Below are 69408 nucleotides of genomic sequence, written 5' to 3'. Positions count from 1 at the left end.
CCTGCAGCGGCTGAGCCCCGACTTAGGGCCATGGCCCGCCTGGGGATTTTATGGCAGGGGCCGGGGCCATACCCTGAGGGAGGCAGTCTGCTACCTCTCCTGACTCCTGAAAGCTGGGGAAAAAGAAACAGAGAAAGAGATAGAAAGAAAAAGAAAGAATGAGAGAGAGAGAGAGAGAGAGAGAGAGAGACAGAGGCAGGGAGAAATAGAGGCAGACAGAGAGAAAAACAGAGAAAGGGAAGTACAAAACAGAAATATTCTAGATGAGATGGAGAAAGATAGGGAGAGAGGGAGGGGGGAGAGAAAAGAAACACATGTTTCCACTCAAAGTTCTTTTTTGTTTAAAATAAAACCAACCCAACAATCTCTGCTGCTGACGGTTGGCCGGAGCCCAGGCCCCGGGCGGAGTGTGACCGCGGGCCTCCTGGCGCTCAGCCTGGAAACTCAAGTCATCACCGCCTGAGCTTTGCTCACCGCAGCCTCTGACATGGTGACTTGTTCCCCGACATTGGCTCAGGTCTGAGGGTCACAGGAGAGACCCCCCATGCAGGTAGGGCCCCTGAAGCCTCTCCCAGGTCCCTCGAGGTTCCTGCCCTCTACGGGAGACTTTGGGCAATTCTAGGCTGGGAGCCACCAGCCACCGTGAGGCCCGGAGCAGAGGGCCAGGCAGGGAACTGTGGCCAGGAGGAGGGCCTGCCTAAGCAGGGACAGGCTCAAGCTTGGCTTTAATTTGAGGCCTAATCAGCAGGGGACTGGCATCCACCCCCTTCACCCCGCCACCAGCTGCGGAGGCCCCTCCATTCCTGCTCTGGAGCGACACATCCCAGCTTCTGCTGCCCTAGGGCCCAGGGCCCCTGAGGTGGGGACTGGAGGGTGGGATGGGCAGGAGAGCAGGCCCATAGGAATCACAGGCCTTGCCTCCTGGCACACCTGGCCAGGCCTGCTCCGAGCCCCATCCCACCGCCTCCCACCCCCTCACGTAGATTTTGCTCTCCGTCCAAAGATTTGTTCCGGCCTAAGCCCCACATACCCAGGCAAGAAGGAGGCTGGTCTAAGAGAAGCTGCAATTGTAGAGCACACGGGGCCCCCAGCCCTGCCACATGCCGAGTGCATCATCTCATTCAAGCCTCCTGCACCATGTGCGATTCTAACGTCCACTTTACAGATCGTGAAACTGAGGCTCCGAGGGCTTAAAACACTTGCCCAAGTCTCATGATGGGTAAAATGTGGGATCTGAACCCAGGTTTGCTGACGCCCCGTGGCTCCACAGCTGGGGGTGGTGGTAGTGGGAAGCTTCTTGGGTAGGGGGCCAGCCCCGGCACCCCAGGGCCCATGGAGGGAGCGTGGCCCACCCCTCAGGCCCAGGCTTCCGTCCCTTCCGGAGCTGAGAGAGGCAGGCCTGAGAACGGCTGATCCCCCGGGTTTTGTTCTTGGCACAAAGGCGCCCGGATCCAGGCTTAGCGGTGAATGGCGAGGGGCCCGCAGCCCCCTCCCTCAGGCAGGGCTGGCAGGCTCAGCCCCTGCCTGCTTCCCCGCAGCCCATGAGCTCTCAGCTTCCTATTCAGAACCCAGCTCAGCCACCCACAGGAATATCAAAGGCTGGCAGATCTGCAGGGATTAAAGGAGGCATGAGGGGCCAGGGTTGGTTGGGGGAGTGCTGGGGGCACGCATATGGGACTCCCCTTTTCCCAGAACCTACTCTGTGCTGAGTAGATGATAATGGGAAAGACCAGAGATGGGAGGGGACTCTCCCAAGGTCACACAGCAAGTCAGACAGAATCAGGGTGCAAATCCGGATGGCCCTGCTCCCAGCCAAGGTCTGTTTCCATCAGACGAGTTTCTTCTGTGCTTGGGAAACCCCTGTCCTGTGGCCTCTTTCTGGGATGAAGAGACAGAGAGAAAAAGAGAAAGGCAGACAGAGAGGAGAACCTGGCAGGGCCGACACGGAGGGAGGGAGGGAGGGAGGGAGGATTTCCTCTGGGAAGCTCCTCCCATGACTGCCTGACGGGGGCGCTGGGAACTGGGGCTGGAAGGATGCAGGTCCTGACCCCAGTAAATGCCTGGTTGTCTTGAGGGGCAGAGGATGGGCAGGGGTCCCCGCTTGGGCGGAGCTCCAGGAATCGGGGAGACGGAGCCCCACGCAGGAGAATCGTGGAGCCTCCTGCACCAAGTCTGGCCCTGGTTGGTGGGAGGAGTAGCATCTGGGGGTCCTCACCGACCTGGATGCAGACTTGTGCGGGGGACAGGGGAGTGCAGGTCTGGCTAGTGAGGCTCTGGGTGGGCAGAGAGAAGTGTGGGTATGATGGGCACTCAGGCCCTGGGGCCTAGACCTGCTGTGTGGCCTGTGGTGCAAATGCCTCTCTGGGCTTCAGCCCCACTCTAGGGCCCAGAGCTAGAAGGCCCCCTGATTCTGTTACTGGGTGAGGGTCCGCTTCACAGAATCCCCACGCTGAGGCAGGCTGATGCTGAGCCCCAGATGGGCAAAATCTCATTCAGTCCTCCTCGAAAGCCCACCAGAAGGCTACTGTTATTCTCCCTCTACCTTACCAGTGAGGAAACTGAGGCTCGGAGAGGCCTTGTTCAAGTCACACGGCTGGTAGAGATTTCACAGCCTCATGACTTCTCCACCGCCCTGCCTTCAGGATGCTGGGCCCTGGCTCCTGGCTCCCTTCTCCCCGAGGCAAGGTAGCAGAGGCAGGTGCCTACCTGCCCCCCACCTGCCCCCCAGTCACAGGCACCATGCCACGGCACCCCCCAGGAATGTTGCTGCATTCCTGTGGCAGGGGTGTGGCTGCCGTGGCTCTGTTTGCCAGAGGCCTGGGCCGTTGCTAAAGCAAGTCCTATCCTCAGGCGCTGAGTCAGCAGGCCGGGCAGCTCTGGCACTCCCAGCAGAGCCCGACCCTCACCAGGAAGGTGTTGGAGGACCAAGGAGGAAGCTCCACTTCCCATGGAGGAGGGGGGATCCCGGGGCAGGAGTGGGACAAAGGCTGGGTGTCGGGGAGAGTCAGACCCAGGGGTCCAGGAAAGGGAAGGGAGATCCCCCAGAGAAGCTGGGGAGCAGAGTGAAGATTTCAGACCCGAAGGAAGGCTGTTGCTTCGCTGAGCACTGTCTGTGCCAGGCCCCATGCCAGCAGCTTTGTCCAGCCGCCTTATCTCATATAATAAAACTGACTCACTCTCCTCAGTTCCTCAGCCTCTGTCTTTCATAAGGGGAATCTGAGGTGTGGTCAGTTCTTCCACAAGAGAAGGACACAGACAGGTCAGTGCCCCAGGTGGGAATGGTGGGGACGTGGCTCCCCCACCCCTCCTCTGATGGGCCGGCCCTATGAGCCTGGACTCCAGCTCTGGGCCTCAGTTTCCCAGCTTTGCTGGGGTTGGCCAAGAGGGAGAGGCCCTGTGACTTCCTCCTCAGGGCTAATACCCTTGATTAGGGACGAGTGACCTCAGCTGGCCTCCCCCACTGAGGTCATCTGTCTCCAGACATTGATTACCAGGAAGATCTCCCAGGAATCTGAAGGTGGAGGGTGCCTGCATGCTCGGATTCCTTTTTCATTAGGGGCCATGCCCCTGGCCTGCTGCCCTCACCGCACTCCATCCCCTGCCACCATCCAGAGGGCAAAGAAAGGCACACCCTAGGAGAAACAGGAGCAGAGGGTAGAGGGCCCGGGGCCAGGAGGGGCTGGGGACCGAGGGGGCCTGGGCTGTTGGCCTCCTGGTGCCAGCTCTGCTCTCTTCTGGGTCTTCCCAGGAATGGAATTGGCAGGTTGTGGGCTCTGGATGCCAGGGTGGGAAGCCAGGTGGAGCCAGGTAGAGTGTGGGGGTCAGGAGGCAGGGAGTTTCCACGGCAGGCTTTGATGATTTTTGATAAGAGAACCAAGGGGTGGTCAGAGTCCGTGGGAGACAGGGCTGGGTAGGGCAGGGTGTGGGGAGGGGCAGTGATCTGACTCCTGGTCAGCCACGCACTTGTGCCCCACTGCCCAGGGCCTCTGCCCAGGTCTCAGGACCAGGTGTTCCCAGCTGCAGCTGCCCTCCCAGGCTTGGAGTCAGGGAGACTCCAATAGATGACATGGATCTGGGGACTTGGGACTGAGAGAGGCAGTGTCTCCTGTGCTGATCTCTGATCCCCCTTCCTCAGAGACGTTCACCTGAGAGCAGCTGGACTGAGCTGAGGTCCCAGTCTAATGTGGGGAGGTCGCTCTGCCCTGGGAATATCCCTACTCTGACACAGGATCCACAGCCTCTGCCCTCATGGAGTTCCTAGTCTGATGGCAGAGGCCTGGCCTCTGTCCTGCTCAAGCCTCCACTCTCACAGGGAAGCCACAGCCTCTGCCCTCTGAGGAGAGGACACACACTCCATTCTTGGAAGAGCCCCCCAATCTGTTAGAGGAGTCACCACCTCTTCCACTTGGGGAGCTTGCAGTCTAAAGGCAGAGGTGGGCAGACGTAGCGCTGACTGGCAGAGCTATCCAGAGCCCGGGCCCTTCACCTGCTGGGCCTGTGGAGCCAGCTTGGGGTTGAGGAAGGCAGGGCAGGGCCCAGAGATCCCCACCCCTCCCAGGGATCAGCCCAAGGTCAGGCTTGGGCGAGGCCTGGCCTGGCTGCCCTGACTGGGGGGTGGTCTCTGCAGACGGGCCCCGAGGCACATTCTCAGGCTATGGCATGAGGCAGAGCTACTGGGCAAAACAGTTATTACCACCCATCACTGGCGAGACAGGGAGGGTCTATTACAGGGTTGGAGCTGCAGGCAGCCCCCCCTTCACTCCACCCTACCCACCGCGCACACATACCTGCACCCACACACACCCATGGGCAGACTCACTAGCTGCATGATTTTGAACGAATCCCTTCACTTCGCCATGCCTCAGTTTCTTCATCTGTAAAAGGAGGATAATCACATAGGCCTTCCTGGACACGTGAGGCCTGCATATGCCAGGGTCTCCATCCCTTACCCGGTTCCATTGCACAGGACACACGCACTCTCAGACGTGGACACATCTACGACCCTGAACACACACCTGGGAACTCACACGCAATGTGCACACGTGTCCTGGCTTGCACGCCTTCACCCAAGTGCACACACACCTGCATAAGAAGTTAGAGAGGGGCTGGGGGCATGGTGGCTCATGCCTGTAATTTCAGCATTCAGAGATGCCGAGGCAGAAGGATTGTTTGAGCTCAGGAGTTTGATACCAGCCTGGGCAATACAGGGAGACCCTGTCTCTACAAAGTTTTTTTTTTTTTTTTGAGATGGAGTCTCGTCTCGCTCTTGTTGCCCAGGCTGGAGTGCAATGATGCAATCTCGACTCACTGCAACCTCCACCTCCTGGGTTCAAGCGATTCTCCTGCCTCAGTCTCCCGTGTAGCTGGGATTACAGGCACCTGCCACCACACCTGGCTAATTGCAGTGAGTCAAGATCATGCCACTGTACTCCAGCCTGGGCATCAGAGTGAGACTCTGTCTCAAATAAACAAACAAAAAAATTTTTAAAGATGTTTTGGGCACATAGCCAAGCTCACTAAGTAGAAGGGATGATGATTGTGGTGTTGCTGTCCCGGAAGTTGTCTCTGGGCCCCTTTCTCCTCTTCTGAGCCAGAGTTGGAAAGGGTCTGAGGGTCTGGGATGAGGCTGTCTCTTTTTGTGGCAGAGCTGCAGGTTTCCTCGCCAAGAACCCAGTCCTGTAGACCTCAGATCTCAGGATCAGGGCAAGGGACTGGGGCGCTTTGGAGTGTGCTTGTCCTTGGAGACACATGGTCAGTCTCCAGCCTGGATTTGGGTATTTCTAGTGACCACAGACCTGGGGGAGTGACAGAGGTGTCCTAACCTTTAGCAATGTCCAGTCTGACAGGAGAGGCACAGCCCCCTGCCCCAGGAGCATCGAGTCAGAGGAGGAAGACAGCACAAGTCACCCTCTCAATGAGCCGAGACTTCAGAATGGCAGAGCTGGAAGGCCCCTTAGAGATGTCTCTTGAGTCACCAGGAGCTTGGTCCGGAGAGATTCACTTAGGGTCCCAAGGGTGGGGGTGCACTGGGGGATGTGGAGGAGGGGTGACACAGCAGGCCTTCAAAGTCAGAATGGCACACTCAGCCCCCGGCTCGGACAAACCTGCTGCCTCATTCCCACCCTTGCCTGATCAGTCGGCAAGCGCCTGGTGCGAGCTTCCGTTTTTACAGATGGGAACATGAGACCAGAAGGAGGAGGGAATTTTCCAGGTGTGAGACTTGAGCAGACGCGCTCCCAGCTTTAGTTTTCTCATTGGTAAATATCTACAAAAGTGGCCTTTCTATACAGGGTTGGTACCAGGACAGAAGGAAGCACAGACAAAGCTCAGCAAAGCCTAGCTACGACGACGATGATGATGACTTATTGTGTTATGAGGTGCCAGTGTTGCCACTGGGCATGGTGGCGGCGGCTGAAGTCTTCCTGGAGGAGGTGACTTTTTTTCTTGAGATGGAGTCTCACTCTGTTGCCCAGGCTGGAGTGAAATGGCAAAATCTCGGCTCACTGCTACCTCTGCCTCCCAAGTTCAAGCGATTCTCCTGCCTCAGCCTCCTGAGTAGCTGGGATTACAGGTGTGTGCCACCACACCTGGCTAATTTCTGTATTTTTAGTAGAGACAGGGTTTCACCATGTTGGTCAGGCTGGTCTTGAACTCCTGACCTTGTGATTCACCCGCCTCAGCCTCCCAAAGTGCTGGGATTACAGGTGTAGGCCACCGCAAACAGCCAGTGGTGACTTTTAAAGACAGGGATGGCCAGGTGCAGTGGCTCACGCCTGTAATCCCAGCACTTTGGGAGGCGGAGGTGGGCAGATTGCTTGAGTCCAGGAGTTTAACACCAACCTGGGCAACATGGCGAGACCCTGTCTCCATTAAAAAAATACAAAAATTAGCCGGGCGTGTTGGTGCAGCCTGTGGTCCCAGCTACAGGGAAATTGAGGTGGGAGGATCACTTGAGCCGGGGAGGTGGAAGGCTGCAGTGAGTCATGATCGCACCATTGCACTCCAGCCTGGGTGACAGAGCGAGATCCTGTTTCGAAAAAATAAATAAATACGTTTTAAAATAAATTTAAGACAAATAAAGGCAAGGGTGATGAGTTTGGGGAGGAGGGGCGGAGAGAGAGGCGGGGCCCGACGAGGCTGGTGGGGCTCCGCGGGAGGAACCTGCAATGGTATGCAGAGCGCGTGGGGCTCCCCGGACCGCCGCTTCTCCTCCCGTTTCCATGGCGACGGAGGCCGCCGCCCCCCCAGGCCCGGACCCCTTTTACGAGACGCAGAGGCCGTTCCTCGCCGCGGGGTAGGGGCTCTGGCTCTGCGGTAAACTGCACGCGGCGACCCTCAAAGGCGGCACCTGCGGAGACGGAAGCTGGGGCGGACCGGGGCGCGAGACTTGGGGGATGGGGGTGAGGTTGGGACCGGGGCCACCCCGCTCCGCTTCCTCTCGCCTCTTGCTCTCGTTTCCACACAGCGCTTCCCACCCCAGGACCCTGGATTCCCCCGGACCCGGGGCCAGAGCAGGTGGGGCGCCCCGTCCCCCGCCCCCACCCCCGGCACACTCCCCGCCCGCCCTGCTGGACCCGGAGTTCCACCCCCTGCCCCCCACCGCACCCCCGGCCTGCGTCCCTCCCCGCGTCTCCTCTGGTCCCGCTCCATTGTCCTGGCCAGTCATGTGCTCTCTCCTGCCTCCTCCCACCTCCCTTTCCTCCACGTGGCCCAGGCTCCTTCCTGGGCTTTCCTGGGCGCCCAGCATTCTCCATCTGCCTCTGTGTCTACGTCTCTCCATGCCTCTTTCTGCCGGCCTCTTGTCTCAGCAGCAGGAAGAGGAGAGGGAGCGGTGGTGGGGATTGAGGGTCCTTTAAGGGAGGAGACTGGATGGCCCCAGGCAAGGGACTTCCAGGGCTGGGGGACCTGGGTCCCCAGCCGTGCCCGGCATTGGTCAGGCCCCTCTTAAGGAATCAGGAAGTAAGAACGGAGGCCAGGCACTGTGGCTCACGCCTGTAATCCCAGCACTTTGGGAGGCCAAAGCAGTAGGATCACCTGAGGTCAGGAGTTCGAGACCAGTCTGGCCAACATGGCAAAACCCCGACTCTACTAAAAATACAAAAATTAACCAGGTGTGGTGGTGTGTGCCTGTAATTCAGCTACTTGGGAGGCTGAGGCAGGAGAATCGCTTGAACCCCGGAGGTGGAGGTTGCAGTGAGCCGAGATCTGGCCACTGCACTCCAGCCTGGGCGACAGAGTGAGACTCCATCTCAAAACAAAACTAAAAAACAAAGATTAGCGGGCCGCGGTGTGCAGGCCTGTGATCCTGGCAACTTGAAAGACCGAGACAAGAGAACCGCTTGAACTTAGGAGGTGAAGCTTGTAATGAGCTGAGATTGTGCCACTGCACTCCAGCCTGGAGGGCAGAGCGAGACTCGGTCTCAAAAAAAAAAAAAAGAGTGGAGATGGGAGAGTTTTTCAGTTTTGTATTTATTTTTGAGCAGGCCATTGATGTCTACAGTGCTACAGACCACAGAGAGAATACACAGGGAAACCGCTGTGCCCCACACCAGGAGGTTCCCAGTCTCCCCTGTGCCCGACCCCTCCCCAGCTCCTCGTCCAGGTCCCTGGCCCTCTGCTCAACACAAGACATGCTGGCAGCCACAGAGGCATCTACTGACATGAACACACACCTCCACTTACTCAGTGCTGGCAGGGGGATACCACAGGGGCTCAACTAGGGAACATGTGAAGGATGGCAAGAATGGACAAGTGGCCTGTGGCATGATGGATGGGCTGGCAGACAGATGGATGGATGGGCTGGTAGACAGCCAGACAGATGGAGCTGCTAGGAGGTAACTACCTGGCTGGGCAGGGCTGTCTGGGAAGTGATGGATGGGATGCAGAGAGGGCTGAGAGGGGCTGGGCCATGGTGGGAAGGAAAGATGGATGGATGGATGGACAGACTGACAGATGAAGGACACAGCTGAACGGGTGGGGGTATAGATGGGTGGGGTCTGGACAAGTGATGAGAGACCCTGCTGAGGATGGGGACAGGGTCTTGCAAGGGTGTTGTGGTAGAAGCGATGGACAGGACTGGGTGGGGACAGACTGCTCACTGCGGGGCTAGCTACAGGCAGATGACAGACAGATGGACCCATGTGTGGATGGACGAATGGGTAGAAGGATGGAGGGGGAACTGGGAGGGAGTGAGCAGGGCCCTGCTGGGACTGGCTGATGAAGATGGATGGACAGACAGAGGGAAACAGGGCAGGAAGGGGAATGAGGGGAGGGGAGACCATGTCCTGTCCCGAGGGGCTCCCTACAGAGCCCCTGAGACCTGGCCGTTAGGAAAGCACATGTGAGTGTGCATGGACAGGGCTGTGTGTGTGTGTGTGTGTGTGTGAGAGTGTGCATGGACAGGGCTGTGTGTGTGAGAGTGTGCATGGACAGGGCTGTGTGTGTGTGTGAGTGTGCATGGACAGGGCTGTGTGTGTGTGTGCATGGACAGGGCTGTGTGTGTGTGTGAGTGTGCATGGACAGGGCTGTGTGTGTGAGAGTGTGCATGGACAGGGCTGTGTGTGTGTGAGTGTGCATGGACAGGGCTGTGTGCATGTGAGTGTGCATGGACAGGGCTGTGTGTGTGAGAGTGTGCATGGACAGGGCTGTGTGCGTGTGAGTGTGCATGGACAGGGCTGTGTGCGTGTGTGTGAGTGTGCATGGACAGGGCTGTGTGCATGTGTTTGTGTGTGTGTGTGTGTGTGTGTAGGCGTCTGGTGTGGCCGTGTTCCTGGCACTTCAGGGCCCAGGCCTGGTGATGGGCATGGGAATAGAGACCTGGAGGAGTGTAGGGTCTCTCCCCTTCCCTCAGGGGCTGAGGGGGTCCTGGTGGGTTTATCCTGGAAGCGTAGCAGCCAGGGGGTCTGGGGCAGATTTCTGGTGAATGGGGGCCTTGTGTGTTAGTGCCTGCAGGGAGGGGAGGAGGCTAGAGTCAGATTTGGAGGTTCTAGGAGACAGAGAGTAAACAGAGGGGCTTCCCTGACCCCTTCCTCCCTTCCTCCCTTCCTCCTTCCTCCTTCCGAGCCTCCGCCCAGGCCTGCAGCCAAACTGTCAGGACTCAGGAAGGGGGTGGCACCTGGCAGCTTCTCTGCCAGCCTGGGGCCCCCAAATATGGTGTCAATGATAAAAATAATCCTAGCTGACATTTACGGAGTACTTGCCATGTGCCAGGCACATCGCCAGGTTTTTCAGGCTCCCGTGTCTCCCCTACAAGGTGGGAATTGTACTATATTTATCCCCACTTGACCGAGAAGAAAAGCTGAGAGCAGTGAAGCGCCTCATCCGAATCTCCCAGTAAGTGGCTGTGGGAAGCCAGAAATTTGCCCTCTGACCAACGACAGCTTGATCTTCCTCTGCACATCTGCCCAGGGGACACCGGTTGTCAGGCTGACCCTCAGAACACAGTTCAAGGAGGAGAGAGGGTAGGAAAAGATGGCAGCGATGTCCAGAGACCACATGGTTAGCTGAGTAGCATCAGGACCTTTAGAGCCCGACGGCCTGGATTTCAGATCCTGACCTTACCACTTCCTTGTGCAAGACTGAGCAGGTCACTTCACCTGTGTCAGCCTCAGTTTCCTTGTCTGTGAAATAAGGAGTGTGACGCTCACAAGGGCTGTTGGGAGTATAAAATAAGATCATGTAGGAAATAAGATAAGTGCCTGGAGGGTCGGAAGGCCCCAGGGCCACAGAGGAGGACCCTGGGACTCAGGTAAGGCCACTTCCTGGGGGCCCTTGGGCACAGGTCGCCCTGCCTTCTGCAGCAGCGGGAATCCCCCATTTGTCATTGTCTCTGGATTTTATCCTGGGCCTCTGGGCATGACGCCATGCTCTGTGCTTGGCATATGGTAACTTGTGCCATCATCATACTGCTCTAAGAGGCTGAGCTGCTGTCATCTCCCAATGCGCTGACGAGGAAAGGGAGGGAAAGACAGCGGTGACTAGCCTAGATCACGCAGTGTAAGCTCTCATCACAGTCAGTTGGGAAGCCGCCACATTTATTTGCTCATTCATTTAACAAATTTGTAGGCCAGACTGGGGGTGGGGGCGGTTCATGACTCACAGAGCGGCAGCAACCCCGGCCCTCCTCTTGGAGCTCACACACGGATCAGGGGTGGTGGGTGCAGGGGAGACAGACAATAGACAAATGAACGGTAATCTCTGGAGTGTGGCAGCTGGTGGTGGTAATTGCTATGAAGAAAAATACAGCAAGGAAGGGGGACAGGGAGTCCAGGGGTGGAGTGGGGTGAGAGCCTGCTATTTTAAACAGGGTGGTCAGGAAATGTGGCAGAGCTGAGCTGAACTTCAAACGGGGATCTGAAGGAGGCGAGGGAGCCAGCCCAAAATTTGGGGGTGGGGGCACAAAGTGACCCAGACAGAGGGGACAGTATGTCAGAACGTGTAAGAGCACTGAGGTGGGCCCAGCCTATTTATAGAATTTTTATTTTTTTTTGAGATAAGAGTTTCACTTGTTGCCCAGGCTGAAGTGCAATGGCTCAATCTCAGCTTACTGGAGTGCAATGGAGCGATCTCAGCTCACTGCAACATGCACCTCCCTGGTTCAAGCTATTCTCCTGCCTCAGCCTCCCGAGTGGCTGGGATTACAGGCGCCTGTCATCCTGCCCAGCTAATTTTGTATTTTTATTAGAAATGGGGCTTCTCCATGTTGGTCAGGCTGGTCCCGAACTCCTGACCTCAGATGATCCGCCTGCCTCAGCCTCCCAAAGTGCTGGGATTACAGGCGTGAACCACCATGCCCAGCCAGCACTGTTATTTTAATTTGATTTAATTTTTTTTTTTTTTTTAGATGGAGTCTCACTCTGTTGTCCAGGCTGGAGTGCAGTGGCACCATCTCGGCTCACTGCAACCTCCGCCGCCCAGATTCAAGCGATCCTCCTGCCTCAGCCCCCTTAGTAGCTGGGATTACAGGCACATGCCACCATGCCTGGCTAATTTTTGTATTTTTAGCAGAGACGGGGTTTCGCCATGTTGGCCAGGATGGTGTCCAACTCCTGACCTCAGGTGATCCACCCACCTCGGCCTCCCAAAGTTCTGGGATTGCAGGCATGAGCCACAGTGCCCGGCCTTTATTTTATTTTTATTTTTTCACACACATCCCATGGGATAAGATGCTTTTTCTTTGATTTTTAAAAACACACCTGGTTGAAGACTGGCACTCAGAGGCCAGAGAAAAGCCCGTGGTCCCGGTGGTCCGGGAAAGGCATTGGGGGTCGAAGCTGAGTAGGGAGAGAGGAGGCTGTGGCCGGATGGGGAAGGGAAAGCCGAGCAGAATGAGGGGCGCCCGCAGGGAGTCAGGTGATGTAGGAAGGGGGCTGTGAATGCAGGCGGGAGGTGGGTGGAAGCCTCCCAAGCTACCGGGCGGCCACCTCCCCAAAGCGGGCCCAGGCTGAGGCCCCGCCCCGCCCCGCCCGGAGGCTCCGCCCGCATCCAGGCCCCGCGGGCAGGATTTACCAAGAACCCACTTCAAAGGCTCCCAGGAAGCGCAAGGGAGCCCCAGAGGAAGCGGCGCAGCCTCTAATCCAGCTCTGGGGGTAGGGGAAACCCCGCAATTATTGGGGGGCTTCCTCTCTCGCTACCCCCTTTAAAACCCTGGAGCCCTCATTTAAGTCTTCCCACCCCCACCTCAAATTGCCTCCTTGTTGGAGATGGGGCGGTGTTCAGCAAAACCTTTATTCAGAAGAGTTCACCCCAAAACCTCACCCGAAAAGCTGAACTGTCTCTCTTTGCGGCTGCAACTGGGGAGTGTGTTCTTTTAAAAAAGATAAGGCCCTAGTTACCACATGTGTGTGCAACACACATTTACTGGGCACCACTGTATGCCTGGTACCATGGGGATGGCAAGACGGAATAAAGCCGGGCCTCTGTCCTTCAGGGACCCCCCTGCCTAAAGAGGAGGGAGTTAGAGCATGCTGTGAGAGCTGGGATTTGTCCCGGGAGGAATATTTGGCCTGGGGGAGCCCAGCCCGGTCGGCTCTTCAGAAGTGACTTTTGATTGTAAAGCTAGCAATAGCTAAGATTCAATGCACATTCACTGTGTGCCCAGCACGGAGCGAAGGGCATGTGATACATGATGATCTCACAGAGTCCCAGCAGCAGCCCCGGAGTGTGGAAACCAGGATGATTGCACCTACATGGCTCCCCCAAGGCCACACGGTGGGTTACGTGGCAGAATCCAGGTCGGCTGGACCCACTGCTCACTCATTCACTGAATCTGTGCTGGGCACACACTGTAGACCAGGCACTCCCCTGCCCTTTTTGCGCTCCTTTCTCCTGTTATGTACACCAAGGCAGGTCTGGTAGGAGCTGCCCAGATAGAAGGGGCATCCAGGGAGAGGGCACAGCTGGGACAAAGGCATGAAAGCCCAGGATGTGTTCAAAAAAGAGCAGGTCGACTCGGCTCTCGGGGAGACACACTTAAGTTTTTAGTTCCACCTCTGCCACGAACCAGCTGTGTAACTTTAGTCATTTCTTCTCTCTGAGCTTCACTTTGTTGCTGCGAAAATGGAGGCAACATTAGTTTTTCCTTTCACGGCTAGAGAGGATTAAATGAGTTCAGAGAGGTGAAGTGGCCTGCCATATTGCAGGCTGTCAAAAAATGTGGACTGAAATGAATGGAGGGGGCTGGGTACCTCTGGTGGCTCACTTTGGGAGGCCGAGACAGGCAATCACTTGAGGTCGGATTTGAGTTCAGCCTGGCCAATATGGAGAAGTCCCATCTCTACTGAAAATACAAAATTAACTGGACATGGTGGGGCATGCCTGTTATCTCAGCTACTTGGGAGACTGAGGCAGGAAGATCACTTGAACCTGGGAGGCAGAGGTTGCAGTGAGCCGAGATCGTACCATTGCACTCCAGCTGGGGCAACAAGAGCAAACTTCCATCTCAGAAAAAAAAAAAAAAAAGTCCTTCAAGAAATGTGGATTGAAATGAATGGAGGGGCCCCAGTGCAGTGGCTCACACCTGTAATCCCAGCACTTTGGGAGGCCAAGGAGGGCGAATCACTTGAGGTTAGGAGTTCAAGACCAGCCTAGCCAACATGGTGAAACCCCATCTCTACTAAAAAATACAAAAATTAACTGGGTGTGGTGGCGCTCGCCTGTAATCCCAGCTGCTAGGGAGGCTGAGGCAGGAGAATTGCTTGAACCTGGGAGCTGGAGGTTGCGGTGAGCCAAGATTGCACCACTATACTCCAGCCTGAGAGACAGACCAAGACTCTGTCTTAAAAAAAAAAAAAAAGAAAATGAATGGAGGGAACTAATTTGGAATGTCACCATCAAATGTGAGCATCTGCTGGGTGACTCGTGTGTACAGGGAACTGTTCTAGCTGGTGTTGGATTCACTCCCCACCTCTAAGGGGTTCACAGTCTAGTTGAGAAGACAGTTCGGAGACTTTGAAAAACAAGAAAGAGTTCAGTTGGCTGAGACCAGGGTCCTGGTGGCCATGTAGTGTTGAGGCCCTTGGGGTTCTAGGGCGGGCCTGACCCCTGGGGGCTTCACCCAAGAGGTAGTAATTAGACTGGCCTTGAAGATCCCAGCTGTAGAGAGTCGGCACATTTCAGGATGGCGGACTGCTCTCCGGGTTCAGTGGAATTCAGAGGCAGTGGCGGAGACAGGTACCCCTGAGTGTGTGCTGGGGCTGGGCACGGTGGCTCACGCCTATAATTCCAGCACTTTGGGAGGCCGAGGCGGGTGGATCACGAGGTCAAGAGATCAAGACCATCCTGGTCAACATGATGAAACCCTGTCTCTACTGAAAATACAAAAATTAGCTGGGCATGGTGGCGCGCGCCTGTAGTCCCAGCTACTTGGGAGGCTGAGGCAGGAGAATTGCTTGAACCCAGGAGGCGGAGGTTGCGGTGAGCCGAGATCGCACCATTGCACTCCAGCCTGGGTAACAAGAGCGAAACTCCGTCTCCAAAAAAAAAAAAAAAAAAAGAAAGAGTGTGTGCTGGATATAGACTGTCTGGGTTGGAACCCCAGCTCCAAATTTTACTTCCAAATTTGCTCTTCTGCAAAATGTGGACAGGAGCAGTGCTCACCTCATGGGGGTGTCATGAGAATTAAGTGGGTCAGTACAGATGAAGTGCTTAGAACTGGACCTGGCACATAGTAATGCTTTCTAAGTATTAGCTACAATTATTATTCTTTTCTTTTCTTTTTGAGACGGAGTCTCCTTCTTTCACCCAGGCTGGAGTGCAGTGGCGTGATCTTGGCTCACTGCAACCTCTGCCTCCCGGGTTCAAGTGATTCTCCTGCCTCAGCCTCCAGAGTAGCTGGGATTACAGGCACCCGCCACCATGCCCAGCTAACTTTTTTTTTTTTGGTATTTTTTTTAGTAGAGATGGGGTTTTCACCGTGTTGGCCAGGCTGGTCTGGAACTCCTGAGCTCAGGTGATCTTCCCGCCTTGGCCTCTCAAAGTGCTGGGATTACAAGCATGAGCCACCTTGCCCGGCCTTCTTTTCTTTTTAAAAAAATTTTTTTGAGACAGGGTCTCACATGGTTGCCTAGACTGGAGTGCAATGGTGCAATCACAGCTCATTCCAGCCTTGACCTCCCAGGCTCAAATGATCCTCCTGCCTCAGCCGCCTCAGTAGCTGAGACCACAGGTGCTCACCACCATGCCCAGCTACTTTTCTTCTTTTGTAGAGATGGGGTCTCACTGTGTTGTCCAGGCCACGTTATTTTTCTGATGTTCTTGGCCAAAGGCAGGCACAGATCAAAGGTGGGGTAAGTGAAGCCATGGCTTCAGCATTCACCTTTGTGGTCTCCTTGCCCCCAGCCCCCAGCCCCAGCTAAGTCCTAAGAAAGGCGGGCCCCTGAGCAGGCTGGTGGGCTGGAGGCAGGGATTGGCAGGCGAGGCAGTGACACACAAACACACACTCACTTGGGCTCCACCTGCCTGTACTGGAGCCTTATCTGCTGCAGTGGCGCTGAGGCCCTGAGGGCTCCTTGGGGCCTTTATGGGGTAATTCCACCTCCATTAAGGCTGATTATGTCACTATAAATACCACGTTTTGGTGCCGCTTTGTAAGACTCACTGAAGAACTTTCCTCTTAGCACCCAGTCACCCAGAACGGGAAGGACTCTGAGTCGGACAGGAAAGAGGGAAGGGTGTATCACCAGATGGGTGACTAAAGGCCAGGGAACCGCCCCCATCCCACACCCTCTTGCCCCCACCTGACATACCACTCCTTCTCACAGGCCTCTGCTCACGTCACATGCTGCAGATGAGCGACACCCTGCTCTGTACTCCCTGCCCTCAACTTATGCACATACTGCTGGGCACAGGCCCCACAGCCGTTAGGGCCTGCCTGCACCCCTGCCAGGTGCATGTGCTTGGGTCCACACATGGAAACCCACACTTGCCACCGGAAGGACCAAACAACACTACATACAGAGACGTTCACGAAACACAGAACTTGCAACACTGTCATTCATTCATTACTTCATTCATTCAGCGGAGGCTTGCTGAATATCTAGTGTGTATCAGGCACTGTCTGTTTTCTTTCTTTCTTTCTTTTTGAGATGGAGTCTTGCTCTGTCGCCCAGGCTGGAGTGCAGTGGCACGATCTCAGCTCACTGCAACCTCCTCCTCCCAGGTTCAAGTGATTCTCCTGCCTCAGCCTCCTGAGTAGATGGGACTACAGGCACGCACCACCATGCCCAGTTAATTTTTGTATTTTTAGTAGACATGAGGTTTCACCATGTTGGCCAGGATGGTCTCAATCTCTTGACCTTGTGATCCACCCGCCTCGGCCTCCCAAAGTGCTGGGATTATGGGCTTGAGCCACCGTGCATGGCTGGCACTGTCTGTTTTCCACAAACCTCCCTGTCCTCCTGCAGTGTGACCTCTAGTGACACGTCTGACATATGGAGCCTGCAAGTGGCATGTAACATACACGTACAAACAGTGGCTTCCACACAACTCACACGGAGTCTTACATACACCAGTGTCCCTCATCTAGAGGCTCCAATACAACATGCAAAACACTTACCCTTACCATGTACTACACACATACCCACACTCATCCACACACCCCACATGCCTGTCCACACAGCCCTGGGCACAACACATGCCCTGCTCTCCACAGATGTGGCTTCCTGCTGCTGAACACGTGTAACCCAGTAACAGCTGAGATTTCATGCGTGCTTTCTGTGGTTTACATGCATGACTTTATTTGATCTTTATGGTAACTCTCCAAAATAGGCTTTACATCTTCCCAGTGAGCAAACTGAGGCTCAGAGAAGTGAAGTAACTTATTCAGAAACTCACGGGTTGACTCTGCAACCACTGCGAAGTATGGCACACTCACACACTCACACGCACTCATAAACTAATCCTCTCACACCCACACGCACGATCATACACACATACACCAATACTTTTTTTTTTTTTTGGAGACAGAGTCTTGCTGGCCCAGGCTGGAGTGCAGTGGCACAATCTTAGCTCACTGCAATCTCTGCCTCCTGGGTTCAAGTGATTCTCCTGCCTTAGCCTCCTTAGTAAATGAGATTACAGGTGTGCGCCACCACGCCCAGCTAATTTTTTTGTATTTTTAGTAGAGATGAGGTTTTACCACGTTGACCAGGCATGACTTGTACTCCTGACATCAAATTATCTGCCTGCCTCGGCCCCCCAAAGTGCTGGGATTAGAGGTGTGAGCCACCTCACCCAGTCACATACACCAACACTTATGTCCATACACACACACACAGTCGTACATACATCAACACTCTCATGTCTACACACATGCAATCTCACACCCTCACACACATGCACTCATTCTCACAGGCACTTGCACACTCACAGGCTTTCAGAAGACCAGGCTCTCCTCCCATCCTCTTGGCCAAAGGCTTTAATTAACCCCAACACCTGTAATTAACCCTTCCTCTCTCCCTGCAGGAGAGGTGTCTGGACCCGCTTCCCAAGAGCAGGCACCAAGGCGAGAGGCCAAGATGTTCACATCTGGCAGAGAGGACTCAGGCACCTGGGTAGCAGGTCCTGGGCATCAAAGGGAGGATGGGGTCAGAAAGGAAGAGGTAGGCAGAGGGAGTCTGGGGCCTCCCAGGAAATCAGGCCTGCCACAGTTGCTCCTCCTGGACTGGTCAAATAGTGATTGGGCAACAGGCACCTGTGGGTGGCCGGGCAGGCGGGCCAGAAACATTTCCCATTTGTTTCCTTCACACCAGCCGCTTCCGTCAGGAAGGGAGATGAGCTCACGTCTGAGGAACCTTTGTGAAGAGGTCTTATGAAGGGGCAGGTGGTAGGCAGGTGTCCTCCAAATTGTCAAAACCTACCAACCGATCCTGCCGTGGCAGGGTTGGGGGCTGTGGGTTCTCTGCACAAAAGCCCCTTGCCCCATCTTCCAAAACAAGCAGTGATTCAAGCAGCGACCACTGTGATTCAAATCCTGCTTCTACTACCCGTGAGCTATGCACCCTTTGGGCATGTTCTTTACGCTCTTGGAGCCTCAGTTTCCTCTTCGGTAACATGGGGATGATGTCCCTTGCCTCCCAGATGAGAATTATTAATAAATAAGATAATGCATGTCTGATCTACTCCCAGAGGAAATGAATCTACTCTTAGATCACAGTAGGCTTAGAGGCTTCTGAACAGAGATACTCTTCTTGACCATCAGCAGCTTGGTACACTCTTCAAGGGTTTTAGGAAGGGGGGCATCCAGATCTATTTCCAGGCCACTCTCCCAGGCCTGCTGCTTAGGAGGTAACTGCTTATTGGACCCCCAATCCATTTCAGCCCAGGCCTTCAGGCCAGCGTTGAACTCAGTCGCGTTGAGCTCAGTCGTAGGGGTAAAGGGCAGGATGGGCATGGCTCAGCGCAAAACCATTCCAGGTCTGCTCCGAGGATACCAGGCTCAGAGATCCCCCGGGACTAACCCCTAGGGGCGCTGGCGCTTTGAGATGCTCAAACTCTGGAGGGCCTGCGGAGAGCCTGCGAGTCCAGAGGGCTCCAAGGTCCTCCCCCAAACCCCTCCGGACTTCCCCTCCCTCCCCTTCGGTGCCAGCCCGGCCCCTTTAAAGACATTCCTGAGGGCGTGGCCCCGGTGACGTCACGCGGGGCATGAATGAACAGGAGCCGGTTCTCACCCAACTTCCATTAAGGACTCGGGGCAGGAGGGGCAGGAGGGGCAGAAGTTGCGCGCGGGCCGGCCGGCGGGAGCGGGCACCGAGGCCAGTGCCGGTGTGCGGGAGTGCGGGAGCCGGGGGCAGGGGATCGGACCGAGAGCGAGGAGCGCGGCATGGAGCTCCGGGCAGCCCGCGCCTGCTTCGCCCTGCTGTGGGGCTGCGCGCTGGCCGCGGTCGGGGCAGCGCAGGGCAAGGAAGGTGAGTGCGCGCGGCAGCTGGACCGCGGGCCCAAGTGGCCCCCAGAGCCCAGCGCACCTTAACGCACGCAACTTTGGAAACCGACCTGGTGCCGTCCAGTCCTGGCGCGCTGGAGTGCGGAGGGCGCACAGGCTGCGATCGAGGCGAGCCCAGGCCCCTACCCGGGGTCACAGGAGCTCTGGAGAATAAGGGGTTTCGGCTTGGGCACACGGGCCTCGGAGGCTGCGGAGAAGGGGACGCGGCGCAGGCCACGCGGTTGCAGCTCAGGCAGCGGCTTCAGCAACGCGTCCCGGCGGGGGGCGTGGGGAGTCCCTCGGAGAAGGGAGTGTTTGGGCGGCTTTCCGCGGGCTCAGCTTCTTAGTGACCTGAATTCACTAACCTACTTGCCGGGGTTTTGCGGAGAAGGCATACTGTGCAGGCCTCGTGTTTTGGGGAGGGGGCTCCGGCGAGCGGGAGCCCCCTGGCGAAGCCCCAGTTCCCTGAGATTTTCTTCACGTCCCCCGTCACCTCGAGTCCCGAGGGAGAGCGTGGAGGGAGGTTCGGGCCAATCCCTGCCCACACACTCCTTTCTCTCTTTCCCAAGCCGCAGTCCCGGACTCCCGGGGCAGGTTAGGGGCCGCGAGTGCGGACAGGAAGTCCCAAAGTCAAGCGTTCTGAGCAAGGGTGACTCAGAACGAGGAAACGCGGCAGGTGGGGGCGCGGCCTCCCAAGGTGTGGAGCTGTCAGCCCAGGGCCACCAGGGAGTCAGGACAGCCGGAGGTGGGGGACTGAATCACCCACCCCCGCCCCAGAGTTCCCGGAGCTGCGCGGAGTGTGGGGCCGCAGACTTTGCCCACGGCGCGGGGTGTGTGTGGATGGGGGCGTTGACCCTCCGCTAGGGTCGCGGCGAGGATGGGGGTTCCTGCCCCTGGCCGAGGACCTTCCTGTCCACCCAGCCGAGGCCAGCTTCAGTTTCTAAGAGGGCAAGGTTTCCCCGCCTGCCTGGGCAGAGCGAGGTTTCCGCAGGCTCCACAAGGGGGAAGCCGGGAGGAAACACTGCGCCGGTGAGAAGTTTCCTTTTTTTTTTGAGCCAGAGTTTCGCCCTTGTCGCCCAGGCTGGAGTGCAATGGCGCGATCTCGGCTCACTGCAACCTCCGCCTCCCGGGTTCAAGCAATTCTCCTGTCTCAGCCTCCTGAGTAGCTGGGAGTACAGGCGCCCGCCACCACCAGCGGCTAAGTTTTGTATTTTTTAGTAGAGACGGGGTTTCACCAAGTTGGCCAGGCTGGTCCTGAACTTCTGACTTCAGGTGATCCAACGCCTTGGCCTCCCACAGTGCTGAGATTGCAGACAGGAGCCACTGCGCCCGGCCTGTTTCCTTCTTTTTCTGCCTCCCAAACTGGGTTTGGAGGTTTTGCTGTTCCGTGTCGTTGGGAGGAAAAAAGTCCCAATCTGGAGTCGTTGGGCAGTGGCAAGTTGGGGGTGGCATCCTGTCTCAGTCTCTGGAGCAACAGGGCCCGGGTCCCAACTGGGACCTCTGGTTGCAGGAGGCACGCATGGCAGGGATTTCTGCCACCACCAGTATCCGCCCCACTAACGTTTGGTCCTCCCCCTTCCTGGGGGACTGTGGTTGGAGAGAAGGGGAGAGACAGCTGGAATCACTACAGGCCTTTCTCCTCGGCTGCCCATGGGGGGTGGGGATTAGGCGGGTGCTTTGCTGCTGCAGCCCCACGCTGGCCTGGAAGCCTGGAGCTGCCTTGTTCTTGTTCCTTGTGTCTACCTCTCCCCAGCCTGTGCGATTAAACCCCACCCACACGCCCCATGGGATACGGGGTGGGGGGCAGTCTTGTGTATTGCACTGGGGTGGGGGGGACATTTTCACTTCGACTCTGAGTCCCCATGAAAGACTCTCTAGAGAAGTGTGCTTGGGTGGGGGTGGGCATGATTGCCCGGCTGGCAGCTACTGGTTTCAGTTCCTGGGAATCCGGCTGGATGTGGTGGGTCTGCCTGGGGGTGGCTTAGGGGGCAGGTAGGAGGACACAGGTGCCTTTTCCACCTACCCGAGGCTGCTTCGGACTTTCTTGCCCCCTTGCCCCTAGGCTGTACTTGGTTGCCCACTTGGCTCCTGTTATATCCTCAACAGCCACTGAATCTGCCCTCTGTTTTACAAATGGGGAAACTGAGGGAGGCCCAAGTGCTTACCAACTAGGGCCCTCTGCACCGAGGACCAGCCCTGAGCATCCCACTTCTCGGCTGCCAGAGCCAAGGGCCTTTGCCTTGTGGTTGGTGTCATGGTGGATTTTCCTGGGAAGCAGGCATAGCTGGGCAGGGGTCTGGGCAGGTGGCCGGGGGGTGCTGAGCTGGGGTGCTGCTGATGGGAAGAGAGCTGGAGGGTGCTAGGAAGTTCTTGGTTTCTGGTTCTGCCGGGGCCCAGTCTGCCCTCTGTCCCCTTCTCTTTTTCTTTCTTGTTTTCCTCAGAGCCCCCATTTCCCTGCTTCCTTTAGGGATTAGCTAGTCTTGGTTAAAGAGGAATGGGGGGAGCAGGGAGGGGAACACAGGGGAGTAGGTGGTAGTCCTGTATTTGTGGAAGAAGCTGTGGAGCAATGTGGCCCCGCAAAGATGGCACTTGCAGTGGAACTTACGGTAAAGAAGGAGGGGTGTGTGTGTGTGTGTGTGTGTGTGTGTGTGTGTGTGTGTTTTCCCCCCAGAAATGGGAAGGTAAGGGGATAGAGGGCTCATGGATAAGCCCTGCTTAGCCTAAGCCTCTCCAGGAAGCTGTCTGGGGCAGCTGAGGGGCTCCCAGGCTCCCACCCTTTCCAGGGAAGCAGGAGCTGGAAGAACCTGGGGAAAGAGCCGCACCCGCGTCAGGGCGGAGGGACCGAGTGCTGGGCGCCTCCTGTTCCTGGTGGTTGGTTCGAGGGAATTTCCCTGGGAGGGGGCCGGCGTTGGAAACCCCTGTCGAGGGGGGGACTCCTTCCTGTGTGAGAGCTTCTTTTCTTCTCCGATTGAGCCCTGTGCTACTTCTAGAGCTGGGCCCAGGCTGGAAAGGGAGGGCCCTCGTGCCAGGTTAACCCTTCAGAAGCCTGGGCACCATGCTTCTGAAGGTGGGGGCTGCAGGACTATGATGAACCTTTGTCCTTCTACCCACCCAGCTGAGGTCAGGAGCTTCCAGATTCCTTCCTGTGTAGCTGGAACATTCCATTTGCTAGTGGGGTTAGTGAGTTTCCAAGCCCCGGTCCTGGGCATGTCTGAACATATCCCTGCCCCTGCCCACCCCGTTGCCCCCAGCCACCCTCCCCTATCCCCACAGTCTCTGCCGTGGGGCCGGTGCCACATCGGATTTCCTCTTGCTTCTCTGGGCTGCCGGAGCCTTCCTAGAGAGGTTTGGCTCAGGTCAGTAGTGGGGGTGGCAGCGCCTCACACCCCAGCCTGGGGACGGTCAGCCCAGGTAGGAGGAGGGCCATGTCACTTCAGGAAGGGGTTTCCAAGACCCCCCTCAGAGCCCAGCTCCCATTTCCGCAAACCAGGCCATCCCTGCTCCCAGCCTGCCTGGAGCTCTGTCCACCCTCTGAGTCTTTCTCCGGTCCTGGCCTTGAGGAATGGGGCTTCTGAGGCAGATCCCTCGTGCTTCAGGGCCCAAAGGAAGCCCTGACTTGCTTTCTTTACCCCCACCTTAGGGCGTGCCCCTCTGAATCCATCTTGCATAGATTCTATGCCTCAGTTTCTCCAATCTCCTTACCCTCCAGGGAGGGTAGTGCTTATTAGCAGCTACCTGGACTTTACTTGGAAATGGAGCGGGGGCAGTACCTAGGGTCTTAGGTTTTGGCTATGGCCTCTGAGCCTGGCAGAGAACCTGGGATGGATCAGTGGGAGATGCGCAAGGGCAGGACTAGGTGTAGGGAAGCCCCTGTGGGTGTGTCCCGCGCCAGGCTCCAGTTGCCTTTCTGGGAACAGCATGGTCCTGACACCTGGTCCCTCTGGGCCTAGAATGCCCCTTACATGGGCTTCCATCCCTGATCTCCCAGGAACCTCTGGGGCACCCCTGGCAGGGCAGTGGTCAGGGTGTGAGGGGCAGGGGTGGTGGGAGTGACTTTCCCAGGGAGGGGACCTCGCCAGCTGTGTGTATCTTTGGGCCCCTCCTAGGGGTCCCGTGGGTTCAGGGCTTTATCCCGCCTGCTCTGTGGCTTTTGTGGTGAGATCGGTTTCCAGATACCCGCTTCTCCCCTCCACCCTGGAGCTGTTCCCACCTGTTAACAGCACTCTCTTCTTGGAGTGCCACAAGATGCATGTGTACTGGAGGTGCATATGTGTGTGCTACATGGCTTGAGTGGGGTTGGCGTGTTTCCTGCTGGGGGGAATGTGGCAGAAGCAGACACCAGTGTCCCCAAGGCCCACATGCATGGGAGGTGCTGCCGAAGGGCCTTGTTCAAGGAAGCAGACGGGGCGGTGGGGTGTCACTTAACACTCTGCTCAGCCCAGCTCTCTGCCCAGCTGCTGTTCTCCTGCCAGGCTGAGCTCCCTGGCCTGCTCTGCCCAGCTGGGGACTAATGGAGGGAGGCGGCAGGTTGGAACCCTGGCTTGGGAGGCAGGAGACCCAGACCCGACCCCAACCTGCTGTGTGGCTTCAGCTGGGTTCCAACCCTTTTCTGGGCCTGTTTCCCCCATGAGTCGAGGGATGGTTTTCTTGGATATGGTGACCCTTCATGGTGGGTCCCTTGCTCTTTCTCTGTCTGAGAGTTGGGGTTCCTGGAGGGATCCTCACCTTTCCTGCCATGGTCTGACTCCTGGACACACCCCCAGGCTCACCCCCTGTCCCTGCTCTCTTTCAGTGGTACTGCTGGACTTTGCTGCAGCTGGGGGAGAGCTCGGCTGGCTCACACACCCGTATGGCAAAGGGGTACGTAAGCCTTTGGGTGGGGACGGATGTGGGAATGGGGCTGCCGGTCCCCTGTAGAGATGGAGAAACTGAGGCCCAGGGAGCATGGGACCTGGCTTCAATCCAGCAGCTCAGCCAGGTCTCGGGCTCAGGGTCTGGCTTCTCACACCAGGCTCAGAGTCAGCCAGCCCAGGCCAGGGCTGGCTGGGGGTGGGAAGGTACCGGGGGTGGGGGTAAGCCTGAGAGGTGGGGGAACTGGGGAGACAGAGAAGGCCCTAGTGGATTTGGGCTGTCCCTGTCCCAGAAGGGCTGATGGTCAGAGGGCTCTCTGGCATCCCCCATCCACCTCTTGGGAGGGAAGGGGTTAAAGATGCCCCCTGTCTTGAGGTCCCAGCCCTGGAGGTGAGGGGTGAAGGAGAGACCTGATCAAGTTCCTTCCTGCCCGCCCCTTTCCCACCTCCAGCTGTTGCTTCCCCTTCCTGTGGGGGGCTGCATTTCTCTGCCTCATTCTCACCCAGGTCTTCCCCTCTATGCTGTCCTGATGTGACCAGGAGTGGGGGCAGGAGCTGGGGGTTCTGTCCCGGCTTTGTGTGTGTCTGCTGTGTGATCTTGGGGAAGATACTGCGGTTCTCTGGGCCTCAGTTTCCCTCTCTATACAATGGGCCCTTGCTGAGTTTGTCCTGGGCCCTAAGCTCAGAGAGGGGGCTGTCTCCCGGGGGCCATTCGGAATAGTTCCCACAGCTGGCCTCATTCTCACCCAGGTCTTCCCCTCTATGCTGTCCTGATGTGACCAGGAGTGGGGGCAGGAGCTGGGGGTTCTGTCCCGGCTTTGTGTGTGCCTGCTGTGTGATCTTGGGGAAGATACTGCGGTTCTCTGGGCCTCAGTTTCCCTCTCTATACAATGGGCCCTTGCTGAGTTTGTCCTGGGCCCTAAGCTCAGAGAGGGGGCTGTCTCCCGGGGGCCATTCGGAATAGTTCCCACAGCTGGCCAGATCTGCGTGAGTCGGTTTCTTGTCCCTAGCTCTGGGCAGGCTTGGCTGGGGTGTAGTTCTGAGCAGATTTCTAGGACGGTGGAAGTCTAGCTGGGAGGAAACACAGGTCCCCTAATACAACCCAGTCATTATACCGAGTGGGAAACTGAGGCCCAAGGGCATGTAGAGCCTTGGCCACTGCCACACAGTACAGCCCAGGCCTCTCTCCTCCTCCTCTTTGCTTTCCATTCATTCTTTTGTTCATTCATTCAACAAACGCTTCCTTGAGCACCTACTCTGTCTCAGGCAGGCTCTAGGGACACAGAGGTGAATTAGATGCAGGCCCTGGCCGAGGAGCCCCGAATCTAGTGTGGGAGCCCCAGATGTAGGTGTCCCCACGTGCCATGCCAAGTGCACCTTGGTAAATGGCAAGGGGTACAGGGTGAGGGGAACATGGCAACTGTGGGAGCTGGGTGGTGGGGGGCACTTGGCCCAACTGTGGCCTAACCTGGGAATTCTTTCTGGAGAAGGCTGAGTTGTGATCCAGAGAGGGAGGAACGTGTTGATCTGCTCCAAAGCCAAATTCTAAATGACAGAGAGGATCATCCATTGTTTTTGACTTAATGCTACTCCTTTGCTTGTCAACACACACGCGTGTGCAGTGAATAATACCCAGAGTAACAATAGTCAAACTGGCTGCCGTATGCCTATTACCTTGTGCCCAGCACTGTGCTCGGCCAGGGTAGACATTCTGTCCTTTATCCTCACAGCAATTCTGCGAGGTAGGGGGTCTTGCCCCCATTGTACAGATGAGGAAATTGCGGCTCAGAAAGCATAACCCCCCTGAGGTCACGTGGAGCCCCAGACGCCACCCACAGGCTCACGGTCTAACAGAGAGGTCTGGCATCCAGACATGTGCCAGAAAGACCAGGGGCCAGATTCCATCTCAGCCACTTATGGATTCACCCCCCACCCGCCCCAGGCCTCAGTTTCCTTCACTGTAGAACCGGGAGAGCACGAACCGGAAAGCATCTGCCTAGTGCCCCACTCTGCCATCTGGTCCTCAGTTTCCCCAGGCACCTGCCCACACTAACCTGTGTCTTTCCCCACAGTGGGACCTGATGCAGAACATCATGGACGACATGCCCATCTACATGTACTCCGTGTGCAACGTGATGTCTGGCGACCAGGACAACTGGCTCCGCACCAACTGGGTGTACCGAGGAGAGGCCGAGCGTATCTTCATTGAGCTCAAGTTTACCGTGCGCGACTGCAACAGCTTCCCCGGTGGTGCCAGCTCCTGCAAGGAGACTTTCAACCTCTATTATGCCGAGTCGGACCTGGACTATGGCACCAACTTCCAGAAGCGCCAGTTCACCAAGATTGACACCATTGCGCCTGATGAGATCACCGTCAGCAGCGACTTCGAGACTCGCCTCGTGAAGCTGAACGTGGAGGAGCGCTCCGTGGGGCCGCTCACCCGCAAGGGCTTCTACCTGGCCTTCCAGGATATTGGCGCCTGTGTGGCGCTGCTCTCCGTCCGTGTCTACTACAAGAAGTGCCCCGAGCTGCTGCAGGGCCTGGCCCGCTTCCCCGAGACCATCGCCGGCTCTGATGCACCCTCCCTGGCCACTGTGGCCGGCACCTGCGTGGACCATGCTGTGGTGCCACCGGGGGGCGAAGAGCCCCGTATGCACTGTGCAGTGGATGGCGAGTGGCTGGTGCCCATTGGGCAGTGCCTGTGCCAGGCAGGCTACGAGAAGGTGGAGGACGCCTGCCAGGGTGAGTGATGGTTCTGGGTGGCAGGGAAGGGGTTCTGGAGTGGCACACTGCATTCCCATTCTGGTCTTTAGCTTTGGAATCATGGGATCTTGGTAAACTCATCCCCACTTTGACAACATGCGTTAGTTCTGTTAGTGGAAATTATAGATCCTTCCCAGGCGTCGGTTTCCATATTAAAGCTGGATTAACTCATTCATTAATAATGAATGAATTGTGGCTGGGCCCAGTGGCTCACGCCTGTAATCCCAGCACTTTGGGAGGCTGAGGCAGGTGGATCACTTGAGCCCAGGAGTTTGAGACCAGCCTGGGCAACATAGTGAAACCCTGTCTCTACTAAAAATACAAAAATTAGTCCGGTGTAATGGCGTGCACCTATAATCCCAGCTACCTGGGAGGCTGAGGCATGAGAATCGATTGCTTGAATCTGGGAGGTGGACGTTGCAGTGAACCAAGATCGCACCACTATCCTCCAGCCTGGGTGACAGAGCGAGACTCTGTCTGGAAAAACAAAAAATGAATGAATGAATTGAGAAACAGTAGAGTGTGGAGGTTATGCTTGAGGACTCTAGAACAAGAATGCCTGTGTTCAAATCCCAGGTCTACATTTTTAGCTGCGTGGCTTTAGGTCATTTCCTTGACCTCTCTGTACCTGGTTTCCTCATTTATAAAATGGAGATGATCATAGCATCTATGTCATAGGGTGGCTGTGATTATCAAATGACTTAATAGTAAAGTGTCTAGGTCACTGCCTGCCACGTAAGTACTTTTAAATGTGGCTGTTATTTTTTATTCATCCCGCAAATGTATACTGAGCGTCTCCTGTGCACCGGCACTGTGGTCTCATGGTAGGAGTACCAGGAACGAGTTCCATGTCTGTTATCAACTCACTGTGTGGCCTTAGGCAAGCTACTTAACCTCTCTGGGCCTCAAACTCCTCTTCTGTACATGGAGGTGACTGAGTTGGACCTGGGGTGCCATCCCCTGGCCGCATATCAGGATCACCAGGGGAGCTTTTGGGACATGCTTTTGTTGAGGGCGAGGCGGAGAGGGCCCAGGGTCTGCCTTTCTTGTCTGAATCTTCCCAGGACCCATAGATTTCCCATTGGGGTCTCTATTGATGACACATTCGGCCCAGAAAAGGGTCCAATTAAATCAGACTCTCCTTGGGGAATGAGGCTTGGGCATTAGTGAGCTCACATGGAGCAAGCTGTGGCTTGGTGTGCCCAGAGCCTGTGACAGCGGAAATCTCCACAGCAATGTGGATTTTCAATGGGTGACTTTTTCTGGAAATGGCCCTGGGGCAGGGCATTTGTGGAATGCAGGCGGACCTTTGGAGGGCTGGCTCATCCCCTCTCTCTGGCAGCTTCTTTGCTGAGATAAGCGGGGCATTAAGGAATTGGAGGTTTAGTCACTGCATTGCACACACCTGCGGCGCGACCTTGGCTAAACCCCCGTCATCTCTGGCCTTGGGTTTCCTGTGAGTGAAATGAGAAAGTTCAATAACACCAGCAGACTTTCTGCTTGTTTTGTAGCCATGGATCCTGCAGCCCGGGAAGGGGGTTGAAGGGTGGGAGGACCCAGAAGCCCTTTCTGATGAGCCCCACTTGCCTCCCGAAGCAAGTCCTCAGAACCTTACTTAACTCGGTCTGTAAACCCCCGATGAGTTTTCTGTGAGCTTTTCTGGCCATAAGCCTGTGGTGTAGGCTCTGCTCTGGCCCATCCCATCGCCCCTTGTCTTCCCGGCTCCCCTCTGCTGAGCGAGCCTCCCTTCCCCAGGCGGCCCCTGCTTTAGGTGACCTCGAATGCACACTCCCAGTTTCAGACAATGACTGTGGGGTGGGGGGGGCCCCGGACGAGGCAGCCCAGTGGGGCGAGCAGGCTCCTCCCACATGACATCCTCGCACAAGAATGCGGGGGTGGGGGCGAGGGGCAGCTGAAAACTTTCCACAGGCTGGTGATGCAGGCCCTGCAGAGATAAGTGGACGGTTGGGGTGGGGGTGTCTCTCCAGGAAGTGGGGCAGCCTTCCCTCCTCTAGAGGTGGGGGGTCAGGGTTCTGGCAGACTTTGTTTGCAGAGAGCCAAGCAGGCTCCTGCTGGAAGATCAGCCCAGCAGGAGGATGAGTTTCCAGGAGCGAAATCCGACTTAGCTGGTGGAACCCTGTCAATTGCTAGTCACCTATTGCTGATTCTTCCTCCTCGGGATCCTCCCACCAAAATTCCTTTCAGTGTGGCCAGGTGCTGGTACAGGAGATGCCAGGAACCCCTGGCTGGCTCCGCTTTATGCTTCTAGACTTTTCTCAGCAGCCCCTGGTCATGCTGCTGTGGGAGGTGATGACAGTCGCTACTGTAGACAGGTGCTGTCTGAGGGGCAGGCGCTGAGCCAAGCAAGCGCTTTATCAGACATGTGAGTGGAATCCACACCACCTTTCTGCGTGGCAGGGATTGAGATCAATCCCATTTGACAGACGAGGAAACTGAGGTTCAGAGAAGTAAAGAGGCTTGCCTGGAGTCACACAGCGGATGTGGCTGCTTCGGGATCTGAATCCAGGCGGTGCAGCGGCGCCCAGGCTGCAGGATGGGTTAGGAAATGGGGCGGGAAGTGACCAGTTCCTTTGGAATCCCTGACTCAGCTCCTGGACCTGGAGCAGGTTCTCTGGCCAACCCTGAGGATGGCAGAGTCTGTTGCACGGGCTTGAGGGCTCTGTCGGAGGCAGGGGTGCTGGAGAGGGCACTGTTGGGCACATTGCAGGAGAACCAGAGGGAGGCACAGGGTCTGCCCTCCCTGCTGGACCCTCCAGGCCTGGAGACCAAGATTCTTTCACTGGGCCTCCTGCTGGTGACGAACCAGACCCAGAGAGTGGCGGGGCACCCTGAGGTAACCTGGCACCCTGTCTAGGTTATTCCCAGTTTGTCTGTTTCTCCTCAGGGTTCTTTCCTCAGGAAGCCTGGAGCTCAGGAAAGAGTTAAGTGGGCAGAGGAAGGGAGGCACCTCCCAGGTGCTGTGTGCGGCAGGTGGGCATGCTGCCCGGAGCGCTCCCATGAGCTATGTGAGGAATGAGCCAGCTTCCCTCCATTCCCCAGCCCCGCCCTGCCCGCGGGGACAGCAGAGTCACTCGGGCTGACCGGGCTGACCGCTGTCCCCGGGGGCTGCTTTGTCTCCCTGTCTCCGCTTCCTGTGCTGGCTTTGGCAGCTGAGCTGGCGGGGCCCCTGCTGGCGCCTCAGCCCTGGGGACCACTGGCCAGGTGAGCAGGTGGCCAGCGGCCTTGGCCAGCAGCTCAACTGAACAGCTGGGAGGCCAGAGCTGGGTTGTGGGGGGTTGGAGATTCCCTCCTGAGAGGATCTTGCTCCCTCGAGGGGCCTAGCCCCTTGGGGATGTCCCCTCCGTACTGTAGTTTTACAATCCGTCATTTCCTAGGGACACCCCATTCCAGGCACCACGCTAGACATCTCATAAGCAGAGCTTCCTTCTGCCTTCACAAACAACCCAGAGAGGATGAGGACTTGATCCCCATTTTACAGATGAGGAAACTGAGGCCCGGAGAGGAAGCAGTGACCAGTGACCAAAAGAACTGGGGCCTGGCACAGGAGGGCAGTTGCCCCTGCTGTGTGTCCTTCCACCCACAGGTTGTATGACCTTAGCAAGTCCCCTCTGGGTCCCACCCCCATCTGTAAAATGAGTGGTTGGGCCTGGGACACTGAAGGACCTGCCAACCTGGTGATCAGAGCTTCCCACTGGGGCTCAGTCTGAACACCGGGCAAGCTGTTGACCATGTGACTCAAGTGTGGCAAGGAGGGGTCCCACCGCTTGCAGTCCAAGTGGCCTAAGGTCCATAGCTGACAGGGAGGAGTCCCTGGCCAGGGTATGGCTCTGGTTAAGGTGGTCTTTTCTTTATTGAGATGGAGTCTCACTCTGTCACCCAGCCTGGAGTGCAGTGGTGCAATCTCAGCTCACTGCAACCTCCACCTCCTGGGTTCAAGCGATTCTCCTGCCTCAGTCTCCCGAATAGCTGAGATTACAGGCATGGGCCACCATACGTGGCTAATTTTTTGTAGAGACTGGGTTTCGCCATGTTAGCCAGGATGGTCTTGATCTCCCGACCTTGTGATCTGCCCCAGTCGGCCTGCCAAATTCTGGAATTACAGGCGTGAACCACCGTGCCCAGCAAGGTGGTCTTTAGATAGGGTGGTCTCTGGCCCTGGCAGGGGCTGCTGGCAGGATCCCTGTTTCATCAGGTCACGGTTGTTCCCCCCGCCCCGTGGGGGACTCTGGGAGCTGTCGACTGTGGCTCCCAGGCTTGTCCCCTCCCTGGGAAGTCCCACTGGGCCTTATTTCTGTGATGTTTCTTTTGGCCTGCAGGGGGGTACCAGTCGGCAGCACCACCCCAGCACCGTCCCCCCATGGTGACTCTCACCTCTGTGCCCTGCCTATCCCGCCCACAGCTCAGACTAGGGGCAAAGCTAGGCACTGGCAGCTCCACTGGGCGGGCACCGGCCCTTCCCTTCCTCCCTCCCTCCTATAGGTAAGTGGGTCCCCAGAACGGAAGGAAGGAGTCGAGGGAAAGCAAACAGAAGATGAAAGGCTGGTGGCGGGCCAGAAGCAGGAGGCGGAGGCCGGGGTGGGGAGTGGCGCTTATCGATGGTGGAGGAATGTGCCCACAGATAGCTCCCTAGGGTATGTGTGAAAGGGACAGGGTGCTGGCAGACATCAGGCCCTGGGGACGGACCCCCTTCTGCAGGGACGACAGGGCCTGCTGGGAGCAAGAAGCCACTAGGGCTCGAGGTTATCAGCTTCCCTCATTTGCTGGGTCAGTAACCCATAGGTTGCCATTCGCTGCCTGTCAGGGCCCAGAGACAAAGTCCAGGCTCCTCATCCTTGAGCCAGGGCAGTGCCTGTGATCGCCTGGCTTGGGCGGTGACTGGACCTAGGTGCATTGCCACCATGACCTCTTGACCTCACAACCTTGCCACTGCCAGGCTGGGAGGTGGCTGTGCCTTGGGAGGAGGGGCTCCATTGGGGGCTGGACTTGCGTCATGATAAGGGCGTCTGTCCCTGAGTCACCTCATGCTGCCACCTGAGGGGCGGGCATCAGGAACTGGAAAAACCAGGGTATGGCCCGAGGTGCAGCCACTGTGCCCCAGTTCCCCTGCTCGGAGTGGCCCGGGCCTGCCAGGCAACTGGGGCCAGAACAGCTCTCCACAGGTGTGCCACAGGTGTGCCAAAGCTAGGCTCTTGTGCAAGGAAGGTAGGCATCCTGGTGGACCACCTCCACAGCGTCTCTCTGGGCGCTGAAACTCTCCTCACTGCTCTGGCCCTGGAGTGCATATTTCACATGCACATGGTAGGTTTTGCCCCCCGTTCTCTCTCCCACTGACTCTTCTATCCATCTGTCTACCCATCCACCCACCCACCTACCCACCCATTCATCCATCCATCCATCCACCCCTCCACCCACCACCCACCCATCCATCCATCCATTCATATATCCATTCATCCACCCATCCACTCACTAGCCCACCCATCCACTTCTTCATTCATCTGTCCATCCTCCCCCACCCACCCATCCATCCATCCACCATTCACCATCCATCCATTCATCCAACCATCCACTTGTTCATTCATCTGTCCATCCTCCTCACCCATCCATCCACCCACCCATCCATCCATCTAACCATCCATCCACTTACCCACCCACCAACCCATCCATCCACTTGTGCATTCATCTGTCCGTCCATCCATCCATCCACCCACCCACCCATCCACCCACCTACCAACCCACCCATCTACCCATCCATTCATCCGTCTGTCCATCTATTCAACAAACATTAACTGAGCACCTACTTCATGCAAGCCCCTGTGCTGGGCCTTGGGACACAGATAAATTGGTCTCCATTCCTGCTCCTCAGGAGCTGTCAGTCTCACAGAGGCTCCTGATACATGCAGAAATAATTTCAAATGGAGCATGAAAGCCAAACTGTGAATTCCCCTGGAGCTGAAACAGTGTTTATCTGTCTCACCATCGTATCCTAGCACCCAGCATCGTGCCAGATGTGTACAAAGTGCCCATTTCTATTTGGTAAACATAAGATCAATAGATGCCCTAATGGGGGCCAGGGGGCCAGGAATTGGGCAGTCTGGGAGGGCTGTGTAGAGGAGCTTAAGCTGGGTATTAAAGGATGCATAGGAGTTTGCTGGTTGGCTAAGAAACGGTGGGTATTTGGTGTATGTAGGTGTGTTTGAGTGTGTGTGACCCCTGTCCCCACTTCCCGCCCAGAATGCCAGGAAATCCAACTAGATAAAATCAGGAAGAACACAGGGGCTTGCTGGTGTCCTACTCATGAACTCTGGGACCCCTGAGCACTTGGAAACTCTGGGGGGCCCTGGGGACAGCCCCTGGTAGCTCTGTGGTTGGAGGAGGGGAAACACAGCTCGTCAGGCAGGCACATGCCCTGTTGACGCTGCCTCTCCACTGTATTATCTGGCACATCCGCAGCGGAAATCTCTCCAAATTCCCTCTTTCCTGGCGGCAGCAGGCAGGCCACCCCCGGGCGCTGGGGCCGAAGAGCCCATCTCTTCCCCCACTTCCTCCTCTTGGCATAGGAGCAGCCACAGGGTGGGGAGTCGGGGCATTGTGAGGGTTTTCAGGTGGCTAAAACCTTCAGTGGGTCAGAGCCTGAGCTGTGGGGGTTTGTGGCCCCTGCCCGGCCTGGGAGCCTGGGCTGGGAACACCCCCGAGCTTCCCAGGTCTGCTGGCCCTGGACCACTTGGAGCCAGCACTTAGCCAGGGCGAAGTCTCCTCGGCAGACAAGTCAGGGCATTTGGGGGAATTGAAACCCCAGGATAGACATGGCCCAGCTTTCTGGAGTCTCGGTTTTACTCCAAGATTTGGCAGAGGAGAGAGCTATTTTTGTATCATGTAGCTATGTTATGGGGAGGGGGGCAATAGATTCACAGGTTTCCAAATACGATAGGAGACTGGAAAGACATTTGGGGCTTGAAGGAGACCACTTTAGCCACCCCAACCAACCCTCCTGGCTGGAGTCTACACTTTTCTGCTCATAGACACAAAAGTGCCCAGTTTGAGAAGATCTTTGGTGGGGGATGCCCTCCCCCTCCCTCCACAGCACATAGACCCCCAGCTGCTCTGAAATCAGTCGGGAGTTTCTGGCTTTTGAAGTGAATATCTCCGCTCTCTTCAGGCTTGTTTCAGAATGTTGGTTTCTCTTTGCTCTAAATCGAAGGGTTCCTAAGAACAGAAGTGGGAAAGGAGGCCAAGCAGTGGCTCACGCCTGTAACCCCAGCATTGTGGGAAGTCCAGGCGGGAGGATCACTTGAGGCCAGGAGGTCAAGGGACCAGCCTGGGCAACGACGCAAGATCCTGTCTCTAAAAAATAAAACAGGCCAGACGAGGTGGCTCACGCTTTTAATCCCAGCACTTTGGGAGGCCAAGGCGGGAGGATCACTTGAGATCAGTATTTCAAGACCAGCCTGGCCAACATGGCGAAAACCCATCTCTACTAAAAATAGAGGAATTAGCCAGGCCTGGTGGTGGGTGCCTGTAATCCCAGCTACTCATGAAGCTGAGGGAGGAGAATCGCTTGAACCCGAGAGGCGGAGATGGCAGTGAGCTGAGATCCTGCCACTGCACTCCAGCCTGGCAACAGAGCAAGACTCCATTTCAAAAACATAATAATAAAAAAATAAAGAATAAAATAAAATAAAAAGAAGTGGGAGGGGAGAGAGGCTGAAAGTCAGGCGTCCTAAGTTTGAGTTTTGGTTTCCTGGGAGCTTGGTGACCCTGTGCAAGTTTCTTTTTCCTCTCCTCACCTCCAAAATGGAACGAGCGCCAGTAGTGCCTGTGTATAGCAGGTCTATCTTGAGGACTAAATGCTTGTAAAGTGCTCAGCCCAAGCCCTGCGCACAGTAGGTACTTACCGGCGGTCACTGTCACTGGGACTCCAGGCTCCATGCAGAGCAGGAGTCAGGTCCTGGGCCTCCTCTGTCCTGCTGCACGGCCCAGGACAAGCCCCCTTCCCTGCACTGGGTGCCTGAGTTCTCGCAGGACCAATGCTGAGGGTCTGCTGATGCAGGATGGGCCAAGCGGCTGAGGGAGGCTGTTTGTGTGGTCCCTGGACCGGGGTGGGGAGGGGACAGGGATGCAGCCTGGCTCTGGGAGCAGAGTCACTGTCTGGCACCTGACAGAGCTGGGTGTCCTTTGAGTCTTGTTCTTCCGACTCCTGGTCCCTCTGTCCACCTCTGCTCACACAGGGGACTGGACGAAGAGAGTCTTTGCTCCAGATTCTGTACCTGAGGGTTAGCAGACCTGCTTGGGCCATGGCAATTGAAATTGGCTTCCCTGGAGGGGGTAGTCTTTAGGCCATTGGGGGCCAGGCTGTCCCCAGGGTCTAGGACAAAAGTGGCCTCTAGGCACAGATTTTTCCTGACGGCAGGGATCTGACCTCCCCACGTCAGACCTCCAGCGGCTTTCCATTGCCTCCGGGATAAAGTCCCAGCTTCTTGGCCTGGCATTCAAGGCCTTTCTCAACTGCTTTATTGCTTGCTGTTCGCCACATTTGTGCCCACAAACCCACTCATACCTCCCTTATTCGTCATGCTCATTCTCACTCCTAACTCCCTCTCCCAATATCTATCGCTCCCCTGCTGAACTCCTATGCAGCCTCTAAACCCCAGCCAAAATGTCCCCTGTGTGACTTCTCAGACTCCTGGCCAAGGTTGTTTCCCTTTCTCCACCCACTTATCTCTTAGCTTGTTTCCTCCGTCTGTCTTGCGGACCTTGTCAGGTGCTTCTGCTCTGAGATCAGGGCTTTGTTTTCATTTTGGTGCATACCCAGCGCTGGGCCAGGCGCAGAGCCGGGGATCAGTGTGTGTGTGGTGAACACGGCGCTGAGGGTGGAGGTGACTCAGGACCCTCTCCTCAGAACAACCTGAAGGATTATAATTGTAGGGTTGTAGGGGGAGCTCCATAGGGTGACCTCCACCCACCCTGGCCGCTTCAGCAGCTGCCCAAGCCCTGGCCAGCCCGGCACCGGGAACCCTGTGTCTGGGCAGCTTCCTGCCGGTAGGGCCAGGAAGGGACTTAGGGCAGGGGCAGGATGAGACAGGATAGGGAGGTGGGAGGAAGAAGCCCCCGGAGTCAGGTGCCTGAGCCCCCAGCCTGCTGGGTCAGGGCAGGACCAGCCACTGGGGGAGGAAGAGCCACTTCCTGGCTGCCCTTGTGACTGTCGGATATGACTCGGCCCTGGAAGCAGAGCCAGAGAAAATGCCGGGGGGCTTGGTCTTTCCTGCTTCCTGGTCAACCCCTCATGGAAAGGCAGGCAGGTCCTGGGGCGAAGGGAACACCTGCAGGGATGGCATCCTGAACTGATGAGGCTGGCCAGTGAGTCAGGGTGGTGGTGATAGTCAGTCAACAAACACACATGGTCAAGAAGAGGCAATCATTGTTCTGGGCAGCTCGCAGCTACCCAGGTGGGGATCTGACAGGCTGGTCTGCACGGATGAAAGGGGATGAGGCTGGTGGGCGGCGTGCTTGGTCAAGCGCTGAGCTAGGCTATGATGGGATTCTTGGGAAATTGGAAGGCGAGGTGTGGCCTTGAATGCCAGGCTCAGGGGCATGGTGCTTCTTGCAGGAGCCAGTCGGGAGTGAAGCAAAGGTTTGCAGCATGTGTGTGAGGCACTTCCTGGGTGCCTGGTACATGCTAGGCTCTGGCCATGCACTTTTCCATCCTGAGACATTTTGCTGACAAGAAAACAGGTCCATAAAGATTTACTGACCTGCCTTGGGGGTGGGGGTCCCTAGTGAGGGAATGAGACAGTCACATGGGGCGGGAGCAGATTGAACTGATGTCCTTGTGCCCTGTCTGTCCTGTGCCAACCAGCCTGCTCGCCTGGATTCTTTAAGTTTGAGGCATCTGAGAGCCCCTGCTTGGAGTGCCCTGAGCACACGCTGCCATCCCCCGAGGGTGCCGCCTCCTGTGAGTGTGAGGAAGGCTTCTTCCGGGCACCGCAGGACCCAGTGTCGATGCCCTGCACACGTGAGTCTCGCCGTGGGTCAGGGTGGCGTGACTGAGGGTGACTCTTGGCCTGGGTCCAGCAGAGCACTGATTCCTTCTCTCTGCAGGTCCCCCCTCTGCCCCACACTACCTCACTGCCGTGGGCATGGGTGCCAAGGTGGAGCTGCGCTGGACGCCCCCACAGGACAGCGGGGGCCGCGAGGACATCGTCTACAGCGTCACCTGCGAACAGTGCTGGCCCGAGTCTGGGGAGTGCGGGCCGTGTGAGGCCACCGTGCGCTACTCGGAACCTCCGCACAGGCTGACCCGAACCAGTGTGACAGTCAGCGACCTGGAGCCCCACATGAACTATACCTTCACCGTGGAGGCCCGCAACGGCGTCTCGAGCCTGGTGACCAGCCGCAGCTTCCGCACTGCCAGTGTGAGCATCAACCAGACAGGTGAGGCCCAGGGGGACGGCTGTGTCCTATGGGGCCTGCCCAGGTGGGGCTTAAGGAGGACGGCCACCTGAGGCTCGGGTGTGTTTAGGGAGAGGCAGCAGAGCAAGTGGTTAAAGGCTCAGTCTCTACAGCGAGCTTGTCCAACCCATAGGCCACATGTGGCCCCGGCCGGCTTTGAATGTGGCCCAACACAATTCATAAACTTTCTTAAAACATTATGAGATTCTCTTTGCAATTGTTTTAAAGCTCATCACCTGTTGTTAGTGTTGGTGCATTTTATGTGTGGCCCAAGACAATTCTTCCAATATGGCCCACAGAAGCTGAAAGACTGGACATCCTTGCTCTAGAGCCACTTCTGAGCTCTGTGACTGTGGGCAGGTTAACCTCTCTGGGTCTCAGTGTTCTCACCTGTAAAGTGGGATAATAACTGAGAATTGAGGCTGGGTGCAGTGGCTCACGCCTGTAATCCCAGCACTTTGGGAGGTCAAGGCGGGCAGATCACCTGAGGTCAGGAGTTTGAGACCAGCCTGGCTAACATGGGGAAACCTCGTCTCTACTAAAAATACAAAAAATAGCTGAGTGTGGTGGCGTGCACCTGTAATCCCAGCTACTCAGGAGACTGAGGCAGGAGAATTACTTGAACCCAGGAGGCGGAAATTGCAGCGAGCTGAGATTGTGCCACTGCACTCCAGCCTGGGTGACAGAGAGAGACACCATCTCAAAAACTAAGAATATTAGTAATGAGGATTTTAAAGTATTATATTTAAGGCTCTTAGAATAGTGCCTGGTCTACAGAGAGGATTGGGCAAAAGTTATTCTCTTTCTTTTTTTTTATTATTTATTCACTTATAAATATGGGGTACCTCTGATGTGCCAGCCCCTGTGTTGAGGCCAGGGGAGGGGCCTGGGGCTCTGGCCCTGTGCTCTGGAGCTGGAAGTTTAGGATCCTAGGCTGGGATCTAAAGAGGCTGAGGCAGGAGGATTCTGGAGCTCAGGGGTTCGAGACCAGTGTGGGCAAAGTTTCGTAGAGACCCCACCTCTACAAAAAATATAATAATTAGCCAGGTACAGTAGCACAAGTCTGTAGTTCCAGCTATTCAGGAAGCTGAGGCAGGAGGATTGCTTAGCACAGGGGTTCGAGGCTGCAGTGAACTGAGATCGTGCCACTGCTTTCTAGCCTGGGTGACAGAGGGAGATCCTGTCTCAAAAAAATAAAATAAAAGAACCTGGGCTGTGGGGGATCTGGCTCCAGGTCCACTTGTTCCCCCAACCCCTGCCTGCTCACAGGCAGCTTCTCACACCCTTCCCCCACCGCCTGTCCTGCCCAGAGCCCCCCAAGGTGAGGCTGGAGGGCCGCAGTACCACCTCACTGAGCGTCTCCTGGAGCATCCCCCCACCGCAGCAGAGCCGCGTGTGGAAATACGAGGTCACCTACCGCAAGAAGGTAACTCCCAGAGGGTCAGGGCTGGCTCCAGCTGGGCTGAGAGCAGGGGACAGGCTGGCCACATAGGTGCTCACCAGACCACCCAGCCATCTGAAGAAGCACCCTTCTGCAGATGGGGAAACTGAGGCCTGGGGTCTGCCAGGGAGTTACATCTCCTAAGGCAGCACAGCAGAGATTTGTAGGAGAGAAGACGTGGTGTCCTTGGAAGAGGCAGTCAGGGTGGGGACAGGGGCAGAGTCTTTGGGACCCCACACACCTAGGTTTGAGTCCTGGGTCATGAATTTAGCAGTTCTGACCTTGAGTGAGTGACAGTTCTGAGCCTCAGTTTCCTCCTCTGTAAGAAGAGCCTCAAGTCTGCTAACAAGGCAAGCCACCTTGCTAGCTGGGGGTGGTCTCCAGCAGGCTGAGCCGAGGCCCCGCCCTGCCCTCACGGCCTGCTCCTCTGCCTGCCACCCGCCCCCAGGGAGACTCCAACAGCTACAACGTGCGCCGCACCGAGGGCTTCTCCGTGACCTTGGACGACCTTGCTCCGGACACCATCTACCTGGTCCAGGTGCAGGCACTGACGCAGGAGGGCCAGGGGGCCGGCAGCAAGGTGCACGAATTCCAGACACTGTGTGAGTCGGCGGGCCCTGAGCACGGGCCAGGCCAGGGCCCAGAACCAAGCAGTGGAGACATCTTGGGAGAAGGAAGTGAATCAAAGAAGTTAGAAATGAGCCGGGCGCTGTGGCTCACGCCTGTAATCCCAGCACTTTGGGAGGCCAAGGCAATGGGTGGATCATGAGGTCAGGAGTTCAAGACCAGCCTGACCAACATGGTGAAACCCTGTCTTTACTAAAAATACAAAAATCAGCTGGGCGTGGTGGCAGGCGCCTGTAATCCCAGCTACTCAGGAGGCGGAGGCAGGAGAATCACTTGAACCCGGGAGGCGGAGGTTGTAGTGAGCTGAGATCTCGCCATTGCACTCCAGCCTGGGCGACAGAGCGAGACTCCATTTCAAAAAAAAAAAAAAAAGAAGTTAGAAATGCCCCTCTCGTGGTCACCTGGGGCCTGGGACAGCCCTGCGGGGACTGGCTCCAAGACTGGGGAGGAGGACCCGAATGTGGATTCACAACAGTGATGTGAGGAGGAGGGGTGTGGCCTGCATTGGCAGACTCAAATTCAAATCCACATAGCAGAAAGAGCCAGAGTTTTGAGCCCCACACACCTGCAACACCTCCTGAGAGACCTTCAGGAAGGCCTCTGCATGACCGTCTGTGAAATGGGACTAAGTGCCCTCCGGAGCCTTCCCAAGTGCAAGCACCCAGAACACAGTAGGGGCCCAGGTGCCTTGGGTGCAGCGCAGGTGTTGCTGTGATCGGTGGGGGACTCCCTTGTCATCAGCTGCTTTTCTTCCACCAGCCCCAGAGGGATCTGGCAACGTGGCGGTGATTGGTGGCGTGGCTGTCTGTGTGGTCCTGCTTCTGGTGCTGGCGGCAGTTGGCTTCTTCATCCACCGCAGGTTTGTCAGAGCCCACACGCTGGCTCCACAAGGGCTTGGGTGGGGAAACAGGGCAGGAACCTCAGTTTCCTCATCTGAACGATGGGGCCACAGGACTCTAGTCTAGTCTAATCCCTGCCTCCGGATGGTGCCAGGATATACGAGCTGGAGTGTGTAGCGCAGTGCCTGGCACGCGGTGGGGCCGGGACACGGGGGTCTTTACCACTGCTCTTGTTATTAACGATGTGTCCGCAATTCCTCTGGACACGCAGGCAGGAAACCCGGGTAGCTCTAATGGGAATGCCCTCGTCACGCCTGCTTAAAGGGCCATTGTGGGGCCTAGATCCATCCCTCCGCCCGCCTTCTCCACACCCTCAGCCCTGAGCATAGAGCTTGGACAGCAACAGAGGGGACTGGGCTGCGTTCTGAGCACCCCAGGTCCCTCCAGGACCAGAGCAGGGTTAGGAGGCTCCCCCGGGCGGAGCAGTCCTCGCTGACCTCTCTGCACTTGGTTCCCTGTGGGGTTCTTTCAGGAGGAAGAGCCAGCGCGCCCGCCGGTCCTCGGAGGACGTTTACTTCTCCAAGTCAGGTGAGATGCAGCCCCCGCTCCAGGCCCAGCCCTGCCTGGATCATCCCAGGAGCCTCCCCAGCTCTGTGGGGGAGGTGAGGGCAACCATGGTGTTCCCAGGGCACTGGGGTGCAGCCATAGGCTTCCGTGGGTAGCTCTGAGGGGTCTGTCCCCCACAGCCTGGTCCAAGTCTCTGAGGTCCCTGGTCACGTGACCTTCTCGTCTGTCTCCACGGCACCCCTCACAGGGCCCTTCCTGAGCTGCCTGTGACCCCACCCCTTCTCCTTCCAGAACAACTGAAGCCCCTGAAGACATATGTGGACCCCCACACGTATGAGGACCCCAACCAGGCTGTGCTTAAGTTTACCACCGAGATCCATCCGTCCTGTGTCACTCGGCAGAAGGTGATCGGAGCAGGTGAGATTGGCCCCCTGCCAAGGGGCCCTGAGGAGGCAGCAGGCGGGTGGTGGTGATACAGGGTGGGAGCCCTCGTGCTAGGGCTGACTGGGGCGCTCTCCTGACCCTGCCTGCCCACAGGAGAGTTTGGGGAGGTGTACAAGGGCACACTGAAGGCGTCCTCGGGGAAGAAGGAGGTGCTCGTGGCCATCAAGACGCTGAAAGCTGGCTACACGGAGAAGCAGCGAGTGGACTTCCTCGGCGAGGCCGGCATCATGGGCCAGTTCAGCCACCACAACATCATCCGCCTGGAGGGCGTTGTCTCCAAATGTGAGGCTCAGCCGGCCTCAGGGCCTGCCCGCAGGGGGTGGAGAGGGGCCACCTGGCAGGGGCTCTTCCTGTGACTGTGCCCACCTCCCTTAAACCTGTGCCCACCTTCCCCCATACCTGCACCCACCTCCTCTACACCTGCACCCACCTCTTCTATACCTGTGCCCACCTCTCCCCATACCTGCACCCACCTCCTCTACACCTGTGCCCACCTCCTGTACACCTGTGCCCACCTCTCCCCATACCTGTGCCCACCTCCTCTACACCTGTGCCCACCTCTCCCCATACCTGCACCCACCTCCTCTACACCTGTGCCCACCTCCTCTACACCTGTGCCCACCTCTCACCATACCTGTGCCCACCTCCTCTATACCTGTGCCCACCTCTCCCCATACCTGTGCCCACCTCTTCTACACCTGTGCCCACCTCTCCCTATACCTGTGCCCACCTCCTCTACACCTGTGCCCACCTCTCCCCGTACCTGCACCCACCTCCTCTACACCTGTGCCCACCTCCTCTACACCTGTGCCCACCTCTCCCCATACCTGTGCCCACCTCCTCTACACCTGTGCCCACCTCTCCCCATACCTGCACCCACCTCCTCTACACCTGTGCCCACCTCCTCTACACCTGTGCCCACCTCTCACCATACCTGTGCCCACCTCCTCTATACCTGTGCCCACCTCTCCCCATACCTGTGCCCACCTCTTCTACACCTGTGCCCACCTCTCCCTATACCTGTGCCCACCTCCTCTACACCTGTGCCCACCTCTCCCCATACCTGTGCCCACCTCCTCTATACCTGTGCCCACCTCTCCCTATACCTGTACCCACCTGTCCCCACACCTGTGCCCAGCTCTCCCCACACCTGTACCCACCTCTCCCCACACCTGTGCCCACCTCTCCCCACACCTGTGCCCACCTCTCCCCACACCTGTGCCCACCTCTCCTATACCTGTGCTCACCTTCTCCCATATCTGGGCCCACCTCTCCCACACGCCTGGGCCCACTCACCTCTCACTTCGCCCACCCCCTACAGACAAGCCCATGATGATCATCACTGAGTACATGGAGAATGGCGCCCTGGACAAGTTCCTTCGGGTAAGGATGTGGGTTGTAGGGGGCAGGGATGCCCGGCCATTGAGCCTGGGGTTGGCCTGATGGGTTCAGGGCCGGCTGGTAGCTGAGCACCTGTGCTCTGGCAGGAAAAGGATGGCGAGTTCAGCGTGCTGCAGCTGGTGGGTATGCTGCGGGGCATCGCAGCTGGCATGAAGTACCTGGCCAACATGAACTACGTGCACCGGGACCTGGCTGCCCGCAACATCCTCGTCAACAGCAACCTGGTCTGCAAGGTGTCGGACTTTGGCCTGTCCCGCGTGCTGGAGGACGACCCCGAGGCCACCTACACCACCAGTGTGAGTTGGGGATGGGGATCTCGAGGGAGAAGCAGCCTTCACCTTGCCCGGTGTCCTCTCGCCTGCACACCTGGGCATGGGCCTTAGGAGGTGGAACACCTGTAGGAGTCCAGGGAGGGGCCGGGGGACCTAGCTGCAGTGGCCCTGGGGCCAACCAGAGGGAACAGTGGTGACTGGGCCTGGGATCCCTGCAGGGCGGCAAGATCCCCATCCGCTGGACAGCCCCGGAGGCCATTTCCTACCGCAAGTTCACCTCGGCCAGTGATGTGTGGAGCTTCGGCATTGTCATGTGGGAGGTGATGACCTATGGCGAGCGGCCCTACTGGGAGCTGTCCAACCACGAGGTAGGTGCCCTTGCCTTCCCCAGGCCTGCCCGGACCTCAACTCAAGCCCTTTACTCGTCCCAAACTCCAGGGGCTGGGCAGAGGAGAGTTTACACGAAGGTTCTTATGTTTGTTCCGTAAATGTTTCCTGAGGATCTACTGCGTGCCAGGCCTTGGGCTGGGTTCCAGGAGCTGGTTCAGAGTGTGCAGAGATGCAACAAGGAGTAGGGTGTGCATGTGTGTCCGTGTCTCCGTGTGTCCATGTATATGTGTGTGTGTCTGTGTGCCTGCCGCCTCACTCAGCCTGGTGGCCTGGGAGGCTTCTCAGAAGAGGTCATGTCTCTGCCAAGACCAAGGGTACTGTAAGCAGCCAGATGAAGAGAAGGAGGGGAAGAGAGATGGGAGGGAGGCAGGGCTGAGGGCGCGCAGTGTGGCTGCTGCCTGGTGCCCTGAGAGGGAGCAGGGACAGAAGTGCCTTCTAGCTAGGAGCAGTGGCACACTCCTGTAATCCTAGCACTTTGGGAGGAGTATCACTTGAGCTCAGGGGTTCGAGACCAGCCTGGACAACATGACAAAAACCCCATCTCTACAAAAAATTTAAAAATTAGCCAAGCATGGCGGCACGTGCCTGTAGTGTCAGCTACTCAGGAGGCAGAAGTGGGAGGATCACTTGAGCCCAGGAGGCTGAGGCTGCAGTGAGGTGTGATAGCGCCACTGCACTCTAGCCTGGGTGACAGACCGAGACCCTGCCTCTCAAAAAAAAAAAAGTCCCAGCTGGGTGAGGTGGCTCATGCCTGTAATCCCAGCGCTTTGGGAGGCTGAGGTGGGCGGATCATGAGGTCAAGAGTTCGAGACCAGCCTGGCCAATATAGTGAAACCTTGTCTCTACTAAAAATACAAAAATTAGGCATGGCAGCACACGCCTGTAGTCCCAGCTACTTGGGAGGGTGAGGCAGAAGAATTGCTTGAAGCCTGGAGGTGGAGGTTGCAGTGAGCTGAGATTGCACCACTGAACTCCAGCCTGGGCAACAGAGCAAGACTCCCTCTCAAAAAAAACAGTCCCTCCAGGGAACTCAGGAGACAGCATCTTAGGCATTTGCCTTTGGGCAGCTCTGAAGGTTAGGTGTCAGCTCAAGAAAGGCCCTTCTCGTCTGTTCCTGGGATGTTCCTATTTCCCTTCCCTCCCCTGCCCGCTTCCATATGTTGGAGGCTGCGTGGGGTTTCAGTGGCTTCCTACCACAGCACCCCTGACCTTCATGTCCCCGCCAGGTGATGAAAGCCATCAATGAGGGCTTCCGGCTCCCCACGCCCATGGACTGCCCCTCCGCGATCTACCAGCTCATGATGCAGTGCTGGCAGCAGGAGCGTGCCCGCCGCCCTAAGTTCGCCGACATCGTCAGCATCCTGGACAAGCTCATCCGTGCCCCTGACTCCCTCAAGACCCTGGCTGACTTTGACCCCCGGTGAGTTCTGTGCCCTCTGCCCATGGTGACCCCAACTTCCCTTCTGCAGACTCCTGAGCCACTTCGGCAGAGTGGCCACCCAGAGGAAGTCAGAGCATGGTGGGGTCTCAGAGTGTATGTGTGGACTTGACTTACAGTGGACACGATGGCCCAGCAAATCCTAATAGAAGCAACCAGCTGACGTGTCCGTGCGCGGGGCATTGTGTGAGCACTCAGTATGTTTTCATACATTTAAACAACCTACGAGATGGGTCCTCTAATTATCCTTATTTTGTAGAAGAGGAAACTGAGACACAGGGCAATTGAATATCTTTTTTTTTTTTTTTTGAGAACAGAGTTTCACTCTTATTGCCCAGGCTGGAGTGCAATGGCATGATCTTGGCTCACCGCAACCTCCGCCTTCTGGGTTTAAGCGATTCTCCTGCCTCACCCTCCCGAGTAGCTGGGATTACAGATGTGTGCCACCATGCTCAGCTAATTTTGTATTTTTAGTAGAGATGAGGTTGATCAGGCTGATCTCCATGTTGATCAGGCTGGTCTCGTACTCCCGACCTCAGGTGATCCACCTGCCTCAGCTTCCCAAAGTGCTGGGATTACGGGCATGAGCTACCACGCCCGGTCTAAGAGGGACGGAATGTCTTACATGGCTGGAAGTGGTCAGGCTGGGATCGTGGCTGGGATCTTTGCTCGTAACATTTTATGATCTGGTAGTTAGTGGTGGTCCTGTTAGTGGAGTGGAGCAGTAGTTACAGACGCTGAGTACTCCCAGTGTGCCAGGAGATCTCACTGAACCCTACCTGACTGGGCTTCCCCGTTGCCCAGATAAGGAAACCGAGTGAGACACGGGGCAGCCGAGTCAATCATCCAGCTTAGGGAGCAGAAGGCTTGGGGTCCAGGGTGCCAGGTGCTGCAGCCCCTCACCTACAGTGCTCTCTGTGGCAGGGTGTCTATCCGGCTCCCCAGCACCAGCGGCTCGGAGGGGGTGCCCTTCCGCACGGTGTCCGAGTGGCTGGAGTCTATCAAGATGCAGCAGTACACGGAGCACTTCATGGCGGCTGGCTACACTGCCATCGAGAAGGTGGTGCAGATGACCAACGAGTGAGTCAGGCCCTTCCCATCCCACCCACCGCCACCCCCACTCCAGAGGCTGCTCCACCCTGCCCCCCACCCTCTTCCCTGCCCCTCAATTCTCCTCTCTTTGTTCTTTCTCTTCTGAGAAGAGGCTTCTTGGAAGGGAAGGGTCGAACCCTGTCAGCAGCTGACAGTTCTGAGTGCCCACTCTCAGCTCCCTTCTCTTCCTACATCCTTTACCAGAGTGGGGAAATAACAGTAAGTGTAATCATAACAGTAGCTACTGTTTACTGAGGACTGACTGTGTGCTGACTCTGCTTGAGCACTTTGAATGACAACCCAGTGGGTAGGTCCTGTTAACAGATGAGAAATGGGGAAGTGCAATGGCCTGCCCAGGGTCCCACAGCCGCTAGGGACAGATCAGGATTCCAGCCCCAGTCAGGCGGGTTCCCAGAGCACAGGGATCGGAGAAGTCCTTGGTAGAGAAACTGAGGCTGAGATGTTACCGGCTTGCCTGAGGTCACACAGCCAGTTTGGGGCCAAGATGCCCTGGCTGCTGCCCAGGAGAGAGAAACCCTGCCTACCGCTGGCACCTCTCTCCACTTGGTTGGCTCTCAGCCTGCAGTCCCACCTGGCAAGAAGTGCCGCTTACCTGCTGCTGGCCCTGGCTTTGGCCCTTTGACGAGCTTCCCCGTGGGAGCACTTCTCTCCTTCCCAGCTCCAGCACTGAGACTTTTCCCGGCATGGCCTTGGCACAGACACCTCCTCCTGTCCCACGAGGGAGAAGACACTATCCTCTTAGCCTTTTGTGCCTCTAAAAATAGTGCTGAGTTTCAACAATCCAGCTTGTGCATGGTCCAAGGTCATGGTGGGAACAGACCCAGAGGCTGGGAGGTTTTGGGAACTTTATGGAGGGGATGACCTGGGCCTCCCATGGTTCTGGGTCACAGAAGTTCTGGGATTTGAGCCTGTTCATGACCATTCTCTAGGGCCTTCGGAAGCTGCTCAGCTGGGCTTCCAACCTGCTGGCCAAGGCCATGGCCCCCCTCAGGGGACAGCCAATGATGGGAATCAGGCAGGGACAGAGCCGACCAGAGGGAGGCAGGGAGACATAGGGAGAGGAGATGGGTCACAGGATGCCTTTTGCTGCCAGCCAGCGCAGCAGGGCCACAGGCTTGGGCTCTGCACACATGCCTGAGTTTAGGTCCCACATCTGCCGCTTCCTAGTGGGTGATCAAATTTGATGGGATCACATGGGTGCAGTGCAGATGACAGGCCTGGTATACAGTAGGCGCTAAATCCTCAGTGCTCTCCTCTTTTCCTCCACTCCCTTGCTTTCCTCCCCTAGAGCTGTGCAAATGCCCCTTCCTTTTCTCCTTTTCTCTGGGAACATCCACCAGACCCTTTGCCCCTCCGGGGGCTCCCACCAAGGACAACACAGCCTCTCTTCTGGTGACCAGAGCTGAGGGCAAGGAGAAGTGTTTATAGGAAGCACATGTTCCTAGAAGCTTCCCGAAATAGCCCGGGGTGCCCCTCGCCAATGTCTTTCCCACGAGCGAGGACGGGCGGTCTTGGATGGATGGAGGCTGTGTGCGTGTGTGTGTGTGTGTGTGTGTGCGCGCTGCAGTGTGTGTCGTTGTGAAAGGCCTGGATAAAGACAGGAAGTCATTCGGCACCCCCCTGCGCCCCCCAACCCCGCTCCTCCCACCAGCCGCTGGTGCTCAGAGCTGGGGCCTGCATGACTCGGACCGCCACTGCCTCCTCCTTCCCCTCTGCCTCTTTCCAAATAAATGGGGATCTCAAAGGACTTTTTAAAACCTGAAGGCTGGGTCTACACACGCCATGGATCCCAATGGGAGGCTTGGAGCTGGTTGCGGGGGAATGCCTGCCTTTCTCAGTGAGGTCAGGATTTAGGCTTCAGTGTCCCACCTGCCCCACTTCTCGGCCTCCTGCCTCCTTGACTCCCTCCCAAGGGACCAGCTGCCTGTTCCCCTGGGGTCCCACAGCCACTTTCTCTTCTCCATTTTTGCTATTTTGGAGTCAGCTGGGTTTCTAGCTGGACTAGTGGTCCCAGATGTTTTGTGAGCAGCTGATGAAAGGGGTGGTTGTTGCACCCCAGAAAAAGACTCAGCCCAACCCCAGGCTTTGTCCAGAGCTGGGATTACAGCATCTGCATTCAGTATGGGGGTTGAGGGAATAGGCTGGTAGATCTTAGGGTCTCCAGTGCCCGTGGCATAGGCTTGGCCCTGAAGGAATGTTTGCTGAATGAATGAATAATCTGATGTGTGAGGCTCCAGGAGCCATTTCTCACTCCCATCTGCCTGCATCCAGGGCCAGAATACAGTAGGAGCTCACTGGGTAGATGGTCTTGGAGTTTTCTACACAGGGCCTCAGAAGCAAACTGTGCTCCCATCCTGTGAGATTAACCTCTGTCATTTGGAAGAGGGACCAGAGGTAGCCCAGAAACGGCCCAGGCTCTGCTGAAGCATTCATTTGCTCATTCATTCATGCAGCAGACACTCCCTGGGGACCTACTATGTGCCAGGCCTATCCTGGACCCTGGGCGGGGTGGGAGGGGGAACAGGGGCTGTGGGGGTGATGGGCCCAAGGTCTTAGCACTCGTCCTCCTGGACTTTACAACCCACTGGTTCTTAAACTGGATGTCAGGTTTCTGGAATTCAACCAAATGCAGACTCCCTGCCCCACCTGCAGAATTGCAAGTCAAGTGAGTCTGGGGTCGGGCTAGGGGTCCTGTCTCCTTCCCCGTGGTCTTAGCGCTTGTCCAGGGGCCACAATTTGAGACCTCCAGCTGGATAGGTTAGAAACGTCCCGTGGCTGTAGCATTGGAGGTTCTCCTGAGTGTCCCAAATGTCCTGACCTTCCTGCTGCCGTGGGAGCACCGGCCTCTGCTGGAAGTCCCGGAGTCCCCTCACTCACCTGGGTCTGCCCTTCCCTCTCTGCACCTGTCCCAGGGCTCCTGGAGCCTGTGGGAAAGTCACGTCTGCAGAACTGCAGCTAGGAGCTTGCACCATATAATTAGCTCCCTTTACAGCCAAAAGACGGCCCATAAAAACCTGGGTGTTTTCATGGGTTTGGGCTAGTGGGTGAGGACGGTAGAGGAGAAAACTCCCAAAGTGAGTAATAAATGCCCTCCTCAGAGGTTCGTGGGAGCATAAGTGATTTCATGAGGGGATGGAGAGGCATGGAAGGGGGAGGCGGGAGAGTGTGTGCCCTGTGGGGGTGGGAAAGGAGGGTTCCTGGCACCTCTGTCCATCTGGTACTGACGCTGCCTTCCCCCTCGGCCGCTGGTTTTGAGGTCTCTCGCCCTCCAGATGGACAGTAGCTCCCATTTTACACGGGAGGAAACTGAGGCTCTCCCAAGGAAAGACACCTTCCTCGACACTGGATCTGGTGACCCGCAAGCCCCACCCATGGAGATTCACAGAGTTTAGCCCTTCGAGTATTTCCTGAGTCCTTCCTTCATGACCAGCAGTGGGAACTTGGAAGGAATGAGAAAGAAATAAGGCAGTGGGTGGGAAGAGACCTTGGGCAGAGGGGCTTTGAGCGACATCCCTAGAGAGTTCCTGGGAAGGGGGCCTTAGCCGGGGTGCTGGGGACAGATTCAGGGTGAGAGGAGGGGAGGCATTTGTTCATAGCTGGTTTGATTCCCGGCTCTTCCACCTCCTAGCTGTGTGACCTTGGGCAAGTTGCTTCACCTCTCTCATCTCAGTTCTCTAATCTGCAAACGAGGATGAAAAGAGCACCTACCTCACAGATAATTCAGAAGATTTGATTTTTTTTTTTAAAGCATTGTAAAGAGTTGGGGCTTCTGTCGCTTTCCTAACTTTATTGATGGTGAGCCACCTTGGGAAGCTTCTAGGCTGTGGCTCCTTTTCCCAGGCCCACCTAACCAGAGCTCTCTTGCCCTGTAGGTCCCCAAGGCCCCCTCTCCGCCCTCTTCCTCTGCCCACCTCTACTCCCCTCCCCGGCTGCCCACCGAGTCCTGTCCCTGCCCAGAACGGCCCCCCTCCCCTGCTCCAGCCCCTAACTCTCCCTCTCTCCCTCCGGGCCCACAGCGACATCAAGAGGATCGGGGTGCGGCTGCCGGGCCACCAGAAGCGCATCGCCTACAGCCTGCTGGGACTCAAGGACCAGGTGAACACGGTGGGGATCCCCATCTGAGCCTCGACAGGGCCTCGAGTCCCCTCGGCCAAGAATACTTGAAGACACAGAGTGGCCTCCCTGCTGCGACGGGCCACCGAGGACCTTATTTATTTCTAGTTATTTCCTACTGGTATCCCCTGGAACTTCTGCTGGAGGGTCTTGAATGGCACCCTGGCAGGAACTGAGGAGACGCCCAGGGTTGCTGAGCCAGGCGAGGGACACGCAGCTGAGCACTTAGCAAGAAACTGGCATCCCTGGAGCAGGAGCCCCGCCGTGGCCTTCAGACAGACACGCGGGACCTTCCCAAACCGACCTCCCCTTCGCTTTCTCCCATATGAGGCCATCTCAGGAGACGGAGGGCTTGCCCCAGCGCCAAGTGAACAGGGTACCTCAAGCCCCATTTCCTCACGCTAAGAGGGCAGACTGTGAACTTGACTGGGCGAGACCCAAAGTGGTCCCTGTCCCTCTAGTGCCTTCTTCAGACCCCCGGGCCCCATCCTCATCCCTGACGGGTCAAACCCTTGATTCCTGGGCCTTCGCAAGTTGCTTGGTTGTGTTGAGGTTTTTAAATATATATTTTGTACTTTGTGGAGAGAATGTGTGTGTGTGTCAGGGGGCCCCGCCAGGGCTGGGGACAGAGGGTGGCCCGTGTCAGACATTCCTGAGCTGGGGACCCGGGGACCGGTGCTGCAGGAGCGTCCTGCCCATGCCCCGGTCGGCCCCATCTCTCACCCCTTTAGATAGCAGCTACTCTTCGGTCAGTGTTAATGATTTTTTGTTGGAAATTTTTTTCGAATCTTATTTATTATTTTTTTTATATTTATTGTTAGAAAATGACTTATTTCTGCTCTGAAATAAAGTTGCAGATGATTCAAACCGATCTTGGCTTTCAGTCTTGGGAAAAGCAGTGGGGTCCCAGAGCTTCCTGGGTGGGAGTTGAGGGGTTGAGGGTTCCCCTTAAACCCTGAGTATTTAAACAGAGATTCGTGCACAAGGCGGACACATCGCATAACCCTGGGAGCAGGGGTGGGTGGGAGGTGGGCAGGGGGCCAGGGAGCAGGTTCTGCTGAGCCCAGCCTCCATGCCAGCAGGCCCCAATCGCCTTTGATCTCCAGGCTTTTCAGAGGCTTCTGGAGGGCTGTGAGGTAGGAGAACAGCAAGAGCGGCCGTCAGCTTTCCTCCCACGGCTCCCCGGAGCTGTCGAAATAGATCCTTCAAGCATCCATGTAGGGCTCTGAGGTTTACACAAGCTTTTCACAGGTTTCGGCTTGTCGGAACCTCAACACTTAGTTATGAGTTTTGTAGGCGGCCCCATTTTACAGAAAAGGAAAACCAAGCTGGAGTCCAGCAACTGTGCCTGCTCAAGACCACACAGCAAGTTAGGGGCAGAGGCCAGAATTGAAAGCAAGGCCAGAAATCCCAGTGGGATACTTTTCTCATAGATGAGGAGATGGAGGTTCAGAGACAGGCAGTGACTAGCCCAAAGTCACACAGCAGTCTTAAGAAAAGCCAGAGTCCTGGCCAGGTGCAGTGGCTCACACCTGTAATCCCAGCACTTTGGAAGGCCGAGGTAGGTGGATCAACTGAGGTCAGGAGTTCGAGACCAGCCTGGCTAACATGGTGAAACCCAGTCTCCATTAAAAATAAAATAAAAAATTAGCTGGGCATGGTGGCAGACGCCTGCAATCTCAGCTACTGGGGAGGCTGAAGCAGGAGAATCATTTGAACTCTGGAGGCAGAGGTTGCAGTGAGCAGAGATCACGCCATTGCACTCCAGCCTGGGTGACAGAGTGAGACTGTGTCTCAAAAAAAAAAAAAAAGCCAGAGTCCTAGTCTTAATTTCTTTCTTCCTTTCTTTCTTCCTTCCTTCTTTTCTTTCTTTCTTTTCTTTTCTTTTTTTTTTTTTTTTGAGACAGAGTCTCGCTCTGTCACCCAGGCTGGAGTGCAATGGCGCGATCTTGGCTCACCACAACCTCCACCTCCCGGGTTCAAGCGATTCTCCTGCCTCAGCCTCCCTAGTAGCTGGGATTAAAGGCATGAGCCACCACGTCTGGCTAATTTTGTATTTTTAGTTGAGACGGGGTTTCTCCATGTTGGTCAGGCTGGTCTCAAACACCCGACCTCAGGTGATCCGCCCATCTCAGCCTCCCAAAGTGCTGGGATTACAGGCGTGAGCCACCGAGCCCGGCCAGAGACCTAATTTCAAACTTGAGCCTTCTCCACTAGACTGATTGCCTCCCTGCATGTCAGACGTCATTCATAGTGGGGGTTAGGAAGGTGTCAAACAAAGGTTACCAGGAACATAACCAGGGAACAGAGATGATCTAAGGCCCAGGAGGAAGACTTCCTGGAGGAGACGGGCCCAGAGCTGAGACCTCAGGAACTACTAGGAGTTAACCAGAGAAGCCAAGGGAGGGGTGACGCAGAGTGAGTGCGGGGGCGTGAAACCACACGGTTGTGCAAGGGAACCACAAGCAATTTGGTGTTATTAAGGCATGACGTGGGGTGCTGGAGAGGTCTCCAGGGCCTTGTAAGACAGGCCCAGAGTGGGGATTTCAAGTTGAGGGCAATAAGGAGGCACTGAAGGTTTTAAGCAGGGAGTGGTATGATTGTTGCCACTGGTAGAGGCAGGCCTGGAACCCAGGGTTCCTGACTCTCAGCCTGGAGCTCTGGGGAGATACAGGAGAGGTGCTGGCGAAGTTGAGAGGATGTTCTGCCTGCCCTAGGGTCTCAAGGCTGGCATGCTCTTCCCTGAACCCTGCTGCTGCAGGAGAGGTGCCGCCCTCTGGGTCCTGGCCCAGGGGGCATCCGTGAGACACCTGATCACCTGTGTCAGGTGTGGCTGGGGTTGGGTGAGCAATGGGAGTGCAGGGAGCACCTGCTGGGCCTTCTTCCCATTAGCACTGGGCTACCTGAGTGTGCTGGATATGGTGGCTGAGTCGGGCCTTCCTGGTGCCTGACCCAGGTGGCCACCAGAGCTCTGTGGTTGGGCTATGGCTACTGTCACTACCACCGACAAAGCTGTTGGCCCAGCAGGGAGTCAGCCTGCAACTTGCAAACCCACAGCAATCTGGGCTATGAGGACACATCAAGACCAGTCCCTTTCCCAAAGCAACTCAGCCATGGCCCTGCTGACGAGCAGGAATGAATGCAGGAAGTGGCTTAGCATGTGGGGAGGTGGCCTCATGTGCTCTCTTCCCTGGAGCCCTGGACATGTGAGAACACATATATCTGTGGGCCACGGACAGGTCCGATGCTCAAAGCCTGGTGAGCAGCTGTCTGCAGTCCCCAGTAGACCCTACAATTGGCAGGAGGGGAAACGTTATTTTTAAATCAAAGCAAATCCAGATCTGTCTCCTAGAGGGCCTAGATGCAGGGACACCGTGGTTCATGCCTGTAATCCCAGCACTTTGGGAGGCCAAGGAGGGTGGATCACCTGTGGTCAGGAGTTCAAGACCAGCCTGGCCAACATGGCGAAACCCTGTCTCTATTAAAAAAACTAAAAAATTAGCCGGGCATGGTGGCGGGTGCCTGTAATCCCAGCTACTCAGGAGGCTGAGGCAGGAGAATTGCTTGAACCCAGGAGATGGAGCCGAGATCGTGCCATTTCACTCCAGCCCGGGCAACAAGAACAAAACTCTGTCTCAAACAAACAAACAAACAAACAAACAAAAACAACCCAGCCCTCAGATCTTGGTTCCTAAAAACCATTTTCTAATAAAAGGGACCAGGACTCCCTAGAGAAATGGCTGATTCTGGGGCTGAGGCAGGGAAAACACAAGATGAGCTGGGAGCATCTTGGAGCATCAGAGAGTAAAGAAGTGCTCACAAATAAACAGGTGGGCTGTGCCAGGGAGACACGGGAGCCAGCCCCAAAGAACTCCCAAGGGACAAACTAGAACAAGCTGAGCAGCAAAACGATGCGGTATTAGATTAAATCCAAAGTCGAAAATAAATATCCATGAGTCCATACTGACATAAATAAATGATTAAAGACTGGGTGCAGTGGCTCATGCCTGTAATCCCAGCACTTTGGGAGGCCAAGGTAGGTGGATTGCTTGAGCTCAGGAGTTTGAGATCACCCTGGCCAAGATGGCGAAACCCTGTCTCTATCAAAAATACAAAAAATTGACCAGATGTGGTCACTCATGCCTGTAATCCCAGCACTTTGGGAGGCCGAGGCAGGTGGATCATGAGGTCAGGTGGATTACGAGGTCAGGAGTGCGAGACCAGCCTGGCCAAGATGGGGAAACCCTGTCTCTACTAAAAATACAAAAACTAGCCGGGCACGTTGGTGGGCGCCTGTAATCCCAGCTACTCGGGAGGCTGAGGTAGGAGAATCGCTTGAACCTGGAAGGCGGAGGTTGCAGTGAGCCGAGATCACGCCATTGCACTCCAGTCTGGGCAACAGAGCGAGACTCCATATCAAAAAAAAAAGAAAAGAAAAATGCAAAAAATTAGTCAGGCATGGTGGCACATGCCTATGGTCCCAGCTACTCAGGAGGCTGAGGCAGGAGGATCACCTGAGCCTGGGAGGTGGAGGTTGCAGTGAGCTGAGATTGTGCCACTGCAATTCAGCCTGGGTGACAGAGTGAGACCTCATCTCAAAAAACAGATAAATAAATAAATAAGTGGAGAGAGACGAGGCAAACCTTCCTTAAAGACGAATTTCAAAGGAATGGATTGTTTCACTCTAGTGGGTAAGGCTTACTTGCCCCCTGACTGGACTGTGGACTGGACACCCCTCCGAAGAAAGGCAGTAGGGAAGGGTTAAAAAAATAAGAGAGAAAACGAAAAGCAACTTTACAGTAGAGAAACCTGGCAGACACCACCATAACCAAGTGATCAAAGCTAATATCATCAGAGAAAAAAACAAACAAACCAACTCAGAGCAGAAGGAACGTAGCGTTTAAGATCAGGTATCAGCAAACACTTACACAAGCTTTTCTGGGCACCACCCAGTGTTCTAAGCACTTTGCCTGTGTTTACTTACTTAATTCTTCCAACAGTCCTTCAAGGCAGATGCTATTATTGTCCCATTTTACAGATTTGAACACTGAGGGGAGGGAGGTTACATAACTAGCCAGAACCACCCTCTCCCCTCTCTGCCATCCTGGACACTTCCCTAGATAAGGTCTGAGAAGCACCGGTTCTGGGGAAACTGAGGCACCATAACCTGTCCAAGGTCTCCAAATGAAACCATGCCCCACACCCCAGGCACCCAGATGGTTTGCTGCTCTATGCCAGGCTGAGCACAAGTCCACAAAGATGGATAAGGCCCCTGTCTTCCCTCATGGGGCTCTCAGTCTGGTGGGGGCAGCAATAGTAACAGAGTAGGACCCAGTCTAAGAAGGGGCAGAGCTGGGTGTTATAGGAGTCAGAGGTTGGTGGGCAGGGGAGGCACCTGACCCAGCCTAGAAAGTCCAGACAGGCTGCCTGGAGGAGGAACCATCCAAGCTGAGGTCAAGGTTAAGTAGGAGTCCACCAGGTGGGGGAAGAAGTGTCTCAGAAGAGCCTGGCCCTGACTCCAGACTTCTGTGGGTGGGGCTTGAGTCTTCCCTCCAACATCTGGGCTTCATTTGACCAAGACAAGCTTCCTACACCTCTTATGCCACCCTAACCCCAGGCTCTTGTGCCAGGAGCGGCCGTAGGACAGCAGCCCTGCCCTCATTCCCACCCCAAGCAGAACCTTCATCTCTAATTTTAGTCTTCTCAGCTGAGAAGTGGGCTCTGAGCTGCAGGGGCCTTGGTGAGCTTTTGATGCATCCAGCAAAGCCCTGAAGTGGGCACTGGGCAAGGAGGTGCCTGCTTTCTCTGTGCTCCCAGTCTGCATGGCAAGTTAAAACCGCGTCGCCAGACATCAGCCTTAGATTTCCTAATTAATTAGCAAATTTTAGAGGGACAGGCAAGCTCTCTGCTCGCCTCCCCATTCACACCCCTCAGCTCCAGCTGTAGCCCAGGGCCTGGGATGAGTCCTGGCACACCACAGATGCTGCTAGAACAGAGGGTGAATAAGTGGGTATGGGAAGTACTTGAGTCCTCAGCTTGGACCCTCTGTGCCTTCGCCCATGCTGTGCGTCTTGCCTGCATTGCCCCTCCCTGGAACTGTGTGTAGTACCCAGTAGGCCCTCAATAAACATTTGTTCAATAAACAGATGAACTGGGAGGACAAGGGCTGGGCTTTTGAGATCTGAGGGCCCTGTGGAGGCAGACATGGGTTTTGGGAGCATGGTTAAGTGCTGTGCAATGGTCCTACGCTCCCTCTGGCTGGCCGGGAGGGACCTCTAAAGCTGCTAAGGGGAAGCAGTGGAGCGTTTCTGAACGCCTACCATCGTAGGCGGTGGGTGTTCTTCTAGCATTGCCCATTCCTCTCGGAGTTGCTAATTAATTAGGAAATCTAAGGCTGGTGCCAGGTGACACGGTTTTAACTTGCCACAGTGCCAGTGACCGTGCCATGCCAATGACCGTGCCCAACTGAGACCCACGCAAGGGTCACAATGACCCTGGGAGGTCTATATTTATCCCATTCCGGGGACCCTGAGGCTCAGCGAGCTTACAGTCATCAAATTCCCACAGCTAGGAGGTGACAGAGCAGCATAGGAGACAAGGGTCAGATGATCCCACTGCCTTCTGCTGAGTGACATTTGGGGACTTTGGGGTTCTTTTTAGGAAATGGCAGGAAGATCCTTGGACTGGGGAAGACAGAGGTTCGGATGGGCGCCTCCTCCTGACTTGGCTGTGGAGTCCTGGGCATGTCCCTTGGTGTCACGGGGGCTCAGTTTGTCCATCTGTAGTGATGAAGGTTCCAGGAAGTCTGTCCTGGCTAAGACGAGGGGCCCCTGCCCCCACCACAGAGTTGCCCCTCCCCACTCCTGGCACCCTCTCCCCAGGCATCCCTGGGCAGCCCAGGTAGCCTGGCCAGCAGGCCCCACTCCAGCCCTCTGGGTCTGGCTTTCCAGTCCAAACCATCAGCGTTTCTGTCGGCAGAACCAGACCCAGTTTCTGGGAAGCTGCAGCCACATCCCACCCCTGCCCGGGGTGGGGCCCCTTTCTCCCGCTGGGCCGAGGCCCCATTTCAGCAGCCTCATCACATTCCCCACGGCCTCAGCCGCCTGATGGACCGACGGATGCAGTTTCCACACTGGGCTGGCAGAGCAGGCGGCTGCAGGATCAGGTCTCCTGCTGGGTGGAGGGGCCTTTCCCCCAGGACCAGGCCTCATGGGCCTGCCCAACCAATCTCAGTGCCTGGGCACAGGGCACACTTCCCCCAGACTCTGCACCCCGGCCCTGTACTCTAATGGGGTCCAGACTCCCGGACCTGCCCTCAGTTCACCATGAACCCTCGCCCACCCCCTCACACCTCCCTCCCTATTTCTGTTAGTGGAAACTATATCCACCTTTCCAGGCCAAGAGACCTTTGCAGGCTTGGTGCGGTGGCTCATGCCTGTAATTCCAGCACTTTGGGAGGCCGAGGAGGGCAGATCACCTGAGGTCAGTAGTTTAAGACCAGCCTGGCCAACATGGTGAAACTAAATCTCTACTAAAAACACAAAAGTTTTTTTGTATTTAGCTGGGTGTGGTGGCACACACCTGTCATTCTAGCTACTTGGGAGACTGAGGCAGGAGAATCACTTGAACCCAAGAGGTGGAGGTTGCAGTGAGCTGAGATCGCATCACTGCACTCCAACCTGAGCAACAGAGTGAGATTCGTCTCAAAAACAAAAACAAAAACAAAAAAAACAAAAGCCAAGCACAGTGGCTCATGCCAAATCCTGGCACTTTGGGAGCTCAAGGTGGGCAGATCACAAGGTCAAGAGATCGAGACCATCCTGGCCAACATGGTGAAACCCCGTCTCTACTAAAAATACAAAAATTAGCTGGGCATGGCGGCGCGCACCTGTAGTCCCAGCTGCTTGGGAGGCTGAGGCAGGAGAATCACTTTAACCTGAGAGGCGGAGGTTGCAGTGAGCTGAGACTGTGACAGAGCGAGACTCCATCCACCCAACAAAAAAAAAAAAAAAGAGAGATCTTGCAGAGCCCACTCTGCCGCCAGGCAGTGGGGACACATGAACCCTGCCTCCCGCAGGCTCCCATCGAGGCCAGCTGTGGATCACAGAGGGCTTGAATGGCACTCAGATGTGTCTGTCTCTCTCTGACTCTCCTCTGAGATTCTGTGTGAATGTGTGTGTGTGTGTGTGTATGAGTGTGTAATAAAATGCTAATAGCTAACAATTACTAAGCGCATTGCATGTGCTGGCACTGATCAAAGTGTTTCCCATGGATTAACTCACTTAATCCTCCCAACAACTCTGTGCCCTAGTGCTACTACTGCCCCAAGGGCTGGGGGCTGTATCCCCCATCTGTGCAGGGCAGTCCTGGCTTCAGCCTGTTCTCCTGGTATAATTGGTTGTAATAGCTCCCCTTTCACCCTCTGTCTTTAATTGGACAGTGATTGATCCAGTCACCCTACCATGAAGCACAGAGAAGTGAAGGGTTTGCCCAGAGCTCCAGAGCTAGCAATTGGCAGCGCCAGGATTCGAGCCCAGCCCCTCGCCACAGGGCCTTGCTCTAAGCTATCAACGGATTTCCCATCGAGTGAGCCTAGGTAGGTCTCCTTGTGCTTTTCTCTCCACCCTCCTTTTATTTTACAAGATTCTTTTCTTCCTTCCTTCTTTCTTTTTTTTGTTTTTTTTTGAGACAGAGTCTCGCTCTGTCGCCCAGGCTGGAGTGCAATGGCATGATCTTGGCTCACTGTAACCTCCACCTTTTGGATTCAAGCGATTCTCCCACCTCAGCCTCCTGAGTAACTGGGATTACAAGTGCCCGCCACCATGCCCAGCTAATTTTTTTGTATTTTTAGTAGAGACGGGGTTTCACCATGTTGGTCAGGCTGGTCTCAAACTCCTGACCTCATGATCTGCCCACCTTGGCCTCCCGAAGTGCTGGGGTTACAGGCACGAACCACCGCACCTGGCCTTTTTTTTTTTTTTTTTTTTAATTTTTTCCATTTTATCACATCTGACTCAGTCTCTACACAAGATTCCTGAGATTTGCTAGATGCCATTCACTGCCTGGAGCTCTTCCCCACATCCTCAGCATGATCTTACCAGCTTGTGTGTAAGAGCTTGGAAGAGGATGCCCCCATCACCCATCTTAAAGGTGCATCCAACCTCTACCACGTTTCATCTGTGCTGCTTTTGACTCTGCTGCTGTGGCCCCAGGTGGTGAGATACTTACCTATCACTGACCCTGCCTTCCACTCAGCGGCCAGCTCCATGAGGATGGGGACAGGCCTGCTTTTCTCTTAGATCCCCAGAGCTGACACCCAGTGGCTACCCCCACATATTCAATGAATGAATGCTGCTCTGTGCTGGGGACAGAGCAAGGGCAGGGGACGAGGAGCCCAGGCGGCACGGTCGCAGGACTCCTAGTCTGCGGGAGAGAATACTTGAAATATAAATGTTGTGATATGACAGGCGTGGGGGCTGCAGGACTCAGGAACTGAGCAACACGCTTATCCTGTGGAGTGTCAGGAAGCCTTCCTGGAGGAGGTGGTGTCTAAGCTGAGATTTGAAGGATGAGATGGTAGGGAAGAATGAACGGTGTTCCAAGGCTAGGGGAATAGCATTTGTTAGGCTCAGAAGCCGAAGGAAGGCCAGTGTGGCTGAAGCAGAGGGCAAGGGGCCAAGTGGCAGGGAGGGACAAGACTGGAGGGGTGGGCAGGGTCTGAGCCTTGTTGCCCTGCTGAGGATTTTATTTTTATCCAAAGGATGGGCAGCAGGAAGCCGATCAGTGCTCCTTCACTGACAGGTGGTGACGGCAAGCCAGGATAAGAGGCAAAGGATATCTCAACTTTTACTTTTTCCAAAACTGCACTGTCCCCTTGTAAAAAAAAAATGGTCTAAGTGTTGACTCACACCAAAGAAAAGTCAATTTATTTGCCTGCCCTTAGCGGGATTGCAGCCAATGCCGCCTGGCCCTGCCGGTGTGCTCTTCAGAACCTCGGCCCGCCCGGGCTGAGCCTCCGAAGATGCAGGTGTCCTGGCCCCGCCCCATGACCCCCTCCCCAGCCATCTGTCCCACCCCCAGTCTGGGAGGCTGGGAAGGTCCATTGTGGCGGCCTCTGACATCACAGCGGGGGGTGGCGTGATGTCACAGGGCCCCATTGTGGCTGCGCAGGAGGGTGTCCCCACCAGAGGCCCGGTCCCCACCCCCAGCCTCCAATCCTATTAAGCACAAGCTGGGGACAAAGGAAGGCGCTTTGTGTTTTGCCCATGTCTGAGGGAGGGGATGGCCAGAGGTTGTGCATTCCAGAGCCCCCCTCCTCCCTCCCCCACCAGCTGGGCCTCCAGGTCAGACTGGAGGCCCTGATGCTGCCCCCATGGCTGTCTCTACGCCCCAGACCTCCTGCCCCCCATCCCCCCGAAAGGGAGACCACAGAGGTAAAGGAGCTCCAGGGCAGAGGAGGCTGCAAGCGGAGCCTGTTGGGGAGGAGGGGAGCCCTGGGAGCCTCCCAGCAGGGAGCCATGGGCAGGAGAAGGAGGCCACAAGTCTGCTGGAAGCCAGGAAGACCCCAATCCCTGAAAGACAGGCCTGGGGGAAGCAACCACAGGGCACAGGTGGGGGACAGAAGCCTAAGAGAGAGACATGGACTTGTCACCCAGGGCACCAATGAGCACTTATTAAACACCTACTGAGAGCTATACTGGTCTGTGTTGGGGTCATTTAATCTCACAACCCTGGAAGCTTGTGGCTGGCACCAGCCCCAGGCTTAGCTGCTCTGTACAGGCACTCGGAGAGGGAAGCCTCGAATGGGGACAGGTTGGGGACGACTTGGCAGCCGCCTCCTTCTCTCAGGTGTCCCTGAGTCTCCAAGACTGGTGCTTTGGGGTCAGAGGACTGATTTGCAGCTCCTTCTCTGCCACTAACTTGCGTGCCCTCCCTTCGCTGAGCGTCTGTAAAATGAGCCTGACAGTACCTCCCTCATGGGGTATCGGGGAGACTGGAGGAGAGTGTGTGAGCTCCCAGAATGCTGCTCACCCCTCCCTCTGCTGCGGTGCGGGTATTTCCCTAGTCCTGACACCACCACTCCAATCTCTGCCTCTCCCTGGACTCCAGTCCCCAGGCAAGCTCCCTCCCAGGCTGGCATCAGCACCCTTTGATGGGCCTGTGTGGGCCCTAGGCTGGGAGGAGGGAGTGACTGACCAGGAATGCCAAGACCGAGGCAGGCCAAAGTTTCAGGAGAGGCCTCGGCACCCCCGCCTGCACCGTGTGAGCTTCTCCATCTTTGGCCGAGTGCCTGGGCACGCAAGAAGACCGGGGGCGGCTCAGTTTCAGGCAACAAAGCCCCCTTTCTCCCCAGCTGAAGGAATGCCTGGCACCCCTCCCGCCCCTGCGTTGATCCCTATCTGCTACCCGGACCCAGACCCCAGTGTTCACTTCATGGAGCCCAGGCTGGAGCCCGAGAGGCAGCCCTGGCCCTTTATGGGGTGGAAGCGACACCCCCTCCTCAGCAGTGTTCTCCCGGCCTTCACATGCCCACTACAGACATGCACACGCGCGGGCATGCAGCCCGGCCCCCCATCCCCCAAACTGCCCGGCCTTTGGGTTGGAGTCCCAATTTCCACCCATAATCAAAGCAGTCTAGGGCAAAGTTGTCCCCCGCTGGCTGGGAACTGAGAGGGGTCCATGGAGTGCCACATGGGCAGTGCCCACCTACACCTGGCCCTGATTTTTTTTTCTTGAAACAGAAACCCGCTTAGTCACCTTGGTTTATTGCAACCTCTACCTCCCAGGTTCAGGTGATTCTTCTGCCTCAGCCTCCGTGCCTGGCTAATTTTTGTATTTTCAGTAGAGATAGGGTTTCACCATGTTGGCTAAGCTGCTTTCAAACTCCTGGCCTCAAGCTATCCACCCGTCTCAGTCTCCCAAAGTGCTGGGATTACAGGTATGAGTCAGTGCACATGGCCTAGGCCAGATTTTTTTTTTTCTTAAATTTTTAAAAAATCTGAAATGAGGGCCGGGCATGGTGGCTCACGCCTGTAATCCAAGCACTTTGGAGGCCAAGGCGGGTGGATCACCTGAGGTTGCGAGTTCAAGACCAGCTTGACCAACATGGTGAACCCCGTCTTTAAAAATAAAAAAATAAAAATAAAAATAAAAAATAAAAAATCTGAAATGAAGGCTTTTTTCAGTCACCCAGAAGATACTTTTTTTTTTTTTTTGAGATGGAGTCTCGCTCTATTGCCCAGGCTGGAGTGCAGTGGTGTGATCTTGGCTCACTGCAACCTCCACCTCCCGGGTTCAAGCAATTCTCTTGCCCCAGCCTCCTCAGTAGCTGGGATTACAGGCGTGTGCCACTGCGCCCAGCTAATTTTTGTATTTTTAGTAGAGACGGAGTTTCACCATGTTGGCCAGGCTGGTCTGGAACTCCTGACCTCAACTGATCTGCCCACCTCGGCCTCCCAAAGTTCTGGGATTACAGGCCCGGCCTGTCCCTGATTTTTGGATCTGTATTGGCTTGAGAAGTCCCGGAGTGGGAGACCCTGACTGTTCAAGCTCCTCATTTTTACCAAGGAAGGTGTGGTGGCCCAGAGAGCAGGGGCTGCCCAAGGACACAGAGCCTGGCTGGGCGGGGACCAGATCGGGGAGGGCTGGTGAAGGCCACACAGGTGCTCTGGTTGGGCCGCGCCCTGAGCTCAGCCCAGGGCAGGAAGGAGAACTGCCCCCCCACTACAGTGATGGTGGCACACTTTGTATACATGAGAACACTGACACTCCAAGAAGAGAGGGCCGGGGTCACCCAGAGGAGCAGAGTGAGAATTAAAGCTCCGGCCCGTGGACAGCGAGCCCCGAAGTCTTCCCGCCGCCCCCCCGCCCCCTAGTACTTACAGACCCAGCACAGCCCCAGGCCTCCACTGGAGACTGCTCGTGCTCAGGCCTGGCTGCTGCCCTGGCCTTGACCCCTGGGTGGGGGAGCTGCCCCTCCTGCCACAGCCCTGCCGGACTCTGCCCAGACACCTCAGGAATGCAGGGGGAGGGGTCTCAGCAAAGAGGGAGCCTGGGGTCCGGGGTGGACGGAACAAAGAAGCCACGTGTCTGGGCTCTCTCTGCACTCCCAGCCAGACCACAGGTGGCAGAGGGAGGCCCCCAGGGGTGGCTCAGGCACGTGCCATCGTGTGCTGTGTGACCCTTGGGATGTAGCTGCCCATCTCTGGTTTCCTGGGATGATGCAAAGTGGAGCTCCAGAGCCTGGGCTCTAAGGCAGAGGAGGCTGCTGAAGCTCCGAGGATGGGGTTCTGGCAGGGGGAGGAAAGAAGTGGGGGCTCAGCCCTGTGGTGGGCTCCTCTCCCTGCCTCCTCCCGCAGCCTCAGGAATCGCCTTAATTACAGCGTCAGCCTTGCTGCGCTTCCTGCCATAAACCCAGGAATCTAAATTAGAAGGCATGAGGCCGGCTCCCCCTTCCCTCTGACCCCCCAAGTCTGCCGGGAAGTTCTTCTGGAGACAGGCTGCCAGCAGGAGCCAACCTCAGAGGGAGACTAGGGAGGCCCGAGAGGCTAGAGGAAGGTGGGAGGCCATCCATATATTCTTCACGCCTATCACTGTCCAGTGCCCACTTCATGCCGGCAATACTGCAAGACTGATGTAAAGGTTCCTGTTGACAGAGGAGGAAACTGAGGCACGTGCCCAAGGTCTCCCATAGTGATGGTGGCTGAGCTGGCTGGACCCGGATTTCTGGGTCTCTGGCCAGGGCTGCTGCCTTTGCAGAAGGCAGAGGAGTATGTGGGGGCAGAGGAGATGTCCCGTCCACCTGAGGCGGGGTGAAGGGACCCTGAGCCATGAGTGATCCCCAGCCCCAGGGGGAGATGGGGGAGAGGCTGGCAAAGGGAGTGGGCCAGGTGTGTCTGAGCAGAGAGCTTGCTTTTTGCAAGCTCTGCCTGGGCTCCCTGCTGTGGCTCTGCTCATCCCTCCCTGGGACCTGACTTGATGGGCCCAGCCTGCACGGAGGCCAACTGTGGGCAGGACCACGTCAGATTCAGAGAGAAACCTAGCCAGGGACCCGTGTGCACGTGACTGAGCATGTGAGAGTGTGTGCTGGTGTCCCTGGGCATGTGCACCTGTGAGTGTGTGTCCATGTGTGTATGTGTGTATGTGTCGCTGTATCTTTGTGTGAGTGCGTGCGTCTGTATGGATTTGTGTGTGATAGTGAGTGTGTGTGTGTGTGCGCGCGCGTGCACGTGGTAGGGAATGAGGTCATCTGGGCAGAAGGGAGCTGAGCTTGTCCAAACCACTGGAGCCACTGAGGGAGAGAGAGACAGACTCCGGAAGGGGGGCAGTGGGTGACGAGGCTGGAGAGACCAAGACTGAGGCTGACAGCGGGAGAGAGATCAAGGCAGAGAGGACAGATACGGCAAGGACCGGGCAGGGGGCGAGGCAGGGGTGAAGCAGACAGACAGACAGACGGGATGATGGAGGATAAAGGGGCAGACAAGGTGGGAGACAAGGAGAGGCCCAAGAGAGGCCCAGAGAGAGCATGTTTGAGTGAGGCGGAGCCGCACATGGTGGCTCATGCCTGTAATCCCAGCACTTTGGGGGGCCGAGGCAGGAGGATCGCTGGAACACAGGAGTTTGAGACTAGCCTGGGCAACATAGTAAGACCCTGTCTCTACCAAAAATAATTTTAAAGAGGATGTGCCTGTGGCCCCAGCTACTCTGGAGGCTGAGTGGGAAGATAGCTTGAGCCTGGGAGTTCAAGGCTGCAGTGAACTGTGATTCACTGAACTCCAGCCTGGGTGACAGAGCAAGACTCTGTCTCAAAAAACAAAAAGTTTGGGAAAGAGGGACCCAGAGACCCAGAGAGCTGAGAAAAGGGTAGGTGGGTCCCCCGGAGGGGAGGGCAGCTGTTCATCTAAGGGGCTTCTCAAGTCCCCTCCCCTGAGTGGGGGATGGAGGGAGGATGCTTTATGGCTGCTTTTATTTCCCATTGAGGGCAGTTTCTGGAGACCCTGATACCTGCATCCCAGGGTGGGCCTACCTAGGGAGCAAAGGCTCAGTGGGGGCCAGGGATGGCCCCTGGACAGCCCTTCGGGCTCAGAGTGGATCAGAGAGGGAGCTCTGGGGGCACTTCCAATGGAGGGGCGGCACGGAGGCTGCAGTGGAGGGAGGCCAGTGCAGAGCCCCCATCTGGGCAGGGCTAGGGCAGGGGTCAGGTGTCCCCTTCTCCCCAGTCACGTCCCCCACCCTCTTTGATCTTTCCATCATCTGACTCCTGGAAGGGGCTTTCCAGGCCCCACTGGCCCTATGACCTGCCCACCTTATCATCTTTGCTCTCCCCAACCCTGTGGTCTTCAACCAGGGGCAATAACCCTCCCCTGCACCTACCCAGGGGACACTTGGCTCTGTCTGGAGACATCTTTCTTTGTCACAGTTGGAAGGCTGTCACTGCTGGTGTCTGAGGGCTAGAGGTCAGGAACGCTGTAATCGGCCTGCAACAAAGAATTTTCCTGCACGCTCACCTTTCTTTCGTTCCTAGCGTGTGTCACATACGTCATCTCTGCCTCAGGGCCTTCGCACTTGCTGTTACCCCCAGATCATCACACAGCTGCTTCCTTATTTTTTGAGAATCTGTTCAAAAGTCCCCTCCTCAGAGTGCTTTTCCTGATACTCCCAGCCTCCCTGCAGTCTCTGTCCCAAACCTCTGGTTCTTTTCTTCCCAGTATTTTGTTAATTCCTGTAGATTCTTGTTTACAGTTTGTCTACCCTCCACTTGGCTCTGGGCTCCATGACGGCCAGGGACTTTGTTTGGCTCTCAGCAGTGCCGGAACGCCAAGAATTGAGTGATGAGATCAAGACCTCACTTAGAACAGCCAGGAAGCTTTGCTTAGGACACTTTGCTCGTTAACTTGTTTCAGTCCCGAGAGGCAGGCACTGTAGTTGTGCCCATTTCACAGATGGGGAAACTGAGGTTCAGAGATAGCAAATGATTTGCCCAAAATGACGTAGCTAGTCAATGCCTGAGCTGGGATTTACACCCAGGCAGGCTGACTCCAGCGTTCACTACCTACCCACCACACGATGACCTCTTTGAGAGTTGAATGTATGTCTCACCACCAGAAAGCATGCCCCGAAACCCAGGCCCCTGTCCCTTCCTCCTCCTGGAAAAGCCTCCCCACTCCGGGCCTGAAGCTCTGTTTTCAGCAGAGCTGCAGCTTCCAGAAAGAAGGAGGGGCCTCTTCACTCCAGGTCAGCAGGGAGCTAAGGCGCTTGTTGGCAGGTCCCTACGGTTAGGAGACTTGGGGATCCAGTGTGGGGAGGGAGCCCCAGGTCTCAGTCACTTCACTGGGGCTACAACCACTGCCCTGAGCCCGAGTCCCTGCTGGCTTTCCCGGGCACTGGATATAGCAGCTTGTGACAGCTCTGCCCTCCTTCAGACCCAGATCTGAGCAGGAGGGGCCTGCCCAGAAACTGGGATGAAGCCTGCCCTTTCCTCCGGGCAGGGCAGGGTAGGCTGAGCACTGGAGTGAATCTGAGGGCTATGCTGAGCCCTGCATGAGACCGGAGTAGCTAAGGAGGGTCCCTCTCTCCCCTAGGCTAGTCTCAAACTCCTGGACTCAAGCAATCCTCCCCGCTCACATCCTCCCCAAGCACTGGGATTATAGGAATGAGGCACCGTGTGTGGCCTCACTGAGACTTCTTTCCCCGTCCTTGTTTCTCCGTCCCTTGAGGCCAGGAGTTCAAGGCTGCAGTGAGCTGTGACCATGCCACTGCACTCCAGCCTGGGCAACAGAGCAAGACCTTGTCTCTAAAAAAAAAAAGTTTTAGGGAGACTGGGACAGGACTGTGCAGCTGGTGGAATAGTCACAAAGGTATCAGGGCCTGGCAGAGGGCAGAAGGGGATGAAAGGGAGTGGTCAGTGGGCTCTGGGCCAGCAGGGGCCTCCCAGCTAGGAATGAGGGCAGCAAACAGCTCTGGGCAGACTTCCAAGCTCTTCCCCCTCCTCAGACAGCAAGGGCTGCCCAGCTTGCACCCACAGCTTCCTGGTGAGCACTTCCTGCTGTCCCGGCTGTGACACCCCCTTCCCCCATTTTGGTTGCTGTTCTTTACTAGGGGCTACCATATTGGCCAGGCTGGTCTTGAACTTCCGGCCTCAAGTGATCTGCCCGCCTTAACCTCCCAAAGTGCTGGGATTATAGGCATGAGCCACCGCGCCCAGGCCAAGCCATTATTCTTATTAGCTAGCATAATCTCTGAGGCTCTTTTTAAAATTGTGATATAATTCACATTCCATAATATTATTCATCCTTTAAAAATATATACATCAGCGGTTTTTAGTATAGTCACAAGGTTGAACAACCATCACCATGGTCTCATTTCAGAACATTTCATCACCGCAAAATGAAACCTGTCAGTGACTCACCATTCTGTCCCCCACCACTGGCAGCCACTAATCCATTTTCTGCCTCTAAGATTTGCCTATTCTCGACATGTCATATAAATGGAATATACAGGCTGTGTGCGGTGGCTCACACCCGTAATCCCAGTGCTTTGGGAGGCCGAGCTGAGCAGATCACTTGAGCTCAGGAGTTCGAGACCAGCCTGGGCAACATGGTGAAGCTCCATCTCTACTGAAAATAACAAACATAAGCTGGGCATGGCGGTGGCTCATGCCTGTAGTCCTAGCTACTCGAGAGGCTGAGGCAGGAGAATCTCTTGAACCTGGGAGGTAGAGGCTGTAGTGAGCCGAGATCGTGCCACTGCACCACGGCCTGGGCGACAGAGCGAGACTCCATCTCAAAAAAAAAAAACAAAACAAAAAAACCCAAATGAAATATACAGAATGTGGCCTTTGTGTTGGGTTCTTTCACTTAGCCTAGAGTTTTCAAGGTTCACGCATGTAGCATCAATCAGAACTGTATTCTTCTTTTTATGGCTAAATAATGTTCCATGGCACGGATTGTTGATCAAAAGTGAAATAACAGGCACTCGGTATAGACGGCATAGACCGAGAACGTGTCCAGAAGTAGGTTCTGTGAGGCACAGTGTATAATTTTCTAACAGAGGGATACGCGTAGCACAGAAAGTGGGGGAAGCAGCCTTGTGAAGGAACACGGCATTCCTGCAATTCTGGTCTCAGCGCTGGGACGCTATTGTGTAAGATCAGATGAACTGGTTCGAGCGGGTGGAGAAAAACGTTAGGCGTCTTAGGGTCTGGCGGAGGGGCTGGTGGAGAGCAACTGATTGCACCCTGTCTTTGTTTGCATCTGATAAACAGGTTTACAGCCAGCACCTTTCTATGAAATGTTTCACAAACTCCAGTCATGCAGGTAAAAGGTCGGCTTTACATGATAGATTTAGGTTTTATTACCCACGTGCCTGACAGCAGCCACCGTGGGCCACTGTGAACATCTTCTTTTGAAATGTCCTTTTTCTGAGAGGATGGACCATATTTTATTTAGCATTTGGCAGTGTATGGGCATGAGGGTTGCTCCCAGTTATTGGTGATTATGAATAGTGCTGTTGCTAATATCACCTATGTTTTTCCTTCTCTGGGGTATTCCTAGAAGTGGCATTGCTAGGCCATATGGTAACTCTTCATTTAGGTTTTTGTTTTGTTTTGTTTTGAGATGGAGTTTTGCTCTTGTTGCCCAGGCTGGAGTGCAATGGCATGATCTTGGCTGACCGCAACCTCTGCCTCCCAGGTTCAAGCGATTCTCCTGCCTCAGCCTCCCGAGTAGCTGGGATTACAGGCATGTGCCGCCACGCCCTGGTAATTTTGTATTTTTTAGTAGAGCCGGGGTTTCTCCATGTTGGTCAGGCTGTGACCTCAGGTGATCTGCCTGCCTTGGCCTCCCAAAGTGCTGGGATTACAGGCATGAGCCACTGTGCCTGGCCTCATTTAGGTTTTTAAGGAACTGCCAAACGGTTTTCCAAAGTGGCTGCACCGTTTTATATTCCCAGCAGAAATATATGAGGGCTCCAGTTTCTCTGCACCCGTGACAGCGCTTGTTATAGTCTGTCTTTGGCTGTAGCCATCTTAGTGGGTGTGAAGGAGGGTCTCACTGTGGTTTTGATTTATATCTCCCTGATGGCTAATGATATTGTCTTAGTTCAGGCTACTGTAACACAAATACCGTAGACTGGGTGGCTTAAAAAGAAATCTATTTCTCACAAAGTCCAAGATGAAGGTGCAGCATGGTCAGGGTCTGGGGAAGGCCCTGTGCCTGCTTCATAGACGGCTTCCTGCTGTATCCTCACAAGACGGACAGCAGAGCATAG

General features: G+C 56.1%; 1 protein-coding gene across 2 annotated transcripts; it reads left to right on the top strand.

Moving 5' to 3' along the window:
* Positions 1–19175: 19175 nt before the first annotated feature.
* Positions 19176–51013, top strand: EPHA2 (EPH receptor A2). Of its 2 annotated transcripts, XM_012440146.3 has the most exons (17): positions 19176–19403; positions 24210–24277; positions 26340–27009; positions 36905–37060; positions 37147–37479; positions 38808–38923; positions 39387–39540; positions 40325–40424; positions 40937–40992; positions 41263–41388; positions 41509–41697; positions 42737–42798; positions 42903–43112; positions 43307–43456; positions 44705–44898; positions 45841–45996; positions 50046–51013. In XM_012440146.3, the coding sequence occupies exons 1-17, from the start codon at positions 19319–19321 to the stop codon at positions 50149–50151; spliced, it is 2931 nt and encodes a 976-aa protein (XP_012295569.2). In that variant the 5' UTR covers positions 19176–19318; the 3' UTR covers positions 50152–51013. The 2 variants fall into 2 exon arrangements, 1 of the variants encoding a protein (XP_012295569.2); XR_001105341.2 differs by lacking the exons at positions 19176–19403; positions 50046–51013 and having other exon boundaries at positions 24211–24277; positions 44705–45102; positions 45841–45888.
* Positions 51014–69408: the final 18395 nt, after the last annotated feature.

Source organism: Aotus nancymaae, unplaced genomic scaffold (genome assembly GCF_030222135.1).
Source record: "Aotus nancymaae isolate 86718 unplaced genomic scaffold, 86718_ANA_hifiasm-v0.15.2.pri h1tg000053l, whole genome shotgun sequence".
Classification (NCBI taxonomy): domain Eukaryota; kingdom Metazoa; phylum Chordata; class Mammalia; order Primates; family Aotidae; genus Aotus; species Aotus nancymaae.
Note: the sequence above shows the minus strand (reverse complement) of the source record. Positions and strands in the feature narration are given on the sequence as shown.

What these genes read in the sequence shown, in the direction of transcription:
- EPHA2 (XM_012440146.3), top strand. Translation starts at nt 19,319, where the DNA reads ATGGAGCTCCGGGCAGCCCGCGCCTGCTTCGCCCTGCTGTGGGGCTGC. An exon ending in AGTGTCGATGCCCTGCACAC is followed by an intron (nt 37,061 to 37,146) that starts GTGAGTCTCGCC and finishes TTCTCTCTGCAG; the next exon opens with GTCCCCCCTCTGCCCCACAC. An exon ending in CTGGCTGACTTTGACCCCCG is followed by an intron (nt 44,899 to 45,840) that starts GTGAGTTCTGTG and finishes TCTCTGTGGCAG; the next exon opens with GGTGTCTATCCGGCTCCCCA.